Source organism: Solanum lycopersicum, chromosome 10 (assembly GCF_036512215.1).
Source record: "Solanum lycopersicum chromosome 10, SLM_r2.1".
NCBI classification, from domain to species: Eukaryota; Viridiplantae; Streptophyta; class Magnoliopsida; order Solanales; family Solanaceae; genus Solanum; species Solanum lycopersicum.
Genome location: NC_090809.1, coordinates 52,836,813 through 52,908,901, shown reverse-complemented (window position 1 = coordinate 52,908,901; position 72,089 = coordinate 52,836,813). Strand labels below are relative to the sequence as shown.

The window sequence follows — 72,089 nt, the reverse complement described above, 5'->3', positions numbered from 1 at the left end:
TATTGTGATGCTTTAGAACATATTCAAATCAGGTTTTGATTGGGAAGGAATTTCCAAGGAGTTATTGAGCCTATCCAAATTCCCTCCAAAAGAGCAAAGTTTGGTTGGAGGTACATCCCCACGGATAATAAAGCAGAGATGAAGAATAAGAGTGGTGATCAAGCATTGGACAAAGAAGTTGACGCAATCATGGAGGATGAGGTTTAGACATTTGGTATTCCCGATGCTAATCTAGGAGAGAAGTTGTAAAACTATAACTCCATGCCAAAGTTTGCACTTGATTTTCAATTTGAATGAAAGCCTCTTATGTTTAAACTTTGTTCATTTACCCATTTGCTATATTTACCATCCTAACATTATCTGTTTATGATTTCAGTAATATTTATTTAAAATTTTCTAATGTCATGTCATGTTACGGGGTTAAGGAACAAAAAGAGGCAAGTGATAACGAAGGAAAAGAATATGACAAAGAAAATGAGGTACCAAAACATGTTGCTGAAGAGTTTCGGCAGTTTGAGAATTAACATAAGCTGAATTTGGAAGAAATTAAGATTGTGAATCTGGGAGATGAGGAGTGAATCAAGGAGGTCAAAATTAGTGTTCATCTGACTGAAGCTCAAAGAAGAGACCTTATTCGTTTGCTTAGAGAATACATTGATGTATTTTTCTGGATTTACAGCAATATGGTAGGGTTTGAATTGTACTTTTTATGCTAATGGGTTTTATCTGAGTCTTTGTTGAGAGCATCCGAAGGATTAATTCTCAAGAAGAAAGCACGGGTCCAAATGACATAAAAAAGGATGCAGCACAATGTGAAACTTTTTCTTAGCAGCAAACTCGGACATAGTCCAAGAAGGAGTGTCAAAACTCTTAGGACGTGAGTAGAGGAGCGACTTCCACCACAATCAGCCACACTCCTGTCAAAAGGCATGTGTGTTGTTCTTTCCAATCCGAGTGACAATGCATCAAGAACTTTGGAAACTATGTCCATGTAAGTCCTCAATTATAGGTGTAAAGCGTGCCGCACCCATTGTTAACAGGTTACATGCCTCCTTTTCATACTCAATTAATTTGTCACTTGTCCAGAACAAAAATTTATCTAGAATAATAGATTTCATTTTCAACCGATTGAGTTGAACTACAAACAACCTGATTCCTAATGTATAAGGATATATAGGCGGGCTAGATGTCGTAAACTCGGTCGTATTTCAACTTTCGCCCTTAAATCTTATTCTCAAGCATTTTGGTCCCTTCATAATTCGGTACCGAGATGACTTCTGAATTTTTTCAAAATTGTACGTTAAATCAAGCTTATCGAGCTACAAGTGACCTAAATTCTCTTAAAGCCCGAGATATGTAGAAAACCCATTTCGGGGATTTGGCCATAATTCCTAAGTCCATACCAAATCCCTTTCGTAAAGATGAATATGTTGTTGGTCAAAATTTGTTTGATCAATTTGTTTTCCTTGAATTTGTTCCATCAATTCGAGTAAAATGGGGGAAAGTTGTTCGCACCCAATTTTGACCTTTCCAGATAATAATTAATCTTTGAGCTTCTTCAATTTCAAACGATCTAAAATAAATAATTTTATAAAATATTAAGGAATATATGAAGTTTGCAAGTTATTATAAATAAGTTTTGTCACTTTTTAAGTAATGTATATGTTTTATATAATTTTGTACATAATTAGTATATTTTATAAACATTTCAAAAAGCGTCTCAATGATTTTGATTTTAGAAAGTATTTTATTAAATTAGTTTAGTTTAAGTTACGGTCATATTTTTTTTGAGTCCTTAGTTTACAATTATATTAATTATTTTATTTTTGTTAAAATCAAGAAGTGTGTTAATTAATTAATGTAAATTCATTTTATTTAAATGCTAGCCAAATTTGCTAATTAACAATTTGGTTCATTTGGCCAAAATTGCAATTTAATGGCAAAATCCTTAAGCCAAAATCCGATCTTCCCTTCTAACTCATTTGTTCCGGCCCAATTTTCCTTTAATTCTAGCAACCCTTTTCAATAATAAGCCAACCCATTTCCCCTTTTTTTTTCTTAAATCCAATTCCTCCCACCTGTCAATTTCCCTTTGGCCCAGCCCATACTATCAAACCCTACCCAATTCCCTTATTCACAAAAGAGAATTACCGTACAATTCCCAGAAGCAACCTTCAACAATTTCAATGGCGTCAACTAGCGACTCAGCTACGCAAAAAAGGCAATGGGTATAACTTGAGGAAGAGTTCACAGAAAGTGACTCATGTTGTCTTTTTATCGTTGTCTTCTCGTTTTGCTCTGCCAGTGAAGTCATACAATAGGGCAAACGGCTCGTTCAGTCTGACACAACCAAGTCCAGTGTCGTTGAATCGCGTTGATGGACGCTACGTCGAATGTCAGGTCGATCAAATCGTTCCAGGCCATCTTCTTCCCCCTATCATATGGATATTTTTACGATTTTGTTTGAAATCTTGGACATACGCCAGCTTTCCCATCTGGGAGGGAAGAAAAAAAAAGTTTGGGATTGGAAAATTTCCTATCCGACCCTCTTCCCACCCCTAAATCGAAAAACTTAATATCTTCTATCTTCTTTAGTGTTTGGATTTGCATCTGTGATCGCATTATGGAAGAGGTTGTTCGGCTCATGTTTTCTCTCATTCGCTGCCCAAAAAAGGTAAAATTCTCTTTGATACAAATTTGTTTTGGTCCGTCTATGTTAGTAAAATGAAAGCTTCTTTCTGTTTATTCATTATCCTTTTTTGGAATGAATCTATCTCCTTGTTCGGTCTACTACTCATGTCAAGGGTCTGGCTTCCTTGTTGTTGATGTGTTTCGGTTTGAGATGTAAATTGCATTCTTTGTGTGAATCTAAGCTTAAAAATTCTTTGAGTTCAGTTTTTTTATCTCCGTGATCTTAACTGTCCATTTGATTTATTTACTGCTTCATGTTGTTGCTCATGTAAGTTTAAATCTTCAAATCAACTAATAAGTTTACTGTGTATGGCATATTCGTTTACTTATTCCAATGACTTAGTTTTATCTATTTTTTGGGATATCTTTGGGGTCTTGCTACCTAATGTGATTGGTTTGAATGGAGTTTTTTTTGCATCGCTTTATCTTTCTTCTATTTTAAAACTCTAGTTTAATATGCTTGCGTTTGAAATCGATTCCATAAAATTCCGAGTTTCTTTCTTTATTTTTTTTTCAGATTTGAGATTTTGCTAAAATTTAGTCGTTCAAGTAATTTGAAACGTGATCTGTTTGGGCCTTAGTCTCTCATGATATGACATGGCGATTTCTTTAATCCCAATGATATTTCTCAAATGTTTATTCGCTCACAGTGTGTACACATTCTTGAGAGTTCATGTCAAATTGATGATTTACATGATTAGGAATTGGTGAAGTCTAGAAAGATGCATTTGTTCGAATTCGCATATCATTCACACACTTAGTTGCTTATTTGCACTTATTTTGCCTTGATTTCCTTGATTGTTATGCATGCAGTTTTATTTTGTTCTCTTAAAAGAGTTTTAACGAGGAATCGTGAGTCATTTATGTTATTAGCTTAGTCTTAATATTTTTTTATGATTTGTCGTGCTGAGTTGTTGGCCACTATAATGTTGTTCACTTTACTTTATAAGAGAGTATTATAATTTTCCCTATCTTATGCTAACGAGATTTCACTTATGTTTGGCATGCAAAAACTTGTTTGAGTCTTCGTGGACTCTGTTTTATTCCCCGCATTCTCGAGAGACCCATAAAGGCGGTTGTTTAAATTACATTTAAAATTGTTTACTTGACTTATTTGTTGAATTATTACCTATTGCATCTCATGGCTTCAATTCCACCAAAGGGAGAATAGATTGCATTAGGACAAAGGTTGTTATGTGGCTTATCACGACTCTCCTTCAGAAAACACACAAGTCTAATATTTGGAAGTAATAAACGAATAGTTAAGTTGCGGTCATCTAATGTCGTTTATTAATCTTCACTCCGTTGTTTGTCCGACTCAAGTAATCGTCATTTCTAAACCAATTCTATACAACCTAGTATAGAGCGAAACTAAATCCAAATCTAAGCATTAGCCTATCATGGCTTAACGACATATCATATTTAAAATGAATTACCTATATATGTTTGATCTTGTATTGAAAAATTAACGCAAGTGCTCGAGCACCCCCGATAACAACGGGTGATGGATCGGATGCCTTCACCAAGTCCAGTTTCCCATTTACTTGAATTAGATAACTAGAATTCGGGAGAGGATTTAGGAAGTCCCAGTCAAGTCCCAATGAAGCAAGTCAAGAATGACTCAGACCGCTAGTTTAAGTTCAAATGCTAGTGACTGTTTATTTTCAAAAATCTATACTACAATCTAACAAATAAGAAAGGTTCCAAAAGAAGAAGAACTTCGTTGAAAGAAATAGGAGTTTACATTCTATTTCTCTGTTCAGCAATGATCCTTTCATGCCCTTTTTAGTGATTTAACCGACTTAACAAAAGTGGGGTGTAAAAGAATGACAAAAGTCTCACATCAGGGGTTAATGAGATTGGGGTGCTCCTTATAAGGCTAGGGCATTCATCGTCTCTTTGATATAGTTTTTGAGGTGTGATTTAGACCTAAGTCCTAATTTAACAGTGACACTGATGATCGACCACGTAGAAGGTAGATCAGTACCTATTTTTTGCAAATAAGTTTTTTTCTGGATATCAGGGTTTTTAAGTGAATTCATAGAATGTCAATGAATTTGCTAAAAGAATATGTCATTAGAAAAACACTCCATACAACAAATTCGCTCGTAAAATCTACTTTGAAAAAAGAGCATATTTTCATAACAAATCAAAATAATCTTTCACAATTTTTAATCTCAAAATAAACTTTCAGCTGAAATGAAAAATACAAACAAAAACATAAGCAATTCAAAATGCTTCCATGAAGACTTAGACCTAAAAATTTAAGAATGGATCAACACCTTCGGTTTCTCCAATTGCCATCAGTTTTATCAATTTTTTTGCAAACTTGATAATGGTCTCCACACCTAAACCCATAAACCCAGAGACAAGTTGAAAATTTCACGATGAATAGGGTTTATTATATTAGGGTCATATCTAGTAATTTTAAAAATAGCGAAAAAACGCTGCCACAAAATTTCAAGTTAGGAATTGAATCCTAGATGTAATTGATGAAATTCTCCAAATAATTAGGATATGGAATCACCCCATGATGGAATTAATGATAGATTGACTTCATGATAGCTAGATCCTAATAATAATCATAATTATCTTCTTTTTTCAATTTAATTATAGGCGTACCTCCCGGTATAAGATTGGAAAATCTAGTTACTGATGGACTTCAATTCATAACATTCACGCATGGTAGACTTCCATTTTTCTCCAATTTTTAGACATACACACTTCATTTCATACGGGTCAGATTTTGCGAGTTTTTCTTTTTTTCTTTTTTGGTCAACTTTATCTTTTGCAGATCCAGAGATAATTGATTCTACATTTTCTAGATCATTGTTGAAGTGATCATGTGGAGGAGAGCAAATGGGTGACCAAACTTATGATTCTTGATTTTGGTGAAGGTAGGATTTTTTACATGTTATTCTTTATGAAAATGTTACTAAGAATAAGGAGATGGTTCGTTCTCTCTTGCTATATGTATAGCATAGTCACTTGACCAAAATCACTAAATATTAATTTTATTAAATATCACTTTAAATTTTCATTTTATGGCATGAAAATTTTAAATAAGATTTAATACAATTAATATTTAGTGATTTTGGTCAAGTAAATACACTACAAATATAGCAAGAGAGAAAGAACCATCTCCTCATTCTTAGTAACATTTTAATGAAGAATAACATGTTAAAAATGCTACCTTCACCAAAATGAAGAATAAGAAGTTTTGTCACCTATTTCCTCTCCTCCACATGATCACTTAACCAATGATCTACAAAATGTAGAATCAATCATCTCTGAATCTGTAAAAGATAAAGTTGACCAAAAAAGAAAAACTCGCAGAATCTGACCCGTATGAAATGAAGTGTATATGTCTAAAAATTGGAGAAAAATGGAAGTCTCCCATGCGTGAATTTTATGAATTGAAGTCCATCAGTAACTAAATATTCCAATCATATATCGGGAGGTACGTCTATAATTAAGTTGAAAGATAATTATGATTATTATCAGGATGTAACTATCTTGATATTGATCTATCATTACCTCTTCAATTATGAGGTGATTCCATATCCTAATTATTCTGAGAATTTTATCAATTACATCGAGGATTCAATTCCCAACTTGAAATTTTGTGGCCTAGCATTGAAGGCTAAGATCATTATGTTAGAGAAGCGTTTTTTTAGCTATTTTGGAAATTATAGGATATGACCCTAATATAGTCAACCCTATACATCGTGAAAATTTAAACTTGTCTATGGGTTTATGGGGTTAGGTTTGGAGACCATTATCAAGTTGGCAAAGAGATTGATGAAACTGATGTCAATTTGACAAACTGAAGGTGTTGATCCATTCTTAAATTTTTAGGTCTTAGTCTTCATAGCAACATTTTGAATTGTTTATGTTTTTGTTTGCATTTTTCATTCAGCTTAAAGCTTATTCTGGATTTGAGATTGTGAAAGATTATTTTTATTTAAAATAAAAATGTTCTCTTTTTCAAAGTAGATTTTGTGAGCAAAAAAGTTGTATGAAGTGTTTTTGTTAATGGCTTAATCTTTTAGCAAATTCATTGACATTCTACAAGCTCACTGGAAAAGCCTGATATTAGAAAGAAAGTTATAGGTAAAAAACAGGTTCTGATCCACGTTATATGTGGTCGATCATCAGTGTCACTGTTAAAGTAGGTCTTAGGCCTAAATCACACCCCAAAAGCTATCTCAAAGGGAGGAGGATTTCCCAAGCCTTATAAGGAGTCCACCCATCTCATTAACCACTGATGTGAGACTTTTGTCATTTTTTAACACCCCACTTTTGTTAAGTCGGTTAGCTCACTATAAAAAGGCATGAACAACTCATTGTTAATAGAGCAAATAGAATATAAGCCCAATGAAGTTCTTATTCTTTATAAACATTTATTCTTTGTTAGACTGTAGTATAGATTTCTTAAAATTAATAGTCACTAACATTCTAACTGAAACTAGTGGTCCAAGGCATTCTTGACTAGCTTGACTGTGACTTTATAAATCCTTTCATGAATTATTGTTATCTGATTTAAATAACTGGTACACTGGACTTGGTTAAGGCATCTGATCCATCACCTATTGTTCCCCGGGGTGCTTGAGCACTTGCATAATTTTTCAATACAAGATCAAACATATATAGGTTAATCTTTAGTGGAACCACCAAATTCATGTCCAAGGTATCTGACCTACGACATATCATGTTGTTTGACATTTGAAAGATGTACGTGTGGAAACCTGATTTGGGGTAGGGAATCTTAACTGAGTTTTGTTTTGTAGGAATTGATCATTTTTTTAAATATGACATAGTTGTTGAAGCCACGATATTGCTCAAGATGTGGTACAATGACCTTGACGGGGATCACAAACGAACTACTCAACATGGTTGGTTGACCCGAGCTGATTGAAGTCCTAACATGCTATTGGGACAACAAAAAAATGGATTTCCGATTTGGAACCATGGAAATTACCCCGATAGTTGAGGATATTCGGAACTACATTGACACAATTGGTACAAGGTTGGAAAGAAGAGTAAGGAACAAGAAGAAATCTTAATCCCTAACAATCCTTCCATCGAAGATATTATCAGATTGCTTGGATTAGGAAAGTATTACGCTTACTGGTCCATATATTCTAGTATCGCATTTATAGACCTCTACGTCAAATTTGGGAATGCAAGATTTTAGGCAAGTTATAACCAAGAGTTCATAGTCACCTAAAGGGAATGAAATGAAATCAGACCTTTAGTATTCACTGTCGTGCTATTGGGTACTATGGTTTTTCCACACGGCCCGAGCCTAAGTATCAACACTCAAGTGATAATTCCTGCACACACTCTATTCCACAGACACCTGAGTCAAAGGTAGGTGAAGTATTATACCATTGCTCCGTCATTCTGTCAAACATGTATCGAGATTTGGGAAAATTCAAAGAGGGAGATCGCTACTTTTAAGGTTGTAACCTGCCTTTCCAATGGTGGATACTAAGCCATTTGGTGAACATGGAACTCAATAGCTGCATACCCTCGATTATAAAAACACTCTCATGGATTTGAACACTATGTTGTTTTGGGATAATCTGGGGAACCGATAGACTAGAGGAAGATGGGCTCACATCTTTTTCATGTTAAGGGAAGAAGATAACCAATTGATGCTCGATCGCTTCATCTCAAAGGATATCGATGTAGGGGGCCACATATAACTCGTGTTTCCACTACCAGGTATTCAGGAAATCCGTTCTTATGCACTCTTTAGAGTCCTAAGACATTTTAGGAGAGAGCAAGTCACGCCTCAAGAGGCATACTATCATATCTACGTATATGACATTAGGGACAATAGAGTGGATGATGTTACAGAATGCAGAGGGAGTGGAAAAAGGCCATATGAATGAACAAAGACAACATTGCTCCAGATCAATTTATTACCAGATACGATGCAACTTACAAGTTTTGGTTGAAAAATGATATACAAAGTATCTCACCTCCATTCCCAAATAGTTGCCGCAGCGTGGAAGACAAAGAGGCCAAAGCTCTGATCGAGCTAAGAGATGTAAAATAGGAAGCTCACGAAATACATTTTGATGAGCCTAACTTATGGGTTGAAGATAATTTGGATGAGATGCAATACCAGGATTGGGAAGAAAAAGGACGCCGGAGAAAGGGTTACATGTTGATGCTACGGTACACTTTTCAACAATACAAGACACAGGAAAGTAGCACAGAAGCAGGGCCATCAGGGTCCGCGTAGTATTTATCAGCCCTTGTGTGGACTTTCCTTTCTTGTATTTCGGTAAGCTTACGCTTTAAAATGACCTCTGCATGGGCCATTTCTTTTCATTTGTCCCCTATTTCCCATGTTTGATTTCCCCCTTTTGAACATTATTTCTTATATGGGAAATTTGCTTGTGGGGATAACTAAATGGTTCAAATCTACACATACATCTTCAAATGTTCTAGGCCTACCCTTGTCACAAAATGGTCCCCCCCCCTACTTGTTTCGGACGCGTGTTGGTCGCTTGTATACTTTAATTGCGTATGTGATATTGTTGCTTTGGATGCGGATATTTTGACCCACTCCCTTTCAAAATCTCAAAAAAAATATCTAAAAAGTGTAAGTCACTACCCCAAAATTGTCTGACCAAAATTCCCAAAGTCTTGAGTTTCAAATGGTCAAATACTAAAACATTATTTTGTCATCTCAGGAAAAGTAAAATAATAGCTATGAAAAAAGGCAAGAACACCAAGATAGGACCAACTAGAGAGGATTTTAGAGGAAATTGCAATGGGTTACACAAGAGATCCAAGAAACTAGAGAAAGGGGGTTAAAATTTGAAATCACCACAACAGTCTTCAAAGCCACAACTACGACGCTAAACGAAGATTTGGAAGCCAAGATGGAGAAAGGAAAGAACATTGAAACAGATCCAAATGGGGAGGATTTGAGGATGAAATTGTAGATGCTCAAACAAAAGGCTCTAGAAATGGGAGAATGAGAAATAGAAGTTGACCTAGCCACCACGAATGCGCAAGAAAAAACTGCAGCACTAGATGAGTAGTTGGCGACTAAGATGGCACAATCGGGAGGGAAAATAAGGCTTTCAACGAGGACATAACTATGAATCTTGAGAAGATACACAGATAATGCCTTTTTTTTCAAAAAGTCACTAGTGGTCCCAAAGACAATCACCCTGGAGCTACTGAAGAGGACATCGACAAGTTAGAGATTGTCGATAAAGCTCATTTTCAAGGACGTCTGGTGGAGGGGACAAAAAGATCACTCGAGACGTATCTTCAAAAGTATTGTGTACTAATGGAAGTCATTATGTGTGCTATCATCTACGAGCACCTTCATACTAAGGTATTATGAAACCTAGTGGGAGAATCACTTCACAAGTTGGATCGGGGGACATTCGCAAGACCTGTGTGTGTCATCCCAGCCAGAAAGGGCACACAATAGAAAAATGTGTGGAGTTTAAAACTGTAGTTCACTACCTATTCGATACTTACATAGTTATGAACAGGTGGGATGACGACATTATCATTATGTGTGATGAACCAAGGCTCGATATACCGATCACTGACAAGACTGATTTTTATCTTTGCTCCTTCACGCCTTTCAAGAAAACAATATTGGAGGTCTACTTGCAGTTTGTTCAAAAGATTATATTCCCTTCGAAGTGAAGTTCAGAAATGTTTCCCCTACCACCAGGCCATTGATCATAGCATTGAAGAATGCCTTGAATTTCACCACGACGTGGAATCCCTCGTTTAACATGGGAAATACTCAAGTTGAGGTTGTCCTCTATGACTAATGCAACAGCAAAGTGTAGAATGGTTGAGATGGAGTCACATTTATCTTTAGAATATTTATGGTTTGTTTTTCAATTTCCTAGTTATTGTTGAGAATGAATGAATGAAAACAAGTCTTTCCTTTTGAACCTGAACTACGTTGGACCTGAATTCTCCTTGTGAGATACGTAGGCAGTCTTTCAAGGCACGACCCCTATCTTTCAAAAGTTTCATTCTCCACCTTTCATTCTACAAGGAGGTGTAAGATCTAGATCAATGCCGAAAGAGATGCAACAAGAAAACCTTAGCTCAACATGATTTAACCTTTCTAAGATAGTCCCAATTTAAAACAAGTAGATTTATGCTTATTCAAAATCAATCCCCCATTACTCATGGGTTAGAATGTCCTCAAACTAAGAAGTTTTCTATATTTACATGCTCCATATGTGATATTTTGCATTGTGTATTCTGAATTCAAACTAACAAATTTGCCTTTCAGTTATTTTCCTTCCACAGGTACTCAAAACTGGTTTGTGTCGATTAAATTGGCTGATCATCCCTATTTTATAAGATCTAAAGGGCCTACAGATTCATTTACCGACCAAGGTTCACACAAGGTAAAAACAGCAACATGTGATAACAACGAAGAAATCAATCTTACTTCCGTCGTAGTGACTCAACCCTCCATCACCGATCAAAATAAAAATTTGAGGTTCTTTCTTTATTTATTTTTTTGATTTGAGATTTGGCTAAAATTTAGTTGTTAAGGTTATTTGGAATATGATCTCTTTGGGGGTTAGTCTCACATGATATGACATAACAATTTCTTTACTCCCAATGATATTTCTTAGTGGATTATTCGCTCACAATGTGTACACATTCTTGGGAGTTCATGTCAAATTGATGATTTACATGAGAATTAGGAATTGACAGAGTCTAGAAAGAGACATATGTTCGAATTTGCATATCATCCACACCCTTAGTTGCCGATTTGCACTTATTTTGCCTTGATTTCCTTGATTAAATTATGCATGCATCATGATTTTGTTCTCTTAAAAGATCTTTAAGGAGCAATAGTAAGAGTCATTTATGTTATTAGCTTAGTCTTAATATTTTTTATGATTTTTCGTGTTGAGTTGTTGGTCACTGTAATGCTGTTCACTTTAATTGTAAGAGTGTATTAAGATTTTTCTTATCCCATGCTAATGAGAATCACTTGGTTTTAGCATGTAAAACCTGCCCGAGTCTTCGTGGACTACGCTTTATTCCCCGCATTCTTGAAAGAGCCATAAAGTCTCAAGTTCTTCATCGAGTCAGCTTGCTAGTTTAGAAAATTGACGAAGATGTCTCGAAATTAAATAATGCAGACCGAACCAAGAGTTGAAGAGATTGGGTCAAAGAGCCCAAATTTATTTATTTATTTCAAATTTTGTATTTTGTTGTTTTAGGGCCTAAGTCCCTGTCCTTTTTATTATTTATTATTTTTGTTAGAATTTAAAGAAAGGTGATGAATTGAGCCTAGGGCTCAAAGCGAAATAAAACGGGTCCAAATACTGATCTAAACGGACAGAAATCACACTTGGGCCTAACGCTCCTTCCCTCTTTACTTTACGATGATTATTTACTTGCTAATAATTTATCGTTAGTCTTCAGTTGAAACGTTCAAATCTCCGAAAGTCATTCATTTTGTTAAACAATTCAACTAAAATCAGTCAATTTCATTTGAACATAAAGTAATAATTTTGTAAGTAAATATCCCGCTTAGTAGAATAAAATTTCCATTTTCTCTCTTAAAAAAAACAACTCCAACTAAAAATAGTTCAACTTTTCAATTCAAATCAAGTTAATTGATTTTAGCCAAACATTTTAATTGTCGGATAATCGCAAGTAAGCGAGTATTTTAGGTGTTGTAAAAACCTTCCTAAAATGTTAAAAAGAATCCTCGAACCCCTTTAAAGATTTTCAATTGAATTACAGTTTTTATCCTTTGAAAATTGATTTTCTAAATTTTTCTATAAAATTAAGTGGCGACTCTAAAACAAGTCTCAAACAAAAAATATTTTTCAAAATAAAACACTTGTGGAAGAGAGATAGTGTGTAGATCTGTATAAAAGGAGAAAAGTAATTCTTACCCATTTTGATAGAAAAAGGTGGCACCCAAATAAGTCATTTTCTCAAATAATAATTGTTTTACATAATTAATTTAAACTGTAGTCATGTAACATAATTAATTGTTCAATGTTAACTTAACTATGTATTTTATTCTAAAAGGAAGTTATTATATTTAATTCTTTAAAATTATTTAATTATTATGAAATTGCCTAATTATGAACTTAATTCATTAATTGAATTAACAGACGATTAAGTGCTAAATAATTTTTTTTTGAATAAGATCTATTTAATTCATGTTTTTATTTTACAAACGAGTCACACTTTTTTAACCGCAATTTTAAAAAAAAATTATCAATAATTGTATTCGTATATTTTTTATTTTGCATCTTTAGCGCCTTGCTCAGAAGGTCATTTGAATCTTCACCATTTCTCTACTTTTCAAACCGTAAAAAAAAATAACAGAGAAATTAAAGCTTTGAGGCGTGAAAAATCAATATTCGTCAAGAGTTATTGCATTTATTTATATTCTATAAGGGATGATAATCAATTTTCTATCATAATACAATAAAGCCTGAAATATATATGCAATTGAATAAGCTACTTCTAGATATGTTCGTATTTGTAGAACAAGATGACTTTCATAGCAGTCATATTTTTCATGAACATATATGACTTTTCATTAGTCATGTTTTTTCACGAGTAAGTAATTTTTAATAAGGTGAAATGGTCTAATGCACCCTTATACGTGTATGTGTTTGTATTACAAACCCTTCTACTCAACACTTTGTCAACTAAATCTTAAACTCATTAAATAATTATATTTTAAATCCTTTTCTCAGCAGATAGTTGTGCGTAATCCAACCTCTTACATGTGTAATTTCATGTCATTTTCAAAAACAAGTAAGAAATTAAATATTACTAAGAAAATAAAAATTAAATAATCTAACTTTTTGTAAATTCAGAACCTTTTTAATAGTTAATTCCTCACATATGCTCACAATTTGAGCATCAAATTTATAACAAACAGATGAAATTTTTCTTTGTTAAGCTTATCAATGGAGTTTTCAATTTCTACAATAGCACCATCACCCTTTACGTTAATCTTTATCATACCTACACTTTGAATCTAACTAACACAAACTATGATTTCAACTTTTAAAATAATAAAAAAAACCAAGAAATTAGAAAATGGGGGTGGAAAAAAGAGGTCGGGATGTTAATTTGTTGCAAAGAGGATAGAGTGTTGAAGAAGAAGTAAAATAGTGTATATCGGATGATTTTGAAGAGAAAAAAGACAATTGGTGTGGCGTATGATATTGTTGAAGAAGAAGAGAAGAAATTTAGGTTTAGGTGTGGGAAGAGTGCTGAAGAAGTAGATAAATTGGGTGAGGCGGTGGTGGTGTTGGGTAGGGAAAGAAAGAGTTAATGAAGAAATAAGTTTTTTTATTTAAAAAAATATTATTTTAAAATATAATATAGTGTATTTACACGCTTGGAAGTGTTTGTATTCACACATTTTTCCAACTCAACGATATTTATGCCACTTAAGTTTTGTCATTGATCATAGGTGTTTCAAATATTGTGTTTTCATAAGTTTCATGGTACACTTGAAAAAATATAGAGTTAAAGGATTCACAAAACAAACTCATAAAAGTAGAAGGGTCCATCAGACCATTTCACGTTTTCATAATAGTCATATTCTTTTCAATGAACAAATGATTTTTCATGCAAGAACAAACCTTTAATCTCCCCCTTTCTGAACAAAAATAACTTTTGTTGCTCATCTTCTAAACAAACAAAACTTTTTGTTTACTTCCATTCTAAACAAACCAAACTATTTTTTTAATTTAAAATTTAAATATTAATTCAAATTTCAATAAATAATTTGTACAAAATAAATTATGAAAAATAAATCTTAAATTTATTTAAAGATTATATGAAATGTTCGTGCTATGCACGGGCCCAAAATGTATGATTTTGAAAAAACTTACGACTTTTCTCTATTATGGTCTGATTATAATGAACAAATATTATTGCTATAAGATTAAAGAACAGGATAAACTATTACTAAACTATTTCTATAAATACATAAAAGTTTCGGAAGTAAAAATACTACGATAAATACATCATTAGAATTTCTCTGATGCTAAATTAACGATGCTCCCGTAATACATAAAAGTTCTAGAACTAGAAATACTTCGATAAAAAAACATCAAAATTTCTGTCATGCTCAATTGAATATGCAAACTAATAGACGAGCACGAGCGACAAGTCTTAAATTGTTGTAAGCTTTATTAAAGAACACAATTATTGCAAATAGAGACATTATTGAATTCATACTCAACAGCCATAAAATGACATTCATTTTCTGAAATGTCTCAGAGATTTCAGTGGTACTTCAATTTGGTATTCCCCAGTTCGACGTATTTCAAAAACCTAAATTTTGGTGCAATCTAGAGAAACTTGTATAATGAGTTATTTGTACTCACAATAGCCTTTGAGGTCTTATGAAATTAAGCCTACCTTTGTTTCCAATGTCTATGCTTCATTTGATGATATTCTAGCAGAAAAATCATTGAAACATTTCCTATAGGAATATATTATGCATGAGGAAATATTAGATAGAAGTATTGGACCATATTGGAAAATCATAAAAACTCTTTTAGCTTGAGCAGTGTCGTTGGCATTTTTTCCAGCCAAAAGTTAGTACCAGTGCCAATCATGTATTTTTTTTATGAGACTCACATTAATATTATAGATTTCTGAATTAGTTGGTTGAGAAAGATGATCACATGCTAAAAAATTTGTTAAATGAGAACATGAATAGAATTGCAATTAGAAAAATCACCGACCTCATACATTTGGTATTGAATTAGAACCTGACATGAATTATTTAGTTAGTTGAAACGACTATGTATATTCTTTATTATCCACATTAATGGTTATATAATATTTAACATACCCACACATTCATCAAAATAAAAGGTGATCACTAATCCAAGTTCATGAGAAGAAAAATGTATGCCAGGGAAAAGAAGTAGACTTGACATGTCTAAAATGTTGTTACCAAGGAGAACTAAAAAGTTGTCCACGTTAACATCATCGCTAGTGTAATCCTGCTTCAAGAGGCAGCACGTGTTACATGAGTAAAACAATGACGAAACATATGCCTTTAGAACTCCTTTGTAAACATCCTCACCAGCAAGACTATTAACGACAACTTGTATTGGGGCTCTCTTTATTGTAAGCAATGTCATCACATGTGAAGACAACTAAAATTTTGATCCTTGAGACCACCTTGTATCAATAGCTGGCATGTCACATACATCAGCATGATACAAAAGTATTGGTCGACATGGCTTATCAAGTAATGCATATAAGAAAAGAAAAATATAATTAAAAAAACTTCAAAATAGTTAATCAATCAAAAAAAAAAAAGGAAAATGTTGTCTTAGCAAAATTTCTTAAAAACTGATTTGTTTTTAACTGGTTGTTGTCTTAATTGATGGGTTTCACAAGCTTGGAAAGTTATCACCAAACTTATATTTGGTAAAATCATAGTGCAAGAAAAATCATAGACATCATTGAATTTATCAGTTGAAAAATATTTTTTTTAAAAACACAATAATAAACCAGATGCGGCTAACCAAATACACATTCAAGTTTCAAAATTACTAAATCGAACTCATGAACTAAAAAACTGCAACTCTCCTAAAACTATTTATTGTTAATTTCCAGTAATTTATATACGTCAAGAACTTTGATAATTAGTAGAACTCCAAAAATATGGAGAACTTCTATTTGATAAGGCAAAAGACAGTAACATGATTTTTTTTAATGGTTTAGTACTTGAAGGAACATATCTTTAACAAAAATAAAAAATAAGTTATAGAAGTAAAAGTTAATAATTAAATAAGTGAGCCAATGAAATAGTACACAGAAATATCAATAATGGCATAATAAGGAACATTGAGATGCCTTTGAAAGAAAAAAGATAATCCTATGTATCCTTGGGACAAAGGAAATTACTCACACCCTCAACATTAGTATTCATTTTATATATTTTTTGCAGGTGACTATCCATGTATGCCACAACATTTGTCAACACAATTATTAAAATACAATAAATTTGGAATAAACACCTACCACAAAATGATAAATCGTACGTTAGTTGTCCGAGTGATGGTATATTGTAGGCCAAGTGCTTAGAAAAATAGACCCATGCGCTACGGAGAATAGTTATATTCAAAGCAACATTCATGTAGTACAAAAAAATAAGAGCGTCTTCAAGGTTTACGAAAATTATGATACTCAATCATATTGCTTCATTCTTTCAAATTCAAAACTAAGCCAAACCAGTTCATTCATTGCTCATAATTAGAACTCGATAGATAAACTGAATCGCTCTTTGTTCCATTCCAGTTCAACTTCAAGGCACTGTGAAGCTTAATTTAGATAAATATTTTTACCAAGCTTTAGAATAATATATGAGAACTATGTCAAAACTATAATGCTTTACAGTAGAATGAAATATTGTACCCAAGCAATGAATTAATAGATATTAAAAGTCCACAAATCTTACTACCTTTTTTCTAATTGATAATTTTTTTCCTTTTTAATAAATAACAAACAGAAATAAACAAGGTTCAATTTTATATTGTCTCTCCTAAATTCTTATGCTAGAATATTCTACAATCTGGCTCCATGATGGTAAACAATTGTAATTTTCACTCGCACAAAAAGAAAAGATGCAGTCTTTACTATATGTCAATATTTACAAGTCCTCTGGATATCATTTGTCACACTGTTTACTGTTGGAGAAATCAAAGGAACAAAAGAACAATAAACAACATCAACAATAACATATCAAGTGAATTTCCACACATAAAAAAATAATAAATTATAAATAAAAGAAAGACGGAGAATTTTTTTTCGCAAATAACGTGAAACTACTTACTTTTAGCTGAAAGAATTAGTAAGGAGGGGAATTGAACCAATGAAAATAAAAACTTGCATACTATTTATACATGAGTACCACAAAAGAAACAAGAGTGTTAAATGTATGTATATATCTATAATCAGTACCCTTCAAATTAACAGCATGTACAATTTGAATAATTTAGAGTAATACACAAAAACATTTCAACCATCAATAGAAAACTATAACGGCACAGGCTAAACAAACATCCTCAACAAAAGTAATAATTTCCTATTGGAACAAGAGTGAATGCAATCGAACCTAGAAGATTGGAGGGATTGAGAGCAATAAGCACTACTCTTACATGTGGCTATCTATGTAACTTATATATGTTGGAACATTTGGTTCTAGAGAAGCATTACCATAAAACTTAGACATATATGACAATGTGAGAAAAGAGATACCAACATCTTATCTCTTAATATAGCTATTTACCTTCTATTGAAGAGTCATTGCAACAGTTATGAAAAAACTTATATCTCAATCATGGTGCTTGAATAAAGCAATAATCTCATCAAATTTTGAGGTTTCAGAATAGAATAGTGTATATATAACACATCAAGATCAACGGAAGAGTAAAAATGAAACAATGTGTAATAACTTGAGTCGAGGAAGAAAACAAATTCGTGCAATTTCAATAGGTTCACAGTGCATTGAAGAGTTTCTTTGTGTTTCACCTTGTTTATAAGACACTATTGTGAAGAACATCAACGTAAATTTAGCTGTGAAAACATACTCACATCTTTTATAGTCTTTTATAGTATTATATTAGCTTCGTAATTATTATTTTTGGTCTCAAATTTAAATAATACACTAATATGCAGAAAATCAGCCTACACGAGATGATTTCACTTTGTTACAACTCCTCAAATTGAAAGAATTCTATGTTATGACAGACAAAATAATTCAGAACTTTTCAAATTCAGACATTTCAACATAAAATAAGACTAATATTTACATAGATTAAACACTAATGTTACTATTTTTTTCTTTTTTCATAGAGAAATCTACCACTTTATTTCCTTAGTTATTGAGATTCATGAAATACATATTTTTTAGGAATATTAAACAAAAAAATTTAAGTAATTTAACGAAGATTATATAAAAATTGGGAGGAGAAAAAAGAAATTGATTAGCATTTTACTCGGACATTGAAAAATCCATAAGTGTAGGTGAAGATTCAAACAAAGATTTGACCTGCAGAGTAAAAATAGTCGATCAGAGGATAAAACAAGGATTTATTTATTTTTCTTAGTGAAGAACACAAAATTTTTTAGAAGATAAGCAAAAATTTAAAAGAATTAGATGAAGATTAAACAAAAGTTGACACAAGAATTTTAAAAATGATGAAGAACTTATCTGAGATTGAAAATAAAAAAGAATATAACTAAAATTCAAGAAGCAATTCGACATGTACCCTAGTGAAACCTTCATTTATTCTAGATTATTAGCGAAACCCGGTGGCGTAAATTAGACGAAGGAAAAACGAACAGACCTGCAGACTGAAACGTGTCCACAGTGAAGATAAAGAGGATAAAAATGTTCTTGAGACATGAAAACTAAGAAACCATTCTTGAAAGCGTAAAAAAAAAGTGAAAGAGACGTATAAATGTTTCTAGATACATGTTGTTTGTGTGGAGAAGTCTATGATATTTTCTTACCCGAGTGAAATGACACTTTTACCCTTGGTCATTCCTTATCTTCTAGAAATTGTATATAGAAGAAAATTATTAAAATACCCTTGGTCGTCCCACCTTTCACTCTTTTATATAGTAGTAATATAGAAGTAGTCTTACTCAACTAAATAAACTAAATGAGCTAAGCCTTAAAAGGACCTAATAGATGACTTTTCCCATTAGTGTGAGAATTTGCGCTTTATATTATAACTATCTCAACACAAGCAAATGTTTTAACTTTTACATTCCTTTTAAAGAGAAAATGGTCTTAAACCCTCAATCTATTACTCAATTCTCAACTACACACTTATTATTTACGGGAGTACTATTGCCCCCCTAAACATTTTAAAAGTATAATATATACCCTTTTAAAAGATAAATAAAAAGGTGAACTGCACGTGCCTGCCATATAATATTACGTTCTTTAAAAAATCATTTATTCTGCAAGTTTTCATCTATATTTCCCTCTTTAACTTTCATTTTCTATTCCTCTTTTATTTTGATCTTGACAAATTTATTTTTCAAATTTGATGATACATTCTTGATTGTCATCATCTTCTTCGAGCTTCACCAAATTTATGAACACTGGTAAAATTTTGATACTCTCTATTGAAGCTAGAATTTATCAATGTTGAGCAACCCATTTCAATTGTTGCGTCTTTTCCATAAATGGATTTGTCACCTAAGGATTTCATTGATGAATACTACATTGAAGGATCAAGGTCATTTCTTCCATCTATACAATCAAGTTTCTTCTCACATAATCAACTGGTGATTGCTGCTCAAGTTCCTAAAATCATTATTGGGTGTAGTTTAAATTTTTCATCGAACAATAATAGAGATTAGAGATAAGATCTGAAAGTTGGTGAATTTTATTAGAGTAAAGAGATTAAAGACGATTTAATTTAATTCACAATATGAATAATAATCTTAATGCTTATGTGGTGATTTCGATGGTGATATACAGAGTTACAAATTGTGAGTAAATAGTAAGACAAATAATGAGAAAGTATTAAAAGATGGGTGAAGAGAGTTGCTATAATAGTAGATTAGGGGTGGTTCAACAATGGTGATGAAGAACATGTATAGTGGGGTGTTATTTTTTTGAGTGATGAGAGAGATGAGGAGGGAGGAAATAGAAAATTAAATAAAGACAAAAGTAAAAAAATTATATGTAATAAAAAGTCAAAATATTTTTAAAATATCTTTTTTATCAGTTTTTTCAACTTTCACATGTCTTCAAGAGAGTGAACACACTCTTTATGCCATGCCAACACTTAAGGGTGCATTTATACAATTTTAATATAGTTCAAGGGGGTAATAGGACCCTGATAAAATATAAGTATGTAGTTGAGAACCCGATTATAAGTTGAGGGTGTATTTGACCATTTTCTCACCTTTCAAAAATAATTTCCTAATTTTAAAAATTAATTAGATGACAAATCTATTTATTTATAAATACTTAAACTATTGATATATGTTTGATCGAGTTTAAAAATGAAAAGCAACACATTTGATGAGATTCTGATACCATATTATCTTTCTTCAATTAAAAAATCGATTGTAGCATAAATGCGCGCCAAACAAAGATAAAATGAAGTAACTATAACTCGTTTCAACGCTTGTACCTAACAAGTGGTATCATAGCTAAAATAATTTGGGGTTATGGGGTAAGTCCAAAGCTAACTTATCCGCGTATGATTTGCAAACATGATAAAAGTTATCAACATATTACTTCTATATAATGTTTTGGTTTAAAAATGTTATATAAAAAATATTCATGTATAAATTATATATGGTGTTTGAGTGCACTTTTATATATAATCCTTATTATTAATATTTATATAACTTATGAGAAAATTATATATAATTTTATCATGATCCGAGTTTACAACCTAGTCGAGACATAGTACTTGAAACCGCAAGTCATCTCAAGCTAACATTAGCATAACATATTTAAGCATATCATATGAAAATTAAAGCGTAAGGTATAAACTACAAGCGTAATTGAAATAAAGTTCAAGAATAAAGTTATTACAACCAAACACCAATGTCCGGAAGTTTCTAAACTGAGTATAATGATTTACTGGGACAAGACCTGGGAGTGTCAGAAAACTAACATAGTTGAAGTAAATAAAATATAGAGACACAAAACTGTAATCCTTTGAATGCGAAGAGGACTCATCATAATGCTGAAAGGAAAGACATTTTGTGAAACGACTTTTCACAAATCTAGATCAGTGTGTTGAAATCTACATCATGATAAAATGATATAGTGTGGAGTAGCGTTAATACATGAAATGTATTGATATATAGGGTAAGCACTAAGATCAACAATTATACAAAAAACTAAAAGAACTAAGAATTTGGGCATGATTTATATATAAACAATAACTGAATAACTGAGAGTCAAAATCGTGACACAAGACATAACACAATTATAACAAAAATATATATTTGACACCATATTTTCTAAAATCATATATGAAAGGATGCATTTTTGAAAATCATGTTATTTGAAAATCTAATGATGATAGTATCAAGAAGACAAAATAAATTAAGCAAATCGTTAAAGTGGGAGTTTTTCTTAACCGATATACATCATGTGAGTTCATTAAGTATCAAGCTACAATCCAACTCGAGGATGACTTACCTATACCTTGCCATGGTATAGAACCTGTCTATCTAATGTGAATCCACTAATCTAAGACTCTCAAAATAGTTAACCGACAAAGTAGTGAAACATAATACTATCGTGACACATAGTTCTAAACTTGAACTATTTAAAACTTGTATTCACTCAGTGCTCAATACTACTCTCATAATATGCTATCTATATAGCTCATAACATATCTATTAGATTATTAGAAGCTTATAATGAATTTTGCTCAAATAGCTTTTTCTAAACTATATCTTATTGTGAGACTATGCTCGAATATGTGAGATGAAACTCAAATTATTCTTTTTAAAGTCATAGAGTCTCTTTCTAGATATCTTTTTCAAATCATGAGAAAATTTACTTGGACATGCATAACTTGTACTCAAAATAGCTTTCATAATAACATAAAGACTCTTAAATCATGCTTTCAAATATAATTTACATGAATCATACTATACATAATATTGGGTCGATAACTCATAAGAATATCCATAAAAATTTCTACTACATATAAAATGGAAGCACAATAATCAAGAATCCATATTCATGAATGAATAATTCAAGTAATCATGAAATTTTGGTCATAGATGTGATGAATTTGAAAGTATATTGGATAACCCTAATTATAGAATTAAGTTCATGAAATCGAGAAATCTTAGACATGAGGATGAAATTATTACTTAATCCCTCCACTCACTGAAGAAAAACGTGATCTTGGAAGAAGAAGAACCAGAAAACTTTTTCTAAACCTTGGAGATGAATTCTTGAGAATCGAGTCTTTTTGATATCTATTAGTTTCATGAGTAGGAGATATTAATTGATGTTAATATGAAGAAATTATGAAAATCTATTGTCAAATCTTACCTTAGATGATAGATGAACCTTGGAGGAAGTCAGTTTCTTGAAAACTTCTCTTTCTAGGTTTATTTATGAAATTAGGGAAGTGAACTACTTCTTAGGGGTTATTAAAATACCTTAAACGTGCCCAACCACACTGAAAACGTCTTAGGCACACAACTATACGCGCAAAAAGAAAGTAAGTGCTGCCTCGATGCACTATCGTGTAGATAATGCCTCGGTCGAGCAGTACGCGGTAAGACAGTGTCCAGTAAAGTGGACATAACTTTTTACTCTGAACTCTAATTGATACAAACTTGGTGTTATTGAAAAGAAGACTCATAGACCTTTAATTTGATAGGTCATGATCCACCTAATTCATTATATTATGAGAGATATAATTGTTTGAAGTTAACCTTGCATGAATTTATGCGAAAAACTTAACCTGAAAAAATGCTTTGAACTTGACTTACTGTTAGAGGTCCGTCAGGACCTTACATAAATTCTGATACCTTTGATGCACTTGATAAAGGACCTTAAAATACATGAGGAAGTAGGACATCACCCAGTTCAAACTCATATACCTACGACAAACAATTCACGTTCTCAAAGTAGAGTTATGAGGTGTTACAAATTTATGTGGTAAAAAAGGTAGAATAAGTTATATGGTATTAGTTATACATGTATTAAAATTGTAACACATATACCCCTATCATTATTTTTTTTTAAAATGTATATTTATTTACACAAATTAAATAATTAATACATGTAAAAAGCGCTGCCAAATTTTTCTTTGGCCTTTTGTTTTGTCAATTAATTGATTTCTTAATTGAGCAACTCTCACATTTAGCAAACACAAAAATCATATTTGTATGTTATAGTTATAATTTACATAAGTGCGCTCCATAACAAACATGCTATGAGTATTTCACTATACATATATACAAAAGAAGTAGGCTATTTCGCTATACATATATACAAAAAAAACAATTATATAATTCAGTGGCTCCTCTTCAAATTTGTATAATTTCGTTGGCAGACCATTTGTATAAGTTGTTGTCAGCCTCTCGTTTGTATAAATTAAATCATTGGCAGTCTCTCAATTCATTTTATGTGTTTATATATCTTTATAATATTTGAATATGTATACAATTGAATCAAAATGAAACATTTGTATATCAAATATTGTTCGCTCTCCCCTGCTTTATACAAACATAAATCATACATTGTATTTTGTATAATCTATTTGTATAAAACGAGAAAGAGAGAAAGATAAAAGAGAACTATGCAGGGGAATATTTGTATTGTACAATTATAAGTGTATATGACGAAGATATATGTATTTGCATATGTAATGTATACAATTTTCTCTCGCTTTTTACAAATCGAAACACAATTTATACATTTATGTTTGTATAAAGCGAAAGAGACGAGGAAGAAACTGGCGAGCAAGAGAGGGAGAGTGGCATTCGAGAATTTCAGGAAGAGAGGCGACTGACAAAAATTTACTACGAGACACAATTATTATAACATTCAATTTGAGACGAGGAAGAAACTGGCGAGCAAGAGAGGGAGAGTGGCATTCGAGAATTTCAGGAAGAGAGGCGACTGACAAAAATTTACTACGAGACACAATTATTATAACATTCAATTTGAATTAATAGTTTGTCATTATATACGATTTTCTTTTCTTAATTTTATCCAATACAAATTACTTAATTGCTTTTAGTTATTTATTATTCACTTTGTTGCTTTTAGCTAATAATATTTATTTAATTTTAATGTGTTATTCAGATATGTTAAAGCAACAATTTTGATTGTTTATTCATGTTAAACCGTGTCTTTCAGCTTTGCTTTAATTAAACATGCTTAGTTGGTTCACCATCAACAACATTATTTATTATATTACATTATTAATATATAAGTAATAATATCTTTCTTAATTTATTATAAGTATAAATAAATATTTAGTAGTAAATCACAATGTTAGTTTATTTTTTTCATTGTTTATTCCATTTTCATATATTAGAAATTTTCTAGTCAATATTGATTCGAACAGGAAAAACAACAATAAGAATCGATTACTCGTCATAGTAGAATGCTTTGTCATTACTAAAATTCTTCAAAATATTCTTTTATCATTAATCAAACATTTAATATAGAAAAAATATACTTAATTTTTTTCTGTTCTTCGTACCAAACATACCAAGAGAGTCAGAATTTTTTGTCGTTGACAGCCTTTAATATTTTGTCCCTATAATATTTAATTTATGAGAATCTACATTACTCTTATTAATTTCTCCCATATCACCACCCGTCAAAATCATGTTGATTCATTTTATCTTAATTAATATCACTAATATTGAAATCTCATTTCATTGGATTTGGAAGAAAAAAAAAGAAATAATTTATGAAATTGAAAATTTATTCTATATGAGTAACTATTTTTTTTACCAATCTTGAGATTAGAAAATAATCTCTCGTTCATTTCTACTAAGGGTTGTTTTTATATTTTAAAAATAAATGTAATAATTCACCTTATTTCTAGTAATTGATTTAGGATTAAAGGAGTTTATTATCCCATTCCAAATGTGAGGGGAAATTGTTCTTCAAACCCAACTTTTTAAGGGGTAATGTGAGTTTTTTATTATAAAGTTGATTGAGCTATCCAATATGAAAGAAATTTGATGTTAGAGTGATTTTATTGATATGAAATAAAGTTAAATATTTTGTATGTAGTTTTTTAATAACTGGCAGACATTTTGAGATATTTACTATTTCAATTAAGATAGAGTAATCGAAATTTTAACATCTAAATAATTAGTTTTATCTCGATATTGTTTTATATATTTGTTAGTACTATACATACATACATACATACATATATATATATAAATTGTATATATAATTATATACCTTGATAAAATATTCAATAATTATACACAAAAAATTTGGTCATAGTACGTCTGTTATTTCCTCCTTTGAGATCTTTCGAACTATTGTATTATTATTTGATTAAATTATTGAATCGAAAATGAAATGTCTACTGTTTTTTCATCCAAGAAATTTATTCGATTATAAGAGCAAAAAAATTGTAGGATTGCAAAAAAAATATAGGGCATTGGGAAAAAAAATAATCGCATAATAACAAAAATAGTTTTTCGATTTTTCATATACTAAGACTTTATTTGTTTTCATTTAGATTAAGAGATTTGAGTCTGAACACATATCTGAATATTAAGATCTGAGTGTTTTGACTAGAATACATCTGAATAATAAGATGTGGTCTAAATCTGAATACTAAATAATTAATGTTATTTGTTTTTAATATCTGAATGTAGAAGTGAAATTAAACATTATATTAATAAAATATTATAAATTTTTCATTTCAACAAAATACGTAACTTTTGATAAAAATAAGTTTTAAAAGATTTAATAATCATGATTTGGAGTACTATTTTTTCATTCAAAAACTTTAATAAACAATAATACACCAAAAATATTATTGCAACCAGTGTTTTTGACACAGATCAATACAAGAAAATTATTAATATAAAAAAGATACTTGAAAGGATTTATGAAAACTTATCACTTGAGAAAAAATGGAGTTTGATTTAGAAAAATGAGAGAGAAGTTTTAGTCATGACGTAAAAAGGTACATTTAAAGCAGAGAAATTATGATTTATTATTTGATAACTTAAGTATGAATGTTATTAAAAATCTCTTACAGATCTGAATTATTCATATTCAGACCTAAAAAACAAACATATTTAATGGGTTAAATGATTAAGATTCAAATATTTATTAAGTGCAAACAAATGAGGTCTAAGAAATATTAATGAAAGGGGCGGGGGGGGGGGTTGTTAAATAAACATTTATCATTTAAAATTGGGAATTCCCTCAACAATACTGATACCGGGCAGTTGGACATAGTCCCCAAGTTGCTTTTGAACAAAATGGAATATAATTGGGAAGGTACAAGAATTAAATTGAAAACAAAATTTAATTAAAATAAATATATATTTGCATAAGTGTCACACAAAAGTTATTTTGGATCGTAAAGTGAAGGATATGAAATTTAACATTATATTATAAGAACAATTATGTGCCCTAATTTTATTTATAAGAATAAATATATTAATAAAATATGATGTGGAGTAATATATATATATATATATATATATATATATATATATATATATATATATATATAAACATTATATTATAAGAACAATTTTGAGCCCTAATTTTATTAATAAGAATAAATATATTAATAAAATATGATGTGGAGTAATATATATATATATAAGTACAAAACTAGTATGATTATTTTTCCCTAGCAAAACAAAAAAAGTATATGGCTTCTAACTTTTTCTTGGAAAATTATATTGTTACTCTCATTTTTTACTTTTTAGTTTAATTATTTGAATTTCACTCTACAGTATCAAACTTCAGTGGAAAAAAATGATTTGGATCCCATTTCGATACGATGTAGGAAAAATTAGGTAAAAGTTGGGAAATTATCTAATCATATTTTCTAAAATTTTATATTATTTAAAAAATACAAAAAATTATACTTTCATCTATTCTCGAATATATCATTTTACGTGCAATATATTGTGATCGGGTGTATTACTTTACATGTTGTATTAGTCAAAAATATTATTTTACTGGATGTATCAGGATACACGCGATTTACCAGGACGTTAGATAATGTATCTGAAATTGAGACAAGATATATCGGGACATTGAACGAGTATCTGAAATTGGGTGCGATATATTGTGATGTTTTAGGATGTATCCAATTCCATCAAATTTAAGGGATTTTTGTAATTCAAAAAGAGATAATAAATATAATATAATTAGTTATTAACACTACACTATTTGTGTATAATTTCTTAGTATTTGCATGTTTGAAGTTGCACTCGACGAAAAAATATTAAATTGAGGATTAACTTGAATTTTATTTTGAAAAATATTTTTTTGAATGAAAATGAATATTCACTTGGAATACTTTTAAATAATTTTTAAATTTCATTTTCGTTCTGCAATTTAAATTAGAGTAATAAAAAGTTATAAAATATAGGAGTACTTCATTGTACCAGTTTTCTTTTTATTTATTCATCTCACACCACTAACAAAATATTTCCATTTCCCTCTCTATTTAAGTATGACTGAAATTTATATACAAAATATTTTTTAAAAAATTAAATAAAATTTATATATTTATAAACTACTTATAAGTTATAATAATTGATAATTCAAAATATTTAAAAAATAAATAAAAAGTTTACGCTAAAAAATAAATTTATTTAATTCTCAAAATAAAAAAATTATTATATAAGTTGAGACGAAGAGTACCATTTTTACCATTACTTGCATGCTATTTTCTTTGTTACTGTCTATAGAATATAATTTTCTTTTAAATCAATTTTAAAAATAATAAACATTTAAAAATACAATTAATATTTTACTTAATTTAATATTCAGTCAAACTATACCACGAAACATAAAAATATTAGACTATTTATATTTTGGTTGGAACTTTTATGATTCTATTGTCCCCTACAGTTGTCCATCCTGACAATCCGCGTGAGTAAATTTGTCTTTAATTTTGAGTCCTAAAATACCCCTAATCTTTTCTATCAATTCCACTTTTCCGTTACAAATATTTTGATGCATTTATAGCCGTACGATCATACTCAATATAGGTGCCTTCAGCTTTTGATTCTTCTCAGTTTTCTTCTTCCACCTACTGAATATTCATCTTTTGCCAGAGTTTTACAGTGATTCTTCGATCTGCTGAGTTTACTAGTGAATTTTCTGTTCTCGGATCTACTGATCGTCGAGATTTTTGGGTTCGGGTAATCGCCGGCGGCTATGTCAGGTCCATTAGATCGATTTGCGATGCCTTGTGAGTTGAACTTCTTTGGTTTTTTATTGATTTCTTTACTGATTCTCAACTGCATTGCTGAATTTTAGTTACATTTTTTTTTGAGTTTTTATGATTGATGAAATTATTTGGAGTAATTATGCATCAATGCCGAATAAGTATTTGGAGGTTTCGTGATATATATACTGCCAATATTTTGCTTTTATGGTTTGAGGGGATTTATTTGTTAGACTATGTTTTAGGTGATTGTAACCTTGTTGCTTTTAGGGTTTGAGAGTGGTTATACTTTTGAAGTTCACATTGGCGGCGTAGTATGACTGACTAAAGTCGAGTTGTGGGAAGATTTGTTGGTTATTTTTGAGGAACTACAACTTGGGTGTATCTTTTCTTAAATGTTTGTGGTGGGTTGAGTTTGCTGAGTTTGTGGAATTGCAAAATGAAGGATAGTGCTCCAGTGTTGATTCAGAGATTATTTTGAATGCGAAACTGAAATGAGATCAAATTAAAGGGATAACCGCATGCCTTCTTACAAGGGTGTGGCTTGATTGTGGTGCAAGGCAATCCTCAACTCCGGTCCAAAAACTTCGGCAATATGCCCCAGTTGGTATTCTTCACTTTTTGCCACTCAGTCATTTTTTTGTTGACTGTGGTGCTGTCCAGGCCAACTTTTGTGCACCTTGACTAAATCCATGTGATACCTACCACTTCCCATTAGCAACAGGTGCTACTGCCGGGTAACTCTATCCACCAAGGCTAAGAGAGATGGAAAGAATCACCTAGTATTTTTTTTTGTCTCCATTTTGTTTTGAACTTGAGACCACAGGATTCTCAACCGCTTAATTGATCACTCGGCCACACCCTTAGTGCCTGTTCAGTCATTTTCAGTTCCCATTTTGGAACGTGCTGGACATCCCCATGCGCACTTCATGTCAACGGTAATCTTCTAGCACTCTATTTAGGTGCTTGCTTGATGGAACTCATTCGTCATACAGTTTAATGCCATTCTGCTCTTCATATTTGTAAGCTATTACGGTCGGTTCTGGAAAAAAGTGTGAAATTTGACCCAGAATAAGCTTAGGATGAAGAGGACTTTTCAACTTTAATTCTTTAAAACTAGCCAACTATACCAAATCCTTAATTTAAGGAGAACATTTTTGGTTAAAATCAAATGGATATTGGGGATTCATAGAGCTGACTGGATTAGGTTGGAATTTGATTGACCTTGTTCTTATAATTCAAATGGAGTTTCATGGGAAAACAAAGTGTGTCAACCTTAATTGGCTACATGCTCAAGTCGAATGAATTCATGCCATTAACAAATAGGGTCTAGTTCATATGTTTCAAGTTTAATCCTTCTCTGTGTTATGTGATTGATTTTCCTGTTGTTTCCTTTTCGCTGTTGACAGGCTTTGAGGGGTCGTCCACACACGATGAGAGAAGAGAAAGAAAATCTGATTTCGAGAACTCAGAGGATGAGAGGAGGACAAGAATTGGCACGCTGAAAAAGAAAGCAATAAATGCATCAACAAAATTTAAACATTCTCTTAAGAAGAAAGGCAGAAGAAAAAGTGATGGACGAGTGAGTTCAGTTTCAATTGAGGATATTCGTGATGCTGAGGAGCTGCAAGCTGTTGACCAATTTAGGCAAGCACTGATTTTGGATGATTTATTACCTGGGAGACATGATGACTACTATATGATGCTAAGGTGATACACTGTTATCTTTATTTTCTTCAAGTATTTACGCATTAACTGATTAAGATATATCCTGCTTTCTGTTTTCTTGTGATAGTTTTTCTGTGAAATATATTATGATTTGCTTGTGTGTAGAGAGTGTTTCAATACCTCTATCATGTTCAAAATGTTAATTGCAAGTTAGAATGCGCACATAAAGCTTGTTTGTAGAACTGTGAATCAGGGGTAAAAATGAGTACGGGCGGAAAAAACCAATTTATGAAATGGATTTTTGTTGGACCATCACATCGTCCGAGCAGGTTCCTCTGCTTCCAATTCTTGATTAAAAGATAATCTTCTTTTTATTGCTCTTTTTTATTTTGTTGGTTTGTTCTATGTTTTTATTTGTTAAAGCAATTTATGGAGCCCGATCATACATTTCATCTCTGCTTTCATTTCTGGAGTTGTCTATTACAAATGACACATGAAATTAATAATTTTCTCTTTAGTTTGCTTTGGTCAGGGAGGTGTTCTGTGAAATTTACTCTGGATATGAGATGTCAACTTTCTCTATGAACTTCTCCATCAGGCCTTAAGGACTGAAACAAAATATCAGAGTGGTAGACATTGTGAGCTTACCGAACACTAAAAGGAAAAAAGTAGTAAAGACATCGCGAGGTTAGGTTAATTCTCTTAGAATAGGTAGAATGGAAGAGGATATGTTAGATTTAAGGACGCTTTTGATTAAGAACTATCTGGTATTTTTGTTTTTGTCATTTAATTACCCTATGAGTTTCTTGCAGATTTCTGAAGGCAAGGAAGTTTGATATTGATAAAGCAAAGCATATGTGGGCTGATATGCTTCAGTGGAGGAAGGAATTTGGTGCGGACACCATTATCCATGTAATCTTCTTTCTCCAAGTGATGGCTTGTCATAGTATTTCTTCATATGTCAGATGCTGGCGACTTCATTTATTCTGAAATATTTCCCACACCAAATTTTCCATCAGGATTTTCAATTCCAAGAGCAGGATGAAGTTTCGAAATACTACCCCCAAGGTTATCATGGGATTGATAGGGAAGGAAGACCGGTATACATTGAAAGGTTAGGGAAAGTTGATCCCACAAAACTTATGCAAGTCACAACTATGGACCGTTACATCAGAAACCATGTAAGAGAGTTTGAGAAAACTTTTGCAATCAAGTTTCCAGCATGTACAGTTGCTGCAAAAAGGCAGATTGATTCAAGCACTACTATTTTGGATGTCCAGGGAGTGGTATGTTACCTAGTATTTGTTTTCTTGTGCTAACTTGTGATTTCATCTTTTCATTTTCTTTTGTTGATTTCTCAGGGTTTGAAAAACTTTACAAAGAGTGCTAGGGAGCTCATCATGCGACTTCAGAAGATTGATGGTGATAATTATCCCGAGGCATGATTATATTCTTATCTCAGTAAGCACTATAAGGTATTTCATTCTTTTGGGTTCATTCACACATTTTGCTACATTTTGGCTGGTGCAGACACTTCATCAAATGCTTATCATCAATGCTGGACCTGGCTTTAGGCTGCTGTGGAGTACTGTTAAGAGTTTTTTGGATCCCAAGACCACCTCGAAGATACATGTTTGTCTATGCTCTTCTCCTGCACCTCAAAGTGCTGTTATATCAGTTATTTGGCTATATATACTTATTTGTTTGTGTTGTCAAATTTCTTTTAGGTTCTTGGGTACAAGTACCAAACCAAATTGCTTGAACTAGTGGACGTTAGGTAAAGAGGTTAAGAATTGTTTTCCACTGTACAAGGAAAAAATTGCTTTCTTTCTGCTTCTGATGGTATTTCAGAAAGTTCACTTCTTTAAAAGTTGTATTTTGGATTTTTTTTTTTTTGCAGTGAGTTGCCAGATTTTTTGGGTGGAAACTGTACATGTGCAGATCAAGGAGGTTGCCTTCGCTCAGATAAAGGGCCATGGCAAAATCCGGAAATATTAAAGGTTTCATTCTAGGACCTTCACTCTGAGAGAAATTATTTCGAAAGATGTTCTTTTACCCACCTTTTTAGGACAGAATGATCTTTTTTCTTTTCCTCGCATTTATTTTCTGCACTTCTCTTTGCTGGGAACAAGGGTGGCCTGCTTGTTCTTGATGTTTTAAATAATGAACAAGCATTGCTCCCTTAATGAGGAGTATGTCAACTTTAAATAACTGGGAAAATGGTGCTCCCTTCTTTCTTTGATGCCAGATGATTGGTGAAGCACGGCGTGCCAGGCAGGTTGTTAAAGTTGTAAACAGCGAAGGAAAGGTAGTTTATGCTAAGCCTCGCTTCCCCATGGTATGACTTCTACTCTCTTTCCTAAATTATGAGAACTCTAGATTTTCAACCGTATTTGAAGATTGGTTCATGTATGTTGAATTTCAGCAGTCAAAAGGTAGTGATACCTCCACGGCAGAATCGGGATCTGAGGCAGAAGATATTGGTTCCCCTAAAGCTGTAAGGAATTATTCGCATCTTCGGCTTACTCCTGTCCGTGAAGAGGTATATTTCTTCTCTATTCAACTGATTTCATGAGTTGGCCTTTTGTTTTTGGAGAGAAGCTAAAAAAAGTTCTCTTTCGCTGAGGCCCAGGTAATACAGGATTGCATTCCCTTAGATTTCATGAAAATATCTCCTTTCACATTCCCCTCCTGAATAATTTGTTTATATGTTATTCTTACCATGATACTGTTATTTTTTTGTCAAACAGGCTAAGGGTATAGGAATGTCTGGCTACACTGCAAACTTATCAGGATATGATGAATATGTTCCCATGGTTGACAAGGCGGTTGATTCTGTGTTAAAGAAGCAAACATCCTTTCATAAAGCCCCCATTGCCAAAGGTTAGACTTATGCAAAGAGCACACATGCATTTGCGCACACAAGGAAAAAGAAAAAGGGAGGAACTTAAGAGAATCTGAATCTTTTAGTTAGACTGTAGGGGTCGTTTGGTTGGATAAAAGATACCCCGGGATAAGTTATCCAGGAATAAGTTATACCATATATATGGGATAACTTATCCGGGATAAATAATCTAAGGACTATTATAATCCTGCATTTTATCCCTGGACTATTATACCTTATATGCCTCACACCAACCGACTCCTTAGTATGCACCTAAAACAATGGGGTAAAAAGAGCTCACTGTAGTTCTCACCCAGTAGTTTGGATGCACTGTGCGCCTGCTTGTGATTCGATATAATGTGTATGTATTTATTAAAATGTATTTTGGGCTTAATTTGGGTTTTTAGTTGCATGCTGTACTCAGGCCCAGCGCCTGCTTGTTACCACCTGCATCCAAAGACTAACATGATGTATATGGCTATATACCTTTTATTCAGGGATACTTCCACCAGCAGATTCTCAAAAGCCTGCAGGTGGTCTTAATGCTCAGATATTAGGATTTCTTATGGCTTTCTTCACGACTGTGGTGATGCTTTTCCGTTCACTGCTATGCTGCATAACTAAGAAATTTCCAGATCCATCAATTGGTCAAGACCAAGCTGTTCAAGAATTCACTTTTGATGCCAACAGTAATGAGGAGCTTCGGCCACCTTCACCAACTCCAGCCTTTAGTGAAGCTCAATTGCTTTCTGTTGTTCTGAAAAAATTGGGTGAACTTGAGGACAAAGTAAGTACGCTTCAAGAAAAGCCATCTGAGATGCCTTATGAGAAAGAGGAACTGCTAAATGCTGCTGTTTGCCGTGTGGATGCCCTGGAAGCTGAGTTAATTGCAACCAAGAAGGTAAATGTTTAAAGATTGGATGTGAATAAGAGTGGAACCAGTTTTGCTTCACCAAAACTTTCAAGTTTCATGTTTACAAGCTCAGCTGGTGTTTAACTTGTGTGATAAGGTTTAATAAATTTAGTCTAAAGTAGGTTATGGGTTGGTCTTATTAGAGACTCTTGATCCTTTGAAGGGTCTGCCAAGGCCAGAGACAATAGCTAATAGAAAAGAGGAGGGAATAGGTTGGAATTTGATCAGTGTGAATGCTAGCATGCTTGCAACTTGAAAGTAATATTCCATGATTATGCTGATAAGGTGCTGCCAAACTTGTTGTGGGCTGCTGAGGATAACAGCATCTACATATAATGTTGGCTTGCTGAGAATAATAGCATCTAATTATCACATATATGTTTCTCTTTGTTTTTAAGTAGATAATATTATTTCTTTTTTAAAAACAGGCTTTGCACGAGGCTTTGATGAGACAAGAGGAACTTCTTGCATACATTGATGGTCAGGAAGCTGCAAAATTTCAGGTGAGTTTCCAGATTTATTTGGTAATTAGACAGGCACTAAATTATGAATGAGCCTAAGTAGGATGAGAACTTGGTATCATATGCAGTTTCTGTATTTGAGTGTGTTTTTGCTTAGAAACTTTATGATTGATTTGTTGATTTGTATCTCTGCTGTCTTGTTCTGCAGAAAAAGAAGTTTTGCTTTTAAGGATCCCTTGGAAAGTGGAGCTCCGACTTTTAACAAAAGTATCCGAATGTGATGAGAACATACTTGTAATATGAACGAGCAGGCATGGATCCTAATCATTGTGCAGTGGATTTGATCGTATAATGCACCTTTTTTATCTTCTGAAAATTTTGCTTTTGGCACTATGAATTTTACCATCTTTCGTGTTGGTTGAAATGGCCAGACCTACTAGGAGTTGTACCAACCTTTTGTCCCCAAAGTGGCAGAACATTTGCTAATTGTGTTTAAGGATTAGAGTGACACATGAGATGAATGTTAATGCGAAATTTATTTAGTTCCTTGTTCACTCCCTCAACTGCTGGGACTAAAATCTGATAGTCACAACGTACCTTAGCTCCTTTGAAAATATCATTGTCGAAATCACAAAGTTTAGACTTTAAAAGACATACACAAACACTCGCAAAGTTTTGAGTGTCTTTCAAGCTCAAACTATTTAGATTATCAAATGATTTTATTCTAAAAAACATTGTCTTTATCTCTGAATCTCTTTCATAGCCTAAAAAGTGCTATTGATGTTTTGGACCTATTTTGTCACTCAAAGTAATACGAGATAATTTACAATTAAAGAAATGATACTCTAATTGTTATTCTCAATCATGTGAAGTTTTTACTTCTACTCTCAAAATATTTTTATTATTAGAATAATTTTGATAGTTTATGTAACATTTTTGAATCAACAGAAAAACAATTGAAAAGCTAAATCAATAAGAATTTACTTAATATCTAAACACTTTTGATTTTGTGTGGCATGCAATAATTTATACATGCCTATTAATAGAAATTACAAGAATTGTCCGTCAACTAGAGAAAAGAAGAGGAAAAAAAGTAACATTTTGAAAATTTATGAAAATAAATTGCATATACAATCAAGATCCTATTTTATTTTTATTTTTTTGACTTTAGACCACATATTTTGTTGAATTGTACCCTTAAACTTTTGGTGTTATGGAATAAATAGTTTTGGAAAAATTAGTAAACTAGTCAAAATAAGTAACATATTTAGTAAAAATATCCATACTTTATAAATATTAGCAATAATGTCAAAAATGTCATTATTTTAAAAAATTTATGTGTCCCAATTTTCTTCCTATTTTATCTCTCTTTTTCAATTAATTCTATATATCCTTTTTTTTTTAAAAAAAAACAATCATTTTCTCTCATATTTATCTTTTCAAATTGTTAATTCTCTCTCCCATTTAATTTTTTCTCTCTCATGATTATCTTTTCTGATTCTCCTCCAACATTCAAGTTGCAAATATTTTTTGTCATATATTTTGGTTGTTTTTTTAATCCAAAATTGAGTCAACAAGAATCCCTTTGATTAAGGTATCTCTAATCTCTATCCTATTTTCAGATTTCTTTTCTAATTTTATTTTTGTTTAAATCTTAAAAAAATGTTGTTTGTATTTTTCAATTTCCGTTATGATTTACTCTCCAATGGCTGAATCCAAGAGGCTTACTAGAGGTATTCATCTTAATCAACCAATTTCTGGTGATTTTTCATCCTTTAATTTATTTATTACTTAACAAATAGTGTATAATGTATGATCCGCTGCTAAAATGAGGGAAGAAAGAGGGTAAGAACATTTACAAGACTCATTGGTGTGCAAAACCTTTCTCAAATTCAGAACGCAAATGTAGAATCTTTGTCTACTCGTGAGGATCTTGAAAAAGACGACGAAGATCGGATAGTTTTCGAACAATTTTCTATTAGTTTGTTTTGTATTTATAGTTATTTAGAATTTGGTATGCTTTCTTAATTTGTATTCAAATCACTATGTATACTATCAATATTTGTATTTATTAAAAATTTCATGTTGCATGGTTTATGAATCTTGTATTTGTCCCTAATTTGTATTCATCCAAATGTATGTCAACTAGTTATGTATTTTATTTATAAGAAGAACAACTTTCTATTAGTTTATTTGTATTCGAATACAAATACAAATAATAGACATATCGGAATGAATACGACTTAGAAAAGGAAACAAGATTTTGAAAAGAAAAATAAATACACAGTGAAAAATATATACGAATACAAATATATTTCTTAAATAGCTACATTTTATTTGACATATATATTGGAATGAATACAAACTAATAAAGGTATGTCAACTGAATTTGACATTTTTTTCTAATTTGTATTTATTCTAAAGGTATGTCAACTAGTTATGTATTTTATTTAAGAATGAGTACACCAAATATTCAATTATTTCTTTTCAATTTTATATTTCATTCACTTTTTCATCATACTAATTTTTTGTATTTTATATATTATTATACAAAATTCTAAATAAAAACTAGAATAAATAGAAATACAAATAAAATACATATTGAAATGAATACATACAGAATTTTTGAAGAAAAAAATAACTATATAGGGAAAAAATATATGAAAATACAAATATATTTCTTAAATGACTATATAGATAAATTCGGCATACCTATTGGAATGAATATAAACTAATAAAAAACTATAATAAATATAAATAGAATATATTGTGGAATGAATATAATTTTAAAAAGATAAAAATTCTGGAGAAAAAAAAATTTAAATTTTATTTGAAAATATAACTGATGAGAAAATTAAGGATGCTTGCCTTTTTTTTTTTGAAATATTCCTCCCTTAATTTTCTCCTTTTTGTTATTAAATAATTATATTCTTTAAATAAAAATAAATAATAAAAACATAAATAAGATACATAACAAACTAAAATGACATTTTTACTAAATATTGAAATTGTTGCTAATGACTCCTCTTAAATGCTAAAATATTGACATTTTGAAAAATTTTCCAATAGTTTTCAAGTATTTGGATTTTGCAAAGGATGTGAAACTAAAATTAACATATCTACTATCATTAGGCAGAGAAAGCCCATGCAAGCATAGACCCAACGTAATTTAGCTAACTAGTCAAAAAAATTGATTTATTTAATGATCATATCCATATTTTTATAATATTAGTAAACATGACAAAAATGTTATTATTTTAAAAATAAATAATTATTCTGATATAATTAATATTTTCTCTTTCATTATTTACACTCTTTTTCTCTCTCTCATAGATTACACATTTTCCTATTTTATGTAATTGGATAGATATTAATGTCATTTTAATTTTTCTCTCTCTTTTCTTATGCTTATCAATTTTTCTCTCTTACTTTCTTCCTAATCAAATTTCCAAATTTTTCTCTCTTTTCTTAAGTTTCTTTTCAATTTCTTTCTCTAACATTCTTCCAAATCAATTCCACATATTTTTGATTCAATATATTAATATTTTCTATTATTCTCATTTAATTTCGTTACAAAATTTAATATGTATCATATACATTATGTCTATTGTTTCATATACGTGGATGCAAGTCATGAATCATATACATTAAATCTATACAGGATACATCTGTAATATTGATATATTATAAGTTAATAGTGTTGCTTTTCAATTTAGTAACTTGTTATGATTTGTGTGCTTTTTTGTATCTGATGTATCATATACATGCATTAAGTTATGTTCAGTTATGTCCTACATTGCATATGGTATATGAATAATTAACACAGTCCAATCAAAAAAATATGTATATTAGTATCATGAACATAATGTATTTGATATAAAAATAAATATTACACTCTATACGATATATTACTGACTTAAAATTAAATGAACTTTATTACTTGATATATTACAAATCCCAAGTCAAAATTGTATTATAATTGAGGATTTAATGTATCTAATATGAACATACTAGAAAATACATTAGTGAAAAAATCAATGAATCTGATACACATTTAAAAATTACAATCTATAATATACAATACTCATGAGATTAAAATGAATTTTATTACATGGTATATCACAAACATCCATTCAAAATTATATTAAAATTGAGGATTTTAATGTATTTGATATTAACAAAATGGAATACATTAATGAAAAAATCAATGAATCTGATACACATATAAAAATTACAATCTATAAGATACAATACTAGCAAGAGATCAAAATAAACTTTATTATTTGATACATTACAAATATCTATTCAAAACTATACTAAAATTGAAATTTTTTTATGTATCAACATAATACAAAATCAGCAACAGACTGCAATAGTGTTCTAGTGATAAAAAATATGTCGTCGTTGTAAAATGAATAAATTTAAGTCGATCCAATAAACCAAATGCAAAAAAATACAAAGAAGACAAAAATAGAGAATGGAATTTCTACCTATTCAGAAGTTGAAACCAATAGACTTGAGATATACCTCTTCTAAAAATCAAATTGATTTGAAAGTTGTAACTGCTAAGAACGCTAAGAATATGGAGAGAATTTCGGAAGAAAATAGAGGAGTGAAAAGGAGAGTGGAAAACATGGGTTAGGCTGAAAAGAGAAGTAAAATATTTATGTATCCGGAAGTTTTTAGGAATTGGGAGAATTGAGGAATTTTTGAAATATTTTAATGAAAAATAGATATTAAAGTAAGTAATGTGTGTATATAAGAAATTGGAAAAATTACTAAAATACACTACTTTAATTTATTTAATTTCATTAATTTCCTACTAATGTATTAAATTACAAAAATTCCTTTTTTTTAATCCCAAATGATACTAATTAAATTTTATGCATTGAAATATTAAAAAGTTAGTTTACTACCAAGGTAAAGCAGAAATTACCTTTCCAATGTATGATTCCTTTCCCCCCAAAAAATCACCTTTCCAAAATTACCGTACTTCCCAAGATTTCCGCCTCCCACCAAAAGCTACTCTCAATTTTTTCCCTTAATTTCTGGTAAAATTTGTAAATCAAATTTGAAATTCAAATTATTCTAAGGATTATTATCAATACTCTTTCGAATTTGAGTCTTAAATCAGGTATATCATTATCCTTATTACGATTTTTCAATTTTTTCCCTTTTTTTTGTATTTTCTATGATGGTATATCATCATCCACATTGATGGTTTTTAATTTTTTTTCCATTTTTTAAAATATTTTCTATGATTATTGTTCAAAAAATTTTACTGTTGATTTTCATAATCAAATTCTATGTAGATCTTGGTTATTTATAGTTGAATCAAACCATAGTCATGAAAAAATCAAGCTCTAGCAAGAAAAATTCTTCAAAAAACAAAGATGCATCTACATCTAAAGACCCAAAAACCCTAAAGAAGAGGGGTAGAAAGGCGGCACCTCCTATTGTTCGACCAACATTACAAACGGCATGTAAATTTGTTTCCCATGTACATCAATATTTTCAAGTAGTTTCTTTAGTGTGTTGATTCTGATTGTTAAGTTCGTTTATATTGTATATGAATTTTTTTTAGTTAGTCTGATAAATTAGTATTAGTCTAATGAATTGTTTTAGTCTGACAACATGTATTATTCAGTGAATTAAAAAAGAAAAAAAATTGCATGATTCTTCCATCGAATCTTCATTGCATAAAGTGGTTGATGAGAACACAAAAATTGAATTTGTGTTGATTTTGGTACAATATTCTGAGGATTGATATGAGACTTCACATAGATGAATTAAAATTTGTTTTAGTTTGCTCAGATACATATCATTGATAGAATTGATGATATTATTGTGCTAGTAGACAAATCCTAAACAATGAATGATCCCAAGTCACCGAGATGAATAAACACATCAATTTCCATTATTTAAAAACTGCAGTTTTTTGAAGAATATCATCACATTCATAAACCATAAACCTAGTACATTCACAAATCACATAGAAAGCAGTAAAAGACAAGATATTGATACACAGAGATAGGGGTATATATATAGCAAAAAACACTATAGATATGAAAATGTTAGGTGAGATAGTAAATCAATCTTGTCATGATTTTTGTATATATTTGTTAATATGTTCAATTATTTTTATTAAGTATCATTTTTTTTGTGCTCATGTTAGAATGATTCTTTGTTTTATTTTTACTTATATTTCGTATATATTTAAGGTATCAAATAATAGTATATGTGTATCATACTGTCATACATCTGTTATTTAAGTATCATATTTATATGAAATATTTATAAGTATATAATAATTTAAGTATTAAATTTAAATTGTGAATTTGAGTATCTTTTTATTTGTTGGACATGAAATTTAATGTTTCGTTTATATATAGATTCAAACAGTATTTTATAAGTATCATGTTAACCCGTTTATTTATATTTAGTATCAGATGTATTGTATTAAGTATCGTTTTAATCTTATCATAATTTTTGAATATATTTGTTAGTCTGTTCAATTAATTTTATTAAGTATCAATTTTTTAGTGCTAAAATTTAAGTATCAAATTTAAATTGTGAATTTGAGTATCTTTTTATTTGTTGGACATGAAATTTAATGTATCAAAGAAACATATTTAAATTTAATTTTTTGTTTATATATAAATTCAAATAGTATTTTGTAAGTATCACGTGATAGAATGATTCTTTGTTTTATTTTTACTTATATTTCGTATATATTAAGGTATCAAATAATAGTATATGTGTATAAAAATTTATGTATCTAATTTAAATTGTGAATTTGAGTATCTTTTTATGTGTTGGACATGAAATTTAATGTATCAAAGAAATATATTATAAATTTAATATTTCGTTTATATATAGTTTCAATTAGTATCTGTAAGTATCATGTTAACCTGTTTATATCTATTTAGTATAAGATGAATTGTATTAAGTGTCTTCTTAATCTTATCATGATTTTTGAATAAATTTATTAGTATGTTCAATTAATTTTATTAAGTATCATTTTTTTGGTTCTCATGATAGAATGATTCTTTGTTTTATTTTTACTTATATTTCGTATATATTAAGGTATCAAATAATAGTATATGTTTATCATACTGTCATACATATGTTATTTAAGTATCATATTTATATGAATTATTGATAAGTATATAAAAATTTAAGTATCTAATTTAAATTGTGAATTTGAGTATCTTTTTATGTGTTGGACATGAAATTTAACGTATCAAAGAAATATATTTAAATTTAATATTTCGTTTACATATAGTTTCAAATAGTATTTTGTAAGTGTCATGTTAACCTGTTTATTTATATTTAGTATCAGCATTAGGCAATTTTTAGTACAATTTAAAACATTAATATTATTATATGCGCTCAATAGTTTATAAACTTTTTATATATGTTACAATTTGATAACATTTTATTTGTTTTATTGTAGAATATGAATTACGTCATTGAACATATTCCAATTAATGCATTAAAGTTTGGTCCAATATACAACGCGAATTTTGTTGAACACTTAGTATCATCTATCAAGGTTGAAGGTATAAATTTATTTAAAGAAACAATTTTTGCACCATACCTAAATATCCCTAGATGCAATTACCAAGGCCAAATTACTAAGTGTTTATATTGTTAGAGATTGAGCATGATAATTTAGATGAAGAGATTCACATTTGCCATGCCAAAGCGAATGTGTTGAAATTTAGCATCAGTAAATTTGCAATTGTTACTGGTTTGAATTGTAAATGTAATGTAAAGGACTTTACATATCCGGACTCAAAGACCAGTAGGTTAGTTGAAAGATATTTTCCTGATACTAAATATAATGTTAACAAACAAAGATTGGTAGACCGGTTTATGGTGGGTCAATGGGAAAATATTGAGGATGCCCTTCAGATGGCTATACTTTATTTTATCCATACATTTTTGTATTCCCAACCTGATAATACACCAATTCCTATTGAAGATTTTTATATGGTGGAAGATGGTAGTTACCAATAGTTTCCTTGGGATATGGTAGCTTTTGAAAAGTTAATGAAATCCTTTCGAAAAAAGTACAAACCCTCAAAAAAATTGTATCGGTTGAATGGATTTCCATATGCACTTAATATATGGACTTATGAATGTGTTTCTACGATAAACACCGATATTGATGTCAAAGAAGGAAACGGTATACCGAGGATTTGCAACTGGCAAGTTGTTGGTTTGAAGCCCAAGTTTGAGTTTTTTATGGAAATAATTTTTTCAGAGGTAATTAATTCAATACAACATTCTTAATTAATTAGTTTTATTATGGAATACAACTTTAATATGTTTATTGTCATTAGTTAATTGTTTTTTTTATAGATCTAATGTTCTAACATTCAACCAACTCCTGAGGAAATATCAGCTCTTGGGTTACCAGATATCAATTATGTACCGCCAAACCAATCAGTTTCATCAATTTCAGATAATGATGATGTGCATCCGGAGGAGGATTCTGATTTTGAAGACTTCACAACAAAACCTCCAGATATTCTGTTAAAGAGAACATCAAGAGGTGTTAATGTAGGAACAACCCCACCAAAACGCAAGAGATTAAAAATTGCACATCCACATAAGTATGATCTATCAAGAATTTCAAAAGCACAGAAGGAATCAGATCATCAACCAGTTCATTCATTCCAAAATCCAGAACCACAACAAAAAGGATCTGAGAATGTAGCTGGTGTTGGTGTTTCTCCAAATTCATTCAATGAAAAAATAAATTTGGGCAGTTCAGAAATTGATGATTTGAAGAAGTTCATGAAGTCTTATGTAAGTAATCAAGCAATTTAAACTCTTATATGTTTTAGTGTTACTATTTATTATATGTTAAATTTGATTATAGATTGACCAAAAATTTGGAGATCTTGATAGTAAAGTTGAAGCTCTTGAGGCTTTAATAAAGAGTAACAATTCATAATTGTTGATAGTTGTTGCTGCGAAAGGAAACAAATCTGAGAAGGTGATATTTTGATTTTTGTTATTTTTTTTGTGGGTTTTTAGGTGACTTTTTTTCTTTTAAAAAAAATTAGGATATGGGAGGAATGTCATCGCCACACATGATGAATGATTCTGTGGCGAAAAAAATGTTGATACACAATTAAATTCTAGTAACTCTAATGAAGCAACTGTAGACGATGCTGATGAAAATTCTGATGCTACTGGAAAACAAAAGGTATCTTCTGAAGATGTAACAAAGTTATTTAAGAATATTATACTTAATTTATTTGAAGATACCTTAATATTTTTGTGCATTAGAAAGTTTAATAAAGTATTAATTTGTCTGTTTCATACTCTAATCCATCAACTTTTATATGATAATTGTGTATCATTGATTAACTAATTGTTTACTTTTAAAATATAAAGGATGATCTAAATCATGTATTTCGTATATACTTTAATTTATGAAATTGATTACTTTATTTTTCAAGTATCAATGACTACACAACGCACAACGCACATTAATAGAATAACTCTGCTCATCAGACTATTTCACCAAAGCATATGAATTTTGCAACTGTTGATGATGTTGCTAAATTGCAGTGGAGCTTAATAAACAAACAGAAGATGTAACGAAGGTAATAAAAATCTGATACTTAACACATTGATTGATACTTTATTTTTCATTTTATGCAATTAAGTATCTTTTCAGATGGTTGATATCTTATTCCATCAGTTTAATAAAGTATTTTTTGGTGCTTGATACTCTAATCCATCAATTTTTATATGACAATTGTGTATCATTGATAAACTAATGTTTAGTTATAAAATATAAATGATGATCTAAATCATGTATTTGGTATATACTTTAATTTATGAAATTGATTACTTTATTTTTTAAGTATCACTGACTGCACAACGCATATTAATAGAATAACTCTGATCATCCGATTGTTTCACCAAAGCATACGAATTTTGCAACTGTTGATGATTCTGCTGAAACTGTAGTGGAGGGTGAAAAACAAACAGAAGATGTAATGAATGTGTAACGACCTGTTTAGTCGTTTTGAGCAGCAGATTTTATTTCTGGAAAATTGGCTGAAACAATGGAACCCACGACGGACCGTCACAGGCACGACGGTCCGTCACAGATGTCTCGTTTCAATATACTTGGGAATTCTGAAATTGGGTACTGAAAATCGACTCTCTGAACTTCGTAACAGACTTGTAGGACGGACCGTCACAGGTGTGACGGACCGTCACAGTGTCCTTGGTGAAAATAAAGTCCTGGCCCTCACGACGACCTGAGTGACGGACCGTCGCAGTCACGACGGCCCGTCACAGGTTACGCAATCCCAGTTAGAATCGGATTTCTTTACACGTTTTAAGGGACGTTTTGGACTATTCTTTCCTTAATTATAGATTTCGTGGGTTTACATTAATAACTCAAAATTCTTGAGGGATAAAAGAGGTAATTTTGGGTTAATTAGTGGGGTATTATTGTCATCTTTTACACTTAGTTATATGTTAATTAGGGTAAAAGAAAGGGGGTTTTGAATAAGAAAAGAGAAAAGAAAAGAGAGAGATAGATTGATCGATTGAGAGAGAGAGTCGAACGAGGAAGAAGAATATCAAAGCTTGGGAGATTGCTTGTTGATTCCAATTCTTCGGTGGAGGTAGGTTATGGTTTTCATGCTTTCGTAGTAAACTCTTAATAGAGAATGATATGTATTGATAGTATTGTAAACCCTGCTATGTGCTTAATTGTATGCATGCATGAACGTGATTATAAAATTGTGATTATATTAAGCATGATGAAGTTATTGAATCTCAAATCTTGATAAAAACCTAATCTCTTTTTGATGAGGATGCCTTGGTAAGGGAGATGGATTGATGAACTAAAGTAATGAGATTGACGATGCCTTGGTAAGGGAGAAGGCTTGATGAGTTGATAGAATGAGATTAGGGGATCGGGTGTCACGAACCGACACGTAGAATTAGGGGATCGGGTGTCACGAACTGACACGTAGAATTAGGGGATCGGGTGTCACGAACCGACACGTAGAATTAGGGGATCGAGTGTCACGAACCGACACGTAGAATTAGGGGATCGGGTGTCACGAACCGACACGTAGATTTAGGGGATCGGCTGTCACGAACCGACATATAGATTTAGGGGATCGGAGTGTCACGTACCGACACAAGAGGAATAATGAATATGAGGGAGCGGAGTGTCACGTACCGACACAAGAGAAATAAAGATAATGAATCTTGAAAGATGTTAATATACTCAATCTAATGAACATGATTCCCAAATGAGTATGGTATTGGGGCTTGAGTCCTCATGTGTGAACTTGACGGTAATTGTTAATGATATAGTGCTTGTTGTTGCTACATGTTGAGTATCATAGTTGATTTTATGATATTACTTGGTATATACTGTTTTCTATTTTGAGTTGGCCGATGATATCTACTCAGTACCCGTGCTTTGTACTGACCCCTACTTTTATTGTTTTCTTCTCGTTATTTGTGGAGTGCAGCAAACGTGCCGTCATCTTCGACTCAACAGTAACTCAAGTCAGTATTCGTCACACCGGATCTTCAGGGTGAGCTAACGCTTCTAGCTTGGACTGGATGTTCTCCTTCATGTCTTGATGCCTTGAACCTCCGGCACGGACTAGCTTCTTATGTATTTTTAGCTTCTTAGAAACTCTTAGAATTAGTAGTTTAAAGTAGATGTTCTTGTGATGATGACTTCCAGGTTTTGGGAATAATAGATGTTGAATATTGATAGTTATTGAATTGGTTTTATTAATGAGTTTAAGTCTTCCGCATTATTTTCTGTTGTTATTACATTGAAATGTTAAGGTTAGATTGGTTGGTTCGCTCACATAGGAGGGTAAGTGTGGGTGCCAGCCGCAACCCGGTTTGGGTCGTGACAAACTTGGTATCAGAGCATTAGGTTCGTTGGTCTCATCACACAAGAACAGGTCTAGTAGAGTCTTAAGGAACGGTAGGGGGACGCCTTTACTTTTCCTTGAGAGGCTATAAGACTTTAGGAAAATTTCACTCTTTCATTCTTTCTTTCGTGCTACTACTTGAGTCCAATTGGTATCTAGACGATACGAATTGATATCTGACCATCTTCACTCTATTTCGCAGATGGTTAGAACTAGAGCAACGACCGCGCCAACAGCGACACCGGCCAGACAAGAAACAACTGAGCCAGCCACTGGGGCCGTGGCTCAAGGAAGAGCAACGGCAAGAGGCCGTGGTAGAGGTCGTGGGAGGACGTCCTCTAGGGGAAGAGGACGAGCACCTAGCCCATCTGATACTAGGGCAGTGACTCCTCCACTGACTGAGGAGGTAATAAGAGAAGGGGAGGATGGGGAAACTGAACAAGTTCAAAATGGGGAAATGCTACCCCAACCTACCCCAGAGATGATCAATCAGGTTCTCGCCTATCTCAGTGGGTTGTCTGATCAGGGCCAGACACCCCCAGTGTTCTCTGCACCAGCACCTCAGGCTCCGGAGGTACAACATGCGGCTACTATGACTCCCCGCATGGATGTTCCATTGGAAATAGGCACGTTTTCACGTCTGACTACTGGGACTATAATGACAAATGATCAGCATGAACTTTTCAGTAAGTTCTTAAAATTGAAACCTCCAGTCTTCAAGGGTGCTGAATCGGAGGATGCTTATGATTTTCTGGTTGACTGTCACGAGCTACTACACAAGATGGGTATAGTAGAACGGTTTGGTGTGGAGTTTGTGACTTATTAGTTTCAAGGGAACGCCAAAATGTGGTGGCGGTCACATATTGAGTGTCAACCAACAGAGGCACCACCTATGACTTGGGCCTCATTCTCTAGCTTGTTTATGGAGAAGTATATCCCCCGAACTTTGAGGGATAGGAAAAAGGGATGAGTTCTTGAGCCTAGAGCAAGGTAGGATGTCGGTAAATGCTTACGAGGCTAGGTTTCACGCACTATCCAGATATGCCACCCAATAATGTTTCAGTCCCCAAGAGAGAATTCGCCGGGTTGTGAAGGGGTTGAGGTCAGAATTGCGGATTTTGGCCTTACAGATAGCGGCAACGGCAAAATCCTTCCAAGAGGTGGTAGACTTTGTGATAGAAGTGGAAGGAGTGAAGCCAGACGACTTCACTACGACATCGACATCAAAAAGGTTTCGAAAGGGAGGTGAATTTAACGGTACTTACACTAGAGGACAGGGTTCGGGAAGTTACTCAGTCCGACCAATTCAGTCTTCACTACAGACTGTAGTTGGGGGACCACCTCAGACCGGTCAACACTTCTCCGAGAGACCTATGCTTGACTCCAGAGAGTGTTACGGATGTGGGGAGACTGGACATATTAGGAGAAATTGTCCAAAACAGAGTTACAGACCCCCAATAGCTAGAGGTAGAGGTGGTCATGGTAGAGGCCGTTTTTCTGGAGGGCGTGGTGGTCGAGGTAATAGTGGTCACCAAAACGGCCGAGGTGATGGGCAAACTGGAGCCACTACATCCCAACATGGTAGAGGCAACGGACAGACGAACAATAGGGCCCATTGTTACGCTTTCCCTGGGCGGTCTGAAGCGGAGGCATCTGATGCTGTCATCACAGGTAATCTTCTGGTTTGTGATTGCATGGCTTCTGTATTGTTTGATCCTGGATCCACGTTTTCTTATGTATCTTACGCATTTGCTAATAGTCTTAATTTACATTGTGAATTGCTTGATATGCCTATTCGTGTTTCTACTCCGGTGGGTGAGTCTGTGGTAGTTGAAAAGGTGTATAGGTCTTGTCTGGTGAACTTTGTGGGGAGCAACACCTATGTAGATTTGGTTATCTTAGAAATGGATGATTTTGATGTAATTTTGGGTATGACTTGGCTTTCTCCGCAATTTGCGATCTTGGATTGTAATGCTAAAATGGTGACGTTAGCCAAGCCTGGGAAAGATCCGTTAGTGTGGGAGGGTGACTACACTTCCAATCCGGTGCGTATCATCTCCTTTCTTCGTGCTAAGAAAATGGTTAGTAAAGGGTGTTTAGCTTTCTTGGCACATCTCAAGGATGACACTACCCAAGTACCTTCGATTGAGTCGGTTTCGGTGGTCCGTGAGTTTCTAGATGTGTTCCCTACAGATCTTCCTGGTATGCCACCGGATAGGGATATTGACTTCTGTATTGATCTTGAACCCGGTACTTGTCCCATCTCTATACCCCCTTATAGAATGGCTCCCGCGGAGTTAAGAGAGTTAAAGTCACAACTTCAAGAATTATTGAACAAAAACTTCATTAGACCAAGTGCATCCCCTTGGGGTGCTCCGGTTTTGTTTGTAAAGAAGAAAGATGGGAGTTTTCGAATGTGTATAGACTACAGACAACTAAACAAGGTAACCATAAAGAACAAGTATCCTCTTCCCTGCATTGATGACTTGTTCGATCAGTTACAAGGTGCTTGTGTCTTCTCTAAGATTGACTAGAGATCCGGTTATCATCAATTGAAAATACGGGCAACAGATGTGCCAAAGACTGCTTTTCAAACGAGGTATGGACATTACGAATTTGTAGTGATGTCCTTTGGTCTTACGAATGCCCCTGCTGCGTTCATGAGCTTGATGAATGGGATTTTTAAGCCATATTTGGACCTCTTCGTGATCGTATTTATTGATAATATATTTGTATACTCAAAGAGCAAGAAGGAACATGAAGAGCATTTAAGAATGGTATTGGAAATGTTGAGGGAGAAGAAGCTTTATGCCAAGTTCTCTAAGTGTGAGTTTTGGCTAGATGCAGTGTCCTTCTTGGGACACGTGGTTTCTAAGGATGGAGTGATGGTGGATCCTTCTAAGATTGAGACAGTGAAGAATTGGGTAAGACCCACTAACGTGTTAGAAATAAGGAGCTTTGTTGGGTTAGCTAGCTACTACCGCCGATTTGTCAAGGGATTCTCTTCTATTGCTTCCCAATTGACGAACTTGACTAAGCAGAATGTTCCATTTGTATGGTCGGACGAATGTGAGGAAAGCTTTCAGAAGCTCAAGACCTTGTTGACTACCGCACCTATCCTTACCTTGCCAGTAGAGGGTAAGAACTTCATTGTTTATTGTGATGCATCCTATTCTGGTTTGGGTGCAGTACTAATGCAAGAGAAGAGTGTGATTGCTTATGCTTCAAGGCAACTAAAGGTGCATGAACGTAACTATCCGACCCACGATTTGGAATTGGCTGCGGTGGTGTTTGCATTAAAGCAATGGAGACACTATTTATATGGGGTTAAGTGTGAGATCTATACGGATCATCGTAGCCTACAGTATGTCTTTACTCAGAAAGATTTGAACTTAAGACAGAGGAGATGGATGGAGTTACTAAAGGACTACGATATCACTATCTTGTATCATCCGGGAAAGGCGAATGTTGTAGCGGATGCCTTAAGTAGAAAGGCGGGAAGCATGGGAAGTCTAGCTCACTTGCAAGTTTCTAGACGCCCATTGGCTAGAGAGGTTCAGACTCTAGCTAATGACTTGATGAGATTAGAAGTAAATGAGAAGGGAGGATTATTGGCTTCTGTGGAGGCAAGATCTTCCTTTCTTGACAAGATTAAGGGAAGACAGTTTGATGATGAGAAACTAAGAAGAATCCAAGATAAAGTATTGCGAGGGGAGGCTAAGGAAGCACAAATCGATGAGGAAGGTGTTTTGAGAATCAACGGAAGGGTATGTGTACCGTCAATGATTTGATCAACACTATTCTGACAGAGGCTCATAGTTCAAGGTATTCTATACATCCGGGTGCAACTAAGATGTATCGTGACCTAAAACAACACTTTTGTATGAGTAGAATGAAGCGTGGCATTGTGGATTTTATTGCCAAATGTCCAAACTGTCAACAAGTAAAGTATGAACACCAAAGGCCCGGAGGAACACTTCAGAGAATGCCCATTCCGGAATGGAAATGGGAAAGAATTGCAATGGACTTTGTGGTTGGCCTTCCGAAGACAATGGGTAAGTATGACTCCATTTGGGTGATTGTTGATAGGCTAACTAAATCTGCTCATTTCATTCCGGTCAAGGTGACTTACAATGCAGAAAAGTTAGCCAAACTTTACATCTCGGAAGTGGTGCGATTGCATGGGGTTCCACTATCCATCATATCAGATAGAGGTACGCAGTTTACTTCTAAGTTTTGGAAAACATTGCATGCGGAATTGGGTACTAGGTTGGACCTTAGTACTGCGTTCCATCCTCATACCGATGGTCAGTCTGAGCGAACGATTCAAGTGTTGGAGGATATGCTTCGTGCGTGTGTGATAGAGTTTGGTGGTCATTGGGATAGCTTCCTACCCTTAGCGGAGTTTTCATACAACAATAGCTATCACTCAAGCATTGACATGGCTCTATTCGAAGCCTTGTATGGTAGGAGATGTAGGTCTCCCATTGGTTGGTTTGATGCGTTCGAGGTTAGACCTTGGGGTACTGATCTATTGAGGGATTCGATGGAAAAAGTGAAGTCTGTTCAAGAAAAGCTTCTAGCGGCGCAAAGTAGACAAAAAGAATATGCAGATCGAAAGGTTAGAGACTTAGAGTTCATGGAAGGTGAACAAGTCTTGTTGAAAGTTTCACCCATGAAAGGGGTGATGCGGTTTGGAAAAAGGGGTAAACTAAGTCCAAGGTACATTGGACCATTGGAAGTACTTAAGCGAGTAGGGGAGGTGGCTTATGAGTTAGACTTGCCTCCAGGGCTGTCCGGAGTACACCCGGTATTCCATGTGTCGATGTTGAATAGATACCATGGGGATGGAAATTACATTATCCGATGGGATTCAGTTTTGCTTGATGAGAACTTGTCTTATGAGGAGGAGCCTGTTGCTATCTTAGATAGAGAAGTTCGCAAGTTGAGGTCAAGAGAGATTGCATCCATCAAGGTGCAATGGAAGAATCGACCGGTTGAAGAAGCCACTTGGGAGAAGGAGGCAGATATGCAAGAAAAATACCCACATCTGTTTACAGATTCAGGTACTCCTTTTCTCCCTTGTTTTCCTTCTTGTGATCGTTCGGGGACGAACGATGGGTAAATTGGTATCTATTGTAACGACCTGTTTAGTCGTTTTGAGCAGCAGATTTTATTTCTGGAAAATTGGCTGAAACAACGGAACCCACGACGGACCGTCACAGGCACGACGGTCCGTCATAGATGTCTCGTTTCAATATACTTGGGGATTCTGAAATTGGGTACTGAAAATCGACTCTCTGAACTTCGTAATGGACTTGCAGGACGGACCGTCACAGGTGTGACGGACCGTCACAGTGTCCTTGGTGAAAATAAAGTCCTGGCCCTCACGACGACCTGAGTGATGGACCGTCGCAGTCACGATGGCCCGTCACAGGTTACGTAATCCTAGTTAGAATCGGATTTCTTTACACGTTTTAAGGGACGTTTTGGACTATTCTTTCCTTAATTATAGATTTCGTGGGTTTACATTAATAACTCAAAATTCTTGAGGGATAAAAGAGGTAATTTTGGGTTAATTAGTGGGGTATTATTGTCATCTTTTACACTTAGTTATATGTTAATTAGGGTAAAAGAAAGAGAGTTTTGAATAAGAAAAGAGAAAAGAAAAGAGAGAGAGAGATTGATCGATTGAGAGAGAGAGTCGAACGAGGAAGAAGAATAGCAAAGCTTGGGAGATTGCTTGTTGATTCCAATTCTTCGGTGGAGGTAGGTTATGGTTTTCATGCTTTCGTAGTAAACTCTTAATAGAGAATGATATGTATTTATAGTATTGTAAACCCTGCTATGTGCTTAATTGTATGCATGCATGAACGTGATTATATAATTGTGATTATATTAAGCATGATGAAGTTATTGAATCTCAAATCTTGATAAAAACCTAATCTCTTTTTGATGAGGATGCCTTGGTAAGGGAGATGGATTGATGAACTAAAGTAATGAGATTGACAATGCCTTGGTAAGGGAGAAGGCTTGATGAGTTGATAGAATGAGATTAGGGGATCGGGTGTCACGAACCGACACGTAGAATTAGGGGATCGGGTGTCACGAACCGACACGTAGAATTAGGGGATCGGGTGTCACGAACCGACACGTAGAATTAGGGGATCGGGTGTCACGAACTGACACGTAGATTTAGGGGATCGGGTGTCACGAACCGACATGTAGATTTAGGGGATCGGAGTGTCACGTACTGACACAAGAGGAATAATGAATATGAGGGAGCGGAGTGTCACGTACCGACACAAGAGAAATAAAGATAATGAATTTTGAAAGATGTTAATATACTCAATCTAATGAACATGATTCCCAAATGAGTATGGTATTGGGGCTTGAGTCCTCATGTGTGAACTTGACGGTAATTGTTAATGATATAGTGCTTGTTGTTGCTACATGTTGAGTATCATAGTTGATTTTATGATATTACTTGGTATATACTGTTTTCTATTTTGAGTTGGCCGATGATATCTACTCAGTACTCGTGCTTTGTACTGACCCCTACTTTTATTGTTTTCTTCTCGTTATTTGTGGAGTGCAGCAAACGTGCCGTCATCTTCGACTTAACAGTAACTCAAGCCAGTCTTCGTCACACCGGATCTTCAGGGTGAGCTAACGCTTCTAGCTTGGACTGGATGTTCTCCTTCGTGTCTTGATGCCTTGAACCTCCGGCACGGACTAGCTTCTTATGTATTTTTAGCTTCTTAGAAACTCTTAGAATTAGTAGTTTAAAGTAGATGTTCTTGTGATGATGACTTCCAGGTTTTGGGAATAATAGATGTTGAATATTGATAGTTATTGAATTGGTTTTATTAATGAGTTTAAGTCTTCCGCATTATTTTCTGTTGTTATTACATTGAAATGTTAAGGTTAGATTGGTTGATTCGCTCACATAGGAGGGTAAGTGTGGGTGCCAGTCGCAACCCGGTTTGGGTCGTGACAGAATGTAATAAAAAATCTGATACTTAATCCATTGATTGATACTCTATTATTCATATTCTGCAATAAAGTATCTTTTCAGATGGTTAATACATTATTCCAACAGTTTATATTTGAATAATGATTGAAATCAACAATTGCTTTATTTTTTTACAGTAAAAATAGATATGATGTTTTTAATCATGAATTTTTGTTTATAAATTATTCTATTAAATTTATTACTTTACTTTTAAGTATCACTGACTGCATAATATATATTAAAACACTAACATATAATTTATTTGTTCAAATATTATTATTAATTTTAGATCATGTTGCTGGCATATTGGAAAAACAGGTTGAAAAAAATTAGTATATTTTAACTTGCATAAGTTATTGAAAATATATTGTGTTTGTTAATTATTTGATATGACAGGATTCTACCTCATCGATATCCTTCACACTTGAAAATGAAGCAATGACATTGGATGTCAACCCATTGGATGCAATCATTCCTCTACAACTTACCTGGAGTGATGATTTGTTATCGGACAGTCAGCTACCATCCTAGCTTGGTGTCAGTGATGTTGATACTAAAATTCTTGCTCAGGTAACAGGGTACCTTCTAAGGTTTTGCAGTCTCCCTATGTGCATTCGTTTGAATCAACTGATAAGGGCAAGGACAAAATAGACGATCATATCCGTCCATTTACTCCATTTGATGATTGCCGAATCACATCTCCTGTATCGCCAGATTTAATACAAGAATTTTTAGATTGGATTAAAAAGGGACTCCTTAAATCACACGTCAATAAGTAAGTTTTTATTAATAATGTTTTTTTATAAAATCATTTTCTTAAGTACTTTATTTTTGAATTAAAATTATTTATTACAGGAAACATGATGATGATAAATATAGAGGCAAATCTTCTAAATTTGGCTTTGATTATATGGATTTTGTTGTCGCATTTCCTGTTGACAAGAACTGATTTTATAACATGTCACATCCAATCAAATGTTGGACTGATCAGGTACATTATACATTTAAATTATTCAAATAATACAATATATAGATTGTTCATACTATTTAGAGATCTCCTTACAGATTTATTTATACCTACATTTAATCTTTTATTTATTTTTCAAAGAGTGAAGATTTCATATTGTGTTGTTTTATATTTATAACAACATCTAGATGTGATTTTTTACTATCTACGGAAGAAGTCAAAATTAAGAGGCTTAGATCAATACAGATACACTACGGTCAACTGCTTGTTTATGTCATACATCAACATTGTATATAATAGGTATTATTGTGCACCTGTTGATGAATATCTGACTACACAACAACATATTGGTCGTGGTATTGCTATAGCTGGTTATGAAAGGTCTATAAAAGACATTATTAATGGATTTTTGATACCTGCTTCGTTACCTTGGCATGTAGTTGCTGAGGTTTATATTCCTATTAATTGTGGAAAAGATTTTCATTGAGTGTTGGCTGTGGTTGTTTTGAAGAAAAGGTTAATACGTGTGTATGACTCATCTTGTGGGTCAAGGAAAAGAGTACCTCCTGAAGAGATTAATCAGTTGTCTGTAATGCTTCCTAACTATCTACATGATAACGACTTTTTTGATAAAACGGATAGAATTAATTGGTTATCTTTGTAGGCGTACAAAGACAAGAAAACATGTGAACTGTTAGGTCCTCAACATTCTTTTACAGTTGAATATGCACAAGAGATTATGCAACAACAAAGCGATAGCTTGTAAGTATTTGTGAATCAATTTTTTTGTTTGAAAAATTTTTAGTTTTTAGATTTTATTTACATTAAAATCCTTTTTAATATATATATATATATATATATATATATATATATATATATATATATATATATATATATATATATATATATATATATATATGTAATGTTCGTAGCTGCTTATGCTGAATATTTGAGCAACGAAATCAAAATTCCATCCTTTGGTCTTCAGAGCGACTATCTGCGCAACAGATACGGAACACTGTTATGGAAGTATGGCATGGACAAACATAAGGATGGATATGTTAGTCATAGCGATGATCCTACAAAGTCAAAGGGCGGGTTTTCTAAACAGGCATAAGATGCATTTGTTGATGTTGATTAATTATGCTTATATTCTTTTTGAACTATTATTGGAACGGAGTATTTTGTGTTTCAACTTATTTTTTTTGGTTCAATATTACTAAGCATTTTACAGTTTTAATAATTTAGCTTGTCAAAATGATGATGATACTATATTAAATTTTTTAACTATTAAGTTATTTACTAAATTATGACACATAATTACTTGATTAAAATATAATTAATAAATTTTAACTAAGTAATTGTGTGTCATACAAATACATGTACAGATGCATACACAATAGAATTCTCTCACTCTGCATAATAATACATGTACACAAATATACACATACTTGATCGTTCATTTTGTGTTTCAGTAACTCTAGCCACTTCGAACAAATAAATTTGTTGGATGATCCCTTATTTTTCCTGTCAAAACTGTGACAAAGAGAAGACTAATCACTTAATGCCCAAAAAGAAAATTGGGGGTCTTTTGATACGAGTAACTGGGGGTCTTTTGGTATACTTGTATACAGTCGAATTTGACATTTTATACTAAATTCTTATTTTAGTATCAAAAAATAAAATTAGGATATCATTAAATAATATAAATTATTTGTGTTCTGCATAAGTAGTATCGTACAAGAGTATGAATAATATACTTATATATATACATTTAGTTTAGTTTATATTTTTGTTAACTTTTTAAATTTAATTATATTAGTTAATATCAGATCCATTATACGTTTACCATTTTATGTAATTGATATTTCTGTTCTGCATACAAATTTAATATATTTAGTATCAAATCAGATTTTATAGCTTAAATCAATCACATGTGTTAAACACATCAATAAAAAAAGTTCACATATTATTAGCAAATTAAAAATATCCAAAAACATTATTACACATCAAATAAACTAAAAAAAATATAAATCAAGAATCTTTTGGAAAGAAGGTACATGTTCTTTTATTATGACCTTCTTGACCCAACGTCCACAACAATTCGTTTTTATTGTTATCTTTTCATCTGCATTTTTCTTTTTCTTTTTTCTTGGTTTCCCAGACATCTTTTTGTATTTAGGTGGCAAGACAACTTCTTCAAAAACAGAGTCTGGAGCTTTCCATTCTCTTTTGTCTGGCATTGGTTCTAGTGGAATTGCATAAGTATTTGTTAATGCATTGTGTTTATAATAATCAGAGCAACAGAGGTGTACATCTGTTATATTCTTCTTCTTCAAGACAGCTATTGCATGTGGACAAGGTATCTCGTCATGCTGAAATCTCCCACATGAACAAGTTTTCCTCTCAAGACAAACAATGTATCTAATTCCACCTTCATACACTGTTAAAATAAACTCAGAAGATGCAACAACCTGCAATTTTAAAAAAAATAGAGACAGTCAACAAGTTTTTTTTTTCATTTTTTGTTTAACAATAAAATAATAAGTACAAAGCAAATATGTACCTTTATTTTTGCACTTTTTGATGCGTTTAAAATCAATATTTCTTCAAATCTTCTGCCCAATGTTTCTTTTGTATAAGAAGCTATTTCTCTATTTTTGCAATTTCAAGAACCAAATAGAATTCTAACTTCCTCCAAAAAATCTATAATAGGTAGTTGTCGTGCATCAACAAGGCAACCATTGATACATTCAGCTATATTTGAAGTCATCATTCTCCCACGGTTCACTGTTGAATGAGACCTAGCCCATCTTCATACCATCTTGAAGATACTTTTTTACTTTTCCATCAATTTTATTCAATTTAGCCATCAATTTTTCAAAATCATCCTTTCTATAAGCCTTAGCCATTGAATAAAGCAGATCACTTAGAAAGGTCCTGCTTCTCCTAAAGTTTGAACACACATTTTTCCAGATGTGCCATATGCATGCAAAATGAGGAACAGTTGAATAAACAATACTCACACCTTTCTTTATGCTTTCATTTCTGTCAGATACAATACACATTTTTTTCCTCTCACCAAATGCATTCTTAAATTGTTGAAAGAACCATGTCCATGAACAATCATTTTCTGTGTCAACAACTCTGTATGCCAAAGGCAACATGCAACCTTAATATATAAACACAAAACAACATATACTAAATAACTACTTACTATTAAGAAAATAATAAAATAAATTCATAAACAATATGTCATACCTGCTCTATCAAGTGTATTAACAGACACAAATGTACCTCAATAAGCTCCACTGAGATGTGAAGCATCAACAACAACAACAGGCCTAGATAACCCAAATCCTCTCATCATTGGCCTTAATGTTATGAAAATATACATAAATTCGTTGTATTTAGACTTATGCATCCTTATATATGAATTTGGATACACAGTTTCCAGCATATATATGTATCTTGACATGTTTCTGTAGCCATCAACAGGTTTACCTCTTATAAGTTCCAATGCACGCTCTTTTGCGGGCCATGCTTGTTGATAAGAAATCTCAGCGCCATACATTTTCCTGATATCATCAATTATATTGCTCGGAGTATGTTTTCTTTTATGATTCTTTAATTTAGGCGCTGTCACACCACTAATAAATCCAACTGTGGATTGTACCTTGCTTAATACCCTATCCCTTAATGGACAGGTATGTTCACTATTAAAGTATCTCACTATGAATGTTTCTGAATTCTTTCTAACAGATGCCTTCAATTTCCAACAACAATCATCTGAATGACAAACTAATACGTAGCTGCAATAAAAAAAACAATTATTGATTATTTGATAAGGTTGACTTTTTTAATAAACAAAAAAAATATATATATACTTTATTTCATTTTCACATTATAAAATGATACTTTATAACAACTATTTCACATCTTCAAACCCATTCTCTGTAAATTGATCAGAATTATTACATTTAGTGGTTTAAACATTCAAAATGTGACAAAACTTATTACGACCAAATCATATCACATAGAAAACTACACACAACATATAATATTGAAAACCAATTATATATTATTAAAAATATTAACATATAAATTGAAAACATATTAAAGTTGAAACTATTCTTTATTTTGTAATTTTCCATTACCACCTTCAGAGTTGACTAATCCTTATACATTTGATTCTCTTCCACAAATGAATTATTTATGTCTGTTATATACTTATCAACATCCATTTTCAGTATGTAATATGCATAATCAATTGATGATTCAACAATATTGAGAGCCTTTGCGTCGTTTTTTTCACCCTCATCACACATGATGGCACCGTTGTTGCATCAAAATTTATTATCTTTTCAACACCTTTATCTGAAGTATCAATGCATAAAGAATAAGTTCCGAACCCAGCCTCATGTTTCTTAATTTCTACATACAATTTTACACCCATATCATTTCGAATACACAATGGAGACGAATTTCCTTCAACAACATATCTAATATTTATATATTTTTTTCGATTCGTCAATACCCAACACAGCTGCAATTATTGAAATAAGATTCATGAACGAAATATTTTCACCGACGACTATCCCATCACTTTTATATCGCTCGTATATAACATCACTTAAAAATAATGAATTTTTGATAAATATTGATATTATATGAATAGAATGTAATTTATTATTTAAAGTATGACATTTGCCTAATTTTTACTAAGAAATTTATCCCTTTTTCTTTGGGGGTAGCAAACCCAATTCTATCTCCAAATCAGCCCACCTCAATTTTCAACCCGACATCCCCAACCCACTATTTCGCCTAAGACCCAAATTCAATCCCAAACTCTCTAAATTCCCAGCCAAATCAGCCCACTCCAAATACCTCCAACCCGGCTCATTTTCTGTTCAACAAAGAGAAATCCAAAAACGTTAACAGCAGCAGCGGCGTGGACGACACCCTCGACCCTGCATAAAATCGTCCTTGTGGCTGGGAGATGAAGCCACGTCGCACCCGAGGACGATGGAATTCATCCAACCCGTCCGTTCTTCTTTCCTCTTCCGGAATGGAGTTAATTCTCAAAAAAAGTTGTCTATCCTAAATTGGTGAAAGCTTTGAGAATTCAAAATTGAGATGGGTCTCTTCTCATCCGTTTCCCCCCTTTTTCTTTTGGGAGAATCCTATTTCACCTTCTATATATTATTGTTCTCCACTGTTAAGAAGGGGGATTTTTTTTGAAAGCTTAAAAGTTTTCGGCAAAAGATTTTATAGAGGAAAGAAAGTTGCTAACCTAAAACGTTCATATAAGAAAATACATTCTGAATATATACTTGATTTCTTTGTTCGTGGTTTGCTGGGAATTTGCCGGTTTCTTTGAAGTTATTCCTTGAAGTTGGTGGAAAAGTCACGTTCTCCAAGCTCGTCAGCCTTTCTTGTTCGCCGCACCTTAAAAGGTAACCTTTACATTGTCTTCAAGTATATTTCATTGTCAACGTGTTGTTGCTTAATATGAATGTGTGAAGCTGTTTATAAACTGTCTGAGATCATTTTGACTTGTCATTGCCTGCAAATCGATGTTGTAACTCGTTTATGATTCGATTGTTATTGTGTAGAAGGTCTGTTGTTTCTGTTTGGCAGTGACTTCTCTGCTCTTTACTGTCTGTCTCGTTTGGTTGGTTGGGAAAGTTGAAAAATTCAGTTATGAAGTTCGAAATCACCTCCTATAGGTGATTTCGGCCTTCGTACTCTGGTATACGATTTGTTCTTTGCATATTTCGAATAGTGTAAATGGTAAGGGTTGAATGTCTGGCTGCCTTATCTTGTCTAAACTTTTTCAGCATAAAGTGGCATGCATTGTTTATATTGATACATAGTTTCCTTAACGCCTTAGCCTAAGTCCGGGTTGCATTTTCGAGTTTAAATGAAGTATTGGTCTGCTCCATTTTTCTTTTTCATGAACTGGTGGTTGTCATTTTAGTATTTGTATGTCTTTATTTCAATTATTTTTTTCCCGCTTATGTGTTAGTTTGTAGGTTTGATATTGGTAGTTGCCTGGAAAGGTTGAATTTTGTTTTCTTTATCGCGTCTTATCTAAATAGGAAGATTAAAACTGTAGTAAGCTGATGTCCAGAATTTTAAACATTCAAATTACATTTTGTTCTGACTTGAACCTTGAGTATGATGTGTGTTTCAGCTTAGCTGGTCGCTACCGTTTGATGACCCATTTGTCGGGTTTAGTCGTGACTGTGATTTCGGCTGGATGCTGTTGTGCTTTTTCAATATAAGTCTCTTGTCTTTTAGCAATGAATTAGCTTCACGAGGTTCCTTGGTGGAGTTATTTTCGAATATAGTATGGGGTGTATTGTTTGTTGAATATGCAATATGATTTCCCCTTATGCATTTTGATTCTCAACGTTCCAATGCTCATAAGTGTGTGTATAGTTTTTTCTATTAAGCATTGTGTAGCACTTTCAATTTATGAACTTATGTCATCTACTAAGTCAACTTAGTTTTACTTCTTCTTCTAAAAAAAGGGGGTCACTTACTTCTTTTGGATGCAATAGTTGGATTTGTTATTCATTTATTTTCTCAGTTTCACTTTCTTATCGATCTGCGTTTTGTTTTAGGTCATGTCTTATTTGTTATCATTCCATATGCTAATCCCTTTCCATTTTTATTGCATGTAAAACTCCTTCCTAGTCCTTATGGAGTTTACTCCATCTCCTTGCATTTTCTTGTTGAGCCACAAAGGCTCAAACTATTCCTCCCAGTCAGCCAGCCCCTTGAAACCGGTGTAGTTAAAAGCAGCAACACATTGCTGGAAATTAATTTTCCAGCCCTCGGAAAGTCAAAAACAAGTTGATACCGGCTGTATACGCTGGTATACAGTCGGAATATACAACACACAGGTCTTGAAAAAATGTAAGAATGCAGATTTGATGAAAAAATACAAGTCAAAGTCGATATACAGGGTTAATACAGGAGAAAAGACTTGAAATGTGGCATGTATACAAAGATATGCATAAAATGTAGGAAAAATTACTTAACTACACTCCTTTAATTATCTTAATAACCATTTAACCCTAAAATTTCAAAAATCCCTTATTCCCCCAACTAAAAAAATATGAAAGATACATAAAGATTTCCCACCATTTTTTCACCCAATTGACAAGTTTTACTTTACTAAAACAAAATCCTATTTTCAAGCTACCCACTTCCCCATTAACAGCCCCAGTTAAAATTTACCATATTAATTTTTATTCCTTTTTTATTTCCCTACGTTTTAGATGTATAATTGTCTAATTTGAATTCCCCATTTCACACGTTTGCAGTTTAACAACAACAAACACTTGGTAATCTGACCCTGGAAATTACATTTTGGAATTTCCAAATATGGTCCAAAAATTGTTTTCTTAAACAGTGCAACGCCTTCATCTTTTATTGATAATTTGATTTTATTCACAAAAATCAAAATTGAAAGTCGCTCCAAACCTCAATGGATGTGCTGAAATTTTTTTAATAACATAATTCATGCCCTGTTTATACAAAAAATAAAATAACATAATTCATGCCCTGTATTATATGAATGTATATGATACATCATAATCATATTCCTAAATTACGTAGAAGTTATCAGATGTATATAATACATTTTATAACTGGCAACTATAATATTATATAAAAACCTTCATATTCAGTTTTAAGTGAATGTATATGATACATTATATTCAAAATTATAAGAAACTTGATTTATAATATGTATATGATACATCTTATTAACTGATAACTATAAAAATTGTAAATAAACATTGTGTATCTGATACATTCTACAACTGTACCACACAGTTTGATTTTACTAAATACAACACACAAAAGGAAACATATTATAGATTTAAAACTGAAAAACACATGATGCTTTTACTAGCAGATAATAGAAATTTACTGAAATATCCTAAAATTTTACAGACATAGTGCTTTCATTGATACATAACTCAAAATCGTTGACAAGCATTATGAATCTGATACACACTATAAACTGTACAAAACATGTTGGTTGTACTCTAATTTGAATTTATTGAATCAATCTTCATTGTTAAAATGACTTTTAATTTCAGTTTACAAACACATACAACAATTTAAAATTAAGGTTTTATCAACAAAAACACAAATTTATGAATTTTGAACACATACCTTAGGAAGTGTGGGTCTTGAATCCAAATTTTGTTAAACTGCAAACGTGTGGAATGGGGAATTCAAATTAGACAATTATACACCTAAAACGTAGGGAAATAAAAAAGGAATAAAAATTAATATGGTAAATTTTAATTGGGGCTGTCAATGGGGAAGTGGGTAGCTTGAAAATAGGATTTTGTTTTAGTAAAGTAAAACTTGCCAATCGGATGAAAAAAGGGTGGGAAATCTTTATGCATCTTTCATATTTTTTTAATTTGTGGGAATCCATATAGACATTCTCCTCGAGGTCTACATTAAGCAAGACAGTTTTCACATTAATTTGATGTAACTCTAAATCATAATGAGCTACCAAAGCCAAAATAATTCTTAATGAGTCTTTCTTTGAAACCGTTTAATAGGTATGTTTATGATCAATGTCTTATTTATGAGTGAATCCCTTGGAAACAAGTATGACTTTATATCGTGCAATATTACCATTTGAATCGTGTTTGATCTTGTAGACTCATCTACACCCGATTCTTTTAGAACTTTCTGGTAGTTGAACGAGATCCCAGACAATATTACATTATATGGACTTTTAACTCTTCATCCATGACATTAATTCATTTATCAGACTCAATAATTTGTGTCTTATGAAAATGAAACCAAATCTTTATTAATTCCAATGTTAAAATCTGACCCTTGCATATAAATCACATTATGGACAATTTTCTTTATGACATTCTTTGTGGTCATTTGCATCAGATACTTCTGAGTTAGTTTCTTCTTGAAGTCTTTCACTCAAATGTTATTCAACATTGTTAAAGTGTTCTTCAACAAGAGGAACAATACTTGTGATTGACGCGGAAGTAGGTACATTCATGGACAATGAAATATTTACCCTTACCTCATTAATTTGAACACTTTATCGTTCCACACTCCCACCAACTTCATCATTCTCAAGAAAATTTTCAAATGGACTTGGACATTGTTCTGATTCGTTGCAATTTCCATAATTTTCACCACCTCTATCTGATCTTATGATTTTCACATTTCTATCTAATTGTCTTTCAACCTTATTAACATACACTTTGAGAGCGTCCACTGTTGAAATTTTTCTTTCAACAAATAGATAAATTCATAATGTGAAAAATCATTGATAAAGATGATAAAATATTTTTCTCCACCTAAAGATGAAACATCAAATGGTCCACAAATATTAGTGTGTATTATTTCAAGAAGTTGATTGCTCATTGTGACATCTTTCTTGGTATATTTGGTTTGCTTTCCTTTAATGCAATCCTAACATATATCAAAATTAGCAAACTGAAAATTTGCAAAAACTTCATTCTTTACTAATCTTTTTAATCGTTCTTTGGATACATGACCCAAATGTTTATGTCACAAATAACTAGAACTTTCAATTAGTGGACTACATCTAATTATTATCGAGTTCCAATCTATATAAATCGTCGATAAGAACACCAGAACCATAAAATAGTATTCTTATATAAGAAACAACCATGTCCAAACTTAAAATCAAATCCAGAAACATAAGTCTTGAAAGAGAAATCAAATTTCTAGAAACTAAGGGAACATAAAGAGTTTGAAATAGATCAAGGTGATGTCCAGTCTCCAAGTTCAAACATAAAGAGTTTGAAAAGGTTAATTTAAGAATTACATATCAACAATTCATTTTAAATTTTCAAAAATGAGTAATGACTATCCTTGGGAATTAATTAAATTAAAACAAAAAATTAAACAATAAGTAAGTAGCTATAATAATAAATAAAGAGTAAATCAGAGTTGAAAGGCCCAAAGTTCCAAGTCTTTCACATGTCCTAAATCTAAAATTTCTCCACATAATGAATTTGAGCCCAATTTCACCAAAATGGCTGCTGGATATTGTTAAGGCTTTGGGCCTAGAAAAACTGGTGTATACATTTTAGAAAAAATTATAGGAACCACATATTATAAATACAAAATGACCTTTTATCCCTTTTAGAATTGAAATTACTAAAAATTCCTTAAAATTCAAGGAAGCGGGATACATCCAATTGGCACGGGATACATAAGTCCTGATACATCATATTGGACATTGCTGCGATTAATTAGGATTAATTACCGTGATTCCTGTTATTATTAACTGAAATCACGTAATTATTGCTCTACAACTTGTGTAACTGATTAGTAAATTCAAATTTTACATAAGATTAGCTTCATAATTCAAAATTATTCTTGTAAAAGTTGATCTTAATACTAAGAATTCAAAAAAAAAAAGTTTTGAAGATGAATATCTCAATTCTGCTGCGGCATTCTGGAATTTGGGTAAGCGATGTTATATATGAAGGTTACAAAGTTGATAGAATTGTTGTTAGCCATTCCATTCCATTTGTGAATCTGAAAATGTTGATTTTATCAGAGCTTGAGATCGACACTGTTACAAAGGATATTGAAATACGATACACTGTTACTCTTTATTTAGTTAGTAGCTATAATAATAAATAAAGAGTAAATCAGAGTTGAAAGGCCCAAAGTTCCAAGTCTTTCACATGTCCTAAATCTAAAATTTGTCCACATAATGAATTTGAGCCCAATTTCACCAAAATGACTTCTGGATATTGTTAAGGCTTTGGGCCTAGAAAAACTGGCGTATACATTTTAGTAAAAATTATAGGAACCACATATTATAAATACAAAATGACCTTTTATCCCTTTTAGAATTGAAATTACTAAAAATCCCTTAAAATTCAAGGAAGCGGGATACATCCAATTGGCACGGGATACATAAGTCCTGATACATCATATTGGACATCTGCTGCGATTAATTAGGATTAATTACCGTGATTTCTGTTATTATTAACTGAAATCACGTAATTATTGCTCTACAGCTTGTGTAACTCATTAGTAAATTCAAATTTTACATCAGATTAGCTTCATAATTCAAAATTATTCTTGTAAAAGTTGATCTGAATACTAAGAATTCAAAAAAAAAAATTTTGAAGATGAATATCTCAATTCTGTTGCGGCATTCTGGAATTTGGGTAAGCGATGTTATATATGAAGGTTACAAAGTTGATGGAATTGTTGTTGGCCATTCCATTTCATTTGTGAATCTGAAAACGTTGATTTTATCAGAGCTTGAGATCTACACTGTTATAAAGGATATTGAAATACGATACATTGTCGAGGGAAGCTCATGTCCATTGAAAATAAAAAATGCCATGGGTGTGAAACTTTATTTCGAAGTAAAAATGAATGCATCTGGAATCGGCATGTATTCGCTTTGTATTGATACAACTGATAAAATTGTTGGGGAGATACGTAATTTTTATTGTTCATCAGGTGAAGTCGTATGCGTGGAAGGTACCGAAAGAGATACTGAAGCTCTTGCTCTGATCGAGTCGAGAATTTGTGACATTGATTATATTCCAGAATTAAATGCTACGAATTACATAACTGATTCCAATAGTACTGAAGTGAAGACTAGGCAGTTGTATAAAGACAAAGGAACACTTGTTGCTGTAATGACTAAATATAAAATAAAGAACAACTTCAATTTTCGAATGAAAATATCGGATAAGAAAAGCTATTTGAATGCTTACTCTATGATCTGATTGTTTTTCTCTATTATATTTTTATTTATAGTGTATCTGATACATAATTATAAGCAATCTATATCTTGTTGTGATATTCATAGCATTGCTTTTCTTATATGAATTAAACCAGTAAATAATTTTGGACAGCTATGTGTTGGTTTGCTTCAGCGACCAATGTGGATGGACCTTAAAATAATCTTGCAGAAAAAAATCTGATGTATTCAAAGTGAGATATTTCAACAGTGAACATACATGTCCGATGCGGGATAGGATACCAACAAAAGTACAAGCAACAATTGGATTTATTAGTGGTGTGACTGCCCCTAAATTGGTAAATCATAAAAGAATCCATACACTTCGAGATGTAATTGAAGATATTAGAGAATTGTATGGGGTTGAGGTATCGTACCAACAAGCATGGCGTGCTAGAGAACGTGCACTAGAAATGCTCAAGGGTAAGCCATCCGAAGGATATAAACAGATGCCGAGATACATATGGATGCTAAATAAAGTGTATCCAAATTCATATATAAGGATGCAAAAGACGGAAGATAATAAATTCATGTATCTGTTCATAGCAGTAAGACCGTTGATAAGAGGGTTTGACTACTGCAGGCTGTAGTTGTAGTTGACGCTGCACATCTTGGCGGGGCATACAAGGATACTTTTGTATCAGCAAGCACACTCGATGGTGCAGGTATGTGTTATAATTCTGATGTAATGTATAACTTATTTTATATTTATATTAATATATATTAGTGTAAACATTGTGTATCGTGAAGTTAAATGTGATATTCGTTGTAATTAGGATGCATATTGCCATTGGCATATGGTGTTGTAGACACTAAAAATGACTGTTCATGGACATGGTTCTTCGAACATTTCAAAAATGCATTTGGTGAGCGTGAAAACATGTGTATTCTATCAGATAGAAATGAAAGTATCATAAAGAGTAAGCATTGTATACCCAAATGTACCTCATTGTGCATGCATATGACATCTTTGGAAAAATGTATGTTCAAGCTTCAAAAGGAGTAAAAAAACACTAAGTGATATATTTTACTCAATGACAAAAGCGTACAGAAAGGAAGATTTTGATAAATTAATGGCTAAGGTTGTGAAAGTTGATCATAGGGTGAAGGATTACCTTGTAGAAGCTGGTTATGAGAAGTGGTCAAGAGTTCATTCAACCATAAACAGAGGTAGAATGATGACTTCGAACATCGCTGAGTGTATCAATGGATGCATTGTCGATGCACGTAAGTTAACTATAATAGACTTCTTGGAGGAAGCTAGACTTCTATTTGGTAGTTGGAACTATAACAATAGAGCAATAACATCATTTACAAAGGACACATTGGGCCGAAGATTTGAGGAGATATTGATTGTAAACGCATCTAAAAGTTCAAAGATGAAGTTATTTATCAATTTCCTTAAATTTCTGTTTTATATATCAGATACAAACTGATTTTTAATGTTAAGTGTTGTTTTGAAAATGATATATAAATTGTATATTACGTAATGTATCACTAACTTCATTTTTTAGGTTGTTCCATCATTTGAATATATTTTCACAGTTCATGAAGCCAGAAAAAGATACATTGTATGCCTTGAGAGGAAAACTTGCACATGTGGAAGGTTTCAACATGATGAGGTACCTTGCGTACACGCAATTGCAGCTTTGAAGCACAAGAATGTTAACAATTTGCACCCATATTGCTCTGATTACTACAAGTCGTATGCATTAGAAAAAACGTACGAGGTTGTAATGGTTCCAATGCCAGATAAGGAGGATTGAAACGTTCCAGAATATGTTTTAGATGAAATTGTTCGGCCACCTAAGTATAGAAGGTTGGCTGGACGACCAAGAAAGTGAAGAAAGAAAAATGCGGATGAGAAAATAATAGTGAACAATAATTGTTGTGGGCAGTGTGGACAAGAAGGACATAACATGAGAACTTGTACTTTCTTCCCGAAAGAGAATTGAAAGAATGTTTTAAAGAAGGACATTAGTGTTCATGGTACTTATATCCATTTTTTCTTTAGAATTTGGACTAAATAAAGTGTATTGGTTACACAACTTAATTTGATGTTCAAATATATGACTTTGCAGTTTAATTATGTGCCAAATTTAAATTCCAAATTTTATAAATAAATAGATTCAACAGTGGTGCGTTTTCAATGTAACAGTAATGCTATAGGAGTTTGTTTGTGTATGTGATGTATCATATACATGCATATTATTGTAAAGATGTTATATGTTCCGTGTATATTGTATTTTGAGTTCTTCAAGTGTACAAAAAAATTGACTTGTTCAATTGTTTACTATATGATTTGTGTATACATCCTTATGAGTTATAAATTTGATATATTATATTCAACAATGTTAGGTTTCAATGTAACAGTAATTCAAGATGAGTTTATTTATGTATATTATGTATCAGATACATTCATATGATTGAAAATATGTTATATTTTTCGTGTATACTCCCTGATGAGTTAATCTAGTGTCCCAAAACTTGACTTGTTCAAATGTGTACTACATGTTTCGTGTGTACTGCCTTATGAACTATAATTTCGATATATTACATTCTAAAGGTGCTTTGCACTGTAATATTAATCTGTGATTAGTTTGTTTATGTATATGATGTATCATATACATTCGTATAGTTCAAGTTGCTAAATGTATAACTTCAATATTTGGACATGCATATATTATAACTTATGTATAATATACATCATTTTTATAAGTGAAAAATACTTAAAACTCAAATAATAATGTATCATACACATTAGAACTTAAGTGCCATATACTTCATTTTGTAAATTAGCTGTCATTACACTGAAACACTAAAAATTTTGTACCTTAATGTTATAAAGCAACAATTGTGTCTAAAACAATAACTTGAAAAAACATGACATTAATATTGTGTCTAAAACAATAACTTGAAAAAACATGACATTAATAACTAACAAACTATTGTAATACCAATAAGCTTTTAGAAAAACACAAAAGATAATTGTCTTCAACAAAAAAAAACATAAAAACTTGTTCATCCTGTCCCAGCTAATTACTAATCTATGTTAACAATGTCATATTCAGTTGGTGTTGTGAATTGACCCTTAGGCTTTGGTGGATCGTCATTATCTGGTGGTATAACAAGTTGGTCACTCAAAAACTCTGCAAATGTAGCTACATATAACCTGCAGTCCCTATAACAAAATACGTAATATTAATTTGTAAAATAGCTTACACATATATTGTAGACCAGAATTGAAAATACTTACAGGCTATCGTCTTCTTGTTGCATGATACCTTCAGCGTATTCAATGTTGAAAGGAATATGTGACTCTAAAGGTACACCCGTTTGTTTGTCCTTGTATGCATCAAGAACTGACCAGTTTGTCCGCTCATTGTTTTCAATGAAACCACTGTCAATCAGGTAAGAAGATAACATCCTTGACAATTTTTTTATCTCGTCAGAATATACACATTTCCTTGTTCCCAAAGAAGAGTCATACACGTGTATCAACCTCTTATTCAATTCAACCACAGCTAATACCCAATGAAAATCTCCATCATAATTGATCGAAATATAAACATCATCCACCAGATGCCATGGTAATCCAGCTGGTATTGAAAAACCTTTCATGACGTTGATTATTGATCTCTCATGTAATGATACAGCTCTTGCACGATCAAGGTTTTTGTAACGACCTGTTTAGTCGTTTTGAGCAGCAGATTATATTTCTGGAAAAACAGGCTGAGACGACGGAACCCACGACGGAACGTCATGGGCACGACGGACCGTCGAGGGTATCTCGTCCCAAAACACTTAGAAATTCTGAAATTTGGGTGCTGAAATCGACTCTCTGAACTCTGTGACGGACCTGCAGGACGGACCGTCACAGGCACGATGAACCGTCGTGATCCACCGTTTCAAAACACTTCAACTCTTGAGAATTTGGTACAGGGAACGATTCTCTGAACGTCGTGACGGAAGTGCAGGACGGAACGTCGTAGGTACGACGGGCCGTCACAGACTCCTTAAGGAAATCGAGTCTCTGACGAACTTGCATGACGGACCGTCGCAGGCATGACGGACCGTCGCAGGTTGCGTAATCCCAGTTGAAGTCGGAATTCTGGTTAAGTTTTAAAGGGGCGTTTTGGACTATTCCTGCTATAATTATATATTTCGTGGGTCTATATTTATAACTCAATTTCTTGGGGGATAAAAGAGGTAACCTTAAGTTAATTAGTGGGCTATTATTGTCATACTTTATTCTTAATTATATACTAATTAGGGTAAAAGAAAGAGGGTTTGAATAAAGAAAATAGAAAGAACAAGAGAAAGAGAGAGAAGGGAATCGATAGAGAGAGAGACGATCGAGAAGGGGAAAAACACAAAGCTTTGGGAAAATTTGCTTGCTTGATCACGAATCTTCGGTGGAGGTAGGTTATGGTTTCTCTTACGATATTCGTAGTAAACTCTTAATAGAGAATGATATGTATTGATAATATTGTAAACCCTGCTATGTGCTTAATTGTATGCTTGCATGAATGTAATTATATAATTGTGATTATATAAGAATGATGAAGTTATTGAATCCCAAATTTTGCAAAATCCTAATCTCTTTGTTAATAATGAGGCCTTGGTATAAAAGAAGGCGTGATGAACTAAAATAATGTGATTGATGATGCCTTGGTAAGAAAGAAGGCTTGATGAATTGATGGAAGGAGATTAGGGGATCGGGTGTCACGAACCGACACGTAAAATTAGGGGATCGGGTGTCATGAACCGACACGTAGTATTAGGAAATCGGGTGTCACGAACCAATACGTAGAATTAGGGGATCGGGTGTCACGAACCGACACGTAGTATTAGGGGATCGGGTGTCACGAACCGACACGTAGTATTAGGGGACCGGGTGTCACGAACCGACACGTAGATTTAGGGGATCGGGTGTCACGAACCGACACGTAGATTTAGGAGATCGGGTGTCACGAACCGACACGTAGATTTAGGGGATCGGGTGTCACGAACCGACACATAGATTTAGGGGATTGAAGTGTCACGTACCGACACAAGAGGATTAATGAATATTGAGAGAGCGGAGTGTCACGTACCGACACAAGAGAAATAAAGATAATGAATCTTGAAAGATGTTAATATACTCAATCTAATGAACATGATTCCCAAATGAGTATGGTATTGAGGCTTGAGTCCTCATGTGTGAACTTGGCGGTAATTGTTAATGATATAGTATTTGTTGTTGCTACATGTTGAGTATCATAGTTGATTTTATGATATTACTTGGTATATATTGATTTCTATTTTGAGTTGGCCGATGATATCTATTCAGTACCCGTGTTTTGTACTGACCCCTACTTTTATGTTTTCTTCTTGTTTATTTGTGGAGTGCAGCAAACGTGCCATCGTCTTCAACTCAACAGTAATTCAAGCCAATTTTACTACATCGGAAATTCAGGGTGAGCTAATGCTTCTAGCTTGGACTGGATCTTCTTCTTCAAGTCTTGATGCCTTGAACTTCCGGCATGGACTAGCTTCTTATGTATTTTTAGCTTTTAGAATACTCTTAGTTTAGTCATTTGATCGTAGATGTTCTTGTGATGATGACTTCCAGATTTTGGGAATAATAGATGTTGAATTTTAGAAGTTAATGAATTGGTCTTTATTTAATGAGTTTAAGTCTTCCGCATTACTTTCTGTTGATATTATATTGAAATGTTAAGGTTAGATTGGTTGGTTCGCTCACATAGGAGGGTAAGTGTGGGTGCCAGTCGCAACCCGATTTGGGTC

The 72,089-nt window shown here is 32.6% G+C and overlaps 3 protein-coding genes and 2 long non-coding RNA genes across 7 annotated transcripts; 3 read left to right on the top strand and 2 right to left on the bottom strand.

Moving 5' to 3' along the window:
* Positions 1-18,487: 18,487 nt before the first annotated feature.
* Positions 18,488-19,199, bottom strand: LOC109121318 (uncharacterized). The gene is made up of 2 exons (XR_002028719.3): positions 19,074-19,199; positions 18,488-18,775 (listed from the first exon to the last, which is right to left on the bottom strand). It is a non-coding gene; the product is annotated as an uncharacterized lncRNA (long non-coding RNA).
* Positions 19,200-28,290: 9,091 nt separating this feature from the next.
* Positions 28,291-35,066, top strand: LOC101261075 (phosphatidylinositol/phosphatidylcholine transfer protein SFH6). 3 transcript variants are annotated; one of them, XM_069289708.1, is made up of 15 exons: positions 28,464-28,664; positions 30,050-30,350; positions 30,827-30,995; positions 31,121-31,220; positions 31,328-31,594; positions 31,670-31,747; positions 31,839-31,940; positions 32,036-32,085; positions 32,209-32,308; positions 32,557-32,646; positions 32,734-32,850; positions 33,059-33,191; positions 33,690-34,093; positions 34,534-34,608; positions 34,775-35,066. In XM_069289708.1, exons 4-15 carry the CDS (start codon positions 31,164-31,166, stop codon positions 34,793-34,795), a joined length of 1,494 nt encoding a protein of 497 aa, XP_069145809.1. In that variant the 5' UTR covers positions 28,464-28,664; positions 30,050-30,350; positions 30,827-30,995; positions 31,121-31,163; the 3' UTR covers positions 34,796-35,066. The 3 variants fall into 3 exon arrangements, with proteins under 3 accessions (XP_004248700.1, XP_010327434.1, XP_069145809.1); XM_004248652.5 differs by lacking the exon at positions 30,827-30,995 and having other exon boundaries at positions 28,291-28,664; XM_010329132.4 differs by lacking the exon at positions 30,827-30,995 and having other exon boundaries at positions 28,308-28,664; positions 32,737-32,850.
* A 7,534-nt stretch (positions 35,067-42,600) lies between these two features.
* On the top strand, positions 42,601-55,610 carry LOC138338913 (uncharacterized). Its single transcript, XM_069289998.1, has 11 exons — positions 42,601-42,837; positions 42,967-43,383; positions 43,457-43,517; positions 44,155-44,189; positions 44,484-44,596; positions 46,714-46,825; positions 53,923-54,040; positions 54,097-54,301; positions 54,794-54,941; positions 55,158-55,255; positions 55,502-55,610. Exons 1-11 carry the CDS (start codon positions 42,601-42,603, stop codon positions 55,608-55,610), a joined length of 1,653 nt encoding a protein of 550 aa, XP_069146099.1.
* A 728-nt stretch (positions 55,611-56,338) lies between these two features.
* On the bottom strand, positions 56,339-58,067 carry LOC138338912 (uncharacterized). The gene is made up of 4 exons (XM_069289997.1): positions 57,998-58,067; positions 57,576-57,640; positions 56,572-56,967; positions 56,339-56,368 (listed from the first exon to the last, which is right to left on the bottom strand). Exons 1-4 carry the CDS (start codon positions 58,065-58,067, stop codon positions 56,339-56,341), a joined length of 561 nt encoding a protein of 186 aa, XP_069146098.1.
* A 1,345-nt stretch (positions 58,068-59,412) lies between these two features.
* Positions 59,413-68,385, top strand: LOC101261372 (uncharacterized). The gene is made up of 4 exons (XR_011211974.1): positions 59,413-59,949; positions 66,415-66,722; positions 66,883-66,964; positions 67,814-68,385. It is a non-coding gene; the product is annotated as an uncharacterized lncRNA (long non-coding RNA).
* The last annotated feature ends 3,704 nt before the right edge of the window (positions 68,386-72,089 follow it).

Excerpts from the sequence above, each read along its gene's own strand:
- LOC101261075 (XM_004248652.5), top strand. The coding sequence starts at position 28,631 with ATGTCAGGTCCATTAGATCGATTTGCGATGCCTT. Across the intron at positions 31,941-32,035 it reads AGACCACCTCGAAGATACAT|GTTCTTGGGTACAAGTACCA; the intron begins GTTTGTCTATGC and ends AATTTCTTTTAG. Across the intron at positions 34,609-34,774 it reads AGGAAGCTGCAAAATTTCAG|AAAAAGAAGTTTTGCTTTTA; the intron begins GTGAGTTTCCAG and ends CTTGTTCTGCAG.
- LOC138338912 (XM_069289997.1), bottom strand. The coding sequence starts at position 58,067 with ATGTATGGCGCTGAGATTTCTTATCAACAAGCATGGCCCGCAAAAGAG. Across the intron at positions 57,641-57,997 it reads TGCATTGGAACTTATAAGAG|AGTTGTTGACACAGAAAATG; the intron begins GTAAACCTGTTG and ends TTTGGCATACAG. Across the intron at positions 56,968-57,575 it reads ACAATTTAAGAATGCATTTG|GTTGTTGCATCTTCTGAGTT; the intron begins GTGAGAGGAAAA and ends TTAAAATTGCAG.
- LOC138338913 (XM_069289998.1), top strand. The coding sequence starts at position 42,601 with ATGGTAGCTTTTGAAAAGTTAATGAAATCCTTTCGAAAAAAGTACAAA. Across the intron at positions 43,518-44,154 it reads TCTTGAGGCTTTAATAAAGA|TGGAGCTTAATAAACAAACA; the intron begins GTAACAATTCAT and ends GCTAAATTGCAG. Across the intron at positions 55,256-55,501 it reads CAACAACAAAGCGATAGCTT|ATACGGAACACTGTTATGGA; the intron begins GTAAGTATTTGT and ends TCTGCGCAACAG.